Source organism: Fundulus heteroclitus, unplaced genomic scaffold (assembly GCF_011125445.2).
Source record: "Fundulus heteroclitus isolate FHET01 unplaced genomic scaffold, MU-UCD_Fhet_4.1 scaffold_163, whole genome shotgun sequence".
NCBI lineage: Eukaryota > Metazoa > Chordata > Actinopteri > Cyprinodontiformes > Fundulidae > Fundulus > Fundulus heteroclitus.
Window position 1 is genome coordinate 37,525 of NW_023396575.1, and position 72,089 is coordinate 109,613.

A 72,089-nucleotide genomic window follows, 5' to 3' on the forward strand; every position below is an offset into this window, starting at 1 on the left:
ATTTTTTGTGTTTTTGGGTAAATAAAACCCACTTTGTTTGCGGACTTCCTGTTTGCGGTAAGGCGTATTGTGTCACTTCCTGTTGTTGCTGTGTGAACGACGGAGCTTTGCTCCAGGCTCTCTCGCTTTTTATCTTTAAACCTCTTTGCTGTAACATCTGTTTCCAAACATAAGCACTTTTAAAACATTGTCTGTGGCTGCTCATCACGTTTGGGAACTCCTCGTGTTTCACACGGTTTGTTCTTTGGCGTGATAATAGGACGCTAGCCTAGCTTTAGCCTAGCGTTAGCCTAGCGCTAGCCAAGCCTTAGCCTCATAATGGCTTCTCCGTCTCTGACTAAGTCTCCTATCTGCTGCTCTCTGTGTCAGATGTTCCGTTATTCCTCTGCCTCCTTTAATGATAATGGTACATGTAATAAATGTAGTGTTTTTGTAGCTTTGGAGGCGAGGGTGTCAGAATTGGAGACCCGGCTCCGTGCTGTTGAAAAACCAGCTGATAGCCGCTCTTTTGCTAGCGCGGAGCCGCATAGAGTAACTTCAAGTAGCGAACCTAAAGCAGTAGCACCCGAGCAGCCTGGTAACCAGGCTGGCTGGGTGACAGTTCGTAGGAAGCATAGCTCTAGATTACAGACCCCAGATCACCACCAACCCATCTGCGTTTCTAATAAATTTTCCCCTCTGAGCGACAGTCTCGCCGAGGAGCCGACCTTAATTATTGGCAGCTCCATAATGAGAAATGTGGCACTAAAGAAACCAGGGACCATAGTTAAATGCCTACCAGGGGGCAGAACAGGCGACATAGAATCCTACCTAAAACTACTGGCTAAGGATAAGCGTAAATACCGCAAAATTGTTATTCACGCTGGCGGTAATGACACCCGGTCACGCCGATCAGAGGTCACCAAAGTTGGTGTTGCTTCGGTTTGTGAGTTTGCTAAAACTATGTCGGACTCTGTAATTTTCTCTGGTCCCCTGCCTGATCTGACCAGTGATGACATGTTTAGCCGCATGTCATCATTCAACCGCTGGTTGTCTAGGTGGTGTCCAGAAAACGACGTGGGCTACATTGATAACTTTCTGGGGAAAATCTGGTCTGATCCGGAGAGACGGCATCCATCCTACTTTGGAGGGTGCAGCTCTTCTTTCTAGGAATCTGGCCGGATTTATTAGTTCTCCTAAATGCTGACAACCCAGGGTCCAGACCAGGAAGCAGAGCCGTAGTTTAACACACCTCTCTGCAGCTTCTGTACTGTTACCCACCCATTATCCTATTGAGACGGTGTCTTTCTCACGGCCAAAACTTAACAGATCAAAAACTTATCTAAAAGGAACAAATCATAAAAATCTAATACAAATCCATACGGATCACTTTAAGCCAAAAAATAAAAGAATTAAATGTGGTCTATTAAATATAAGGTCTCTCCCTCCGAAGACTTTGTTAGTTAATGAATTGATTTCTGATAATCAGATTGATTTGTGTTGTCTCACAGAAACCTGGCTACAAGAGGACTACGTTAGTATAAATGAGTCAACCCCCTCCAGTTATTCAAATTTCCACATTCCCAGATCTGTGGGAAGAGGAGGAGGAGTGGCAACTATCTTTCAGTCTGATTTATTAATTAGTCCCAGGCCAACTAATAATTACAGTTCTTTTGAAAATTTAACCCTCAGTTTCCCTCATCCAAACTGCAAAGCAATAAAACATCTTCTGTTTGTTGTTTTGTATCGTCCACCAGGCCCTTACACTCAGTTTTTGGATGAGTTGTCAGATTTCTTATCTGATTTGGTGTTAAATACTGATAAGGTTATTATAGTGGGTGATTTTAACATCCATGTTGACACTGAATGTGATAACCTTAGTGTAGCCTATAAAACTATCCTAGATTCAATTGGTTTTGCACAAAATGTGCATGAACCGACACACTCTCGGCTCCATACTTTAGACCTTGTTCTGACATATGGCATTGATTGTGAAGAATTAACAGTATTCTCTCACAACCCTGTCCTGTCTGATCATTTTTTAATAACATTTGAGTTTAATCTAACTGAGTTCTCCACCTCCAAAAGAGGGTTCCATTATAGTAGATTTTTATCGGATAATGCTGTATCAAAACTTAAAGAGTCTGTCCCCTTTTTAATATCCTCAGTATTGCAGAAATGCCCTGTAGATGGCAGTATTGCTGTCTCTTCCCATTCACAAATCGATACCTTTGCTAACAATCTGACTTCCTCATTGCGTTCTGCATTAGACAATGTAGCTCCCTTGAAAAAGAAGGTGATTATTCACAGGAAGCTGGCTCCTTGGTTTAATTCAGAGCTGCGTTCCTTGAAGCACAATGTTAGGAAATTGGAGAGAAAATGGAGCTCTACACACCAAGAGGAATCCTACTTAATCTGGAGGGACAGACTATTGTTGTATAACAAGACCCTCCGCAGAGTTAGAGCAGCATATTTTTCATCATTAATTGAAGAGAATAAAAATAATCCTAGATTTCTCTTTAGTACAGTTGCCAAACTTACCCAGAGCCACAGCTCTGTTGATTCATCCATTCCCTTAGCTCTTAGTAGTAATGATTTTATGGGATTCTTCATAAATAAAATTGATGCCATTAAAAATAAAATAATTGGCATCCTCCCAAACATGATTACCTCGTCCTCAGTAAGTGAGGCAGCATTGGAGGAATCCTTAGAACCTGCGCAGTGTTTGAACTGTTTAGAAGTGGTAGAGCTTTCTGAGCTATCTAAAATTTTAGCTTCATCTAAACCTTCTACCTGTATGTTAGACCCAATCCCAACCAAGTTGTTTAAGGACATATTCCCTTTGATCAGTGGCACTATTTTAGACATGATTAATCTATCCTTAGTAAATGGATATGTACCACAGGTTTTGAAAGTAGCTGTTATTAAACCTTTACTTAAGAAACCTTCTCTTGATCAAGATGAGTTAGTAAATTACAGACCTATATCTAATCTTCTTTTCTTATCTAAAATTCTTGAGAAAGTAGTTGCTAATCAACTTTGTGAACATTTACAAAGTAATGACCTACTTGAGGAGTTTCAGTCAGGCTTAGAGCTCATCATAGCACTGAAACAGCTCTGGTGAAGGTCACTAATGATATTCTCATGGCCTCAGATAATGGACTTGTGTCTTATACTTGTCCTGTTAGATCTCAGTGCTGCGTTTGATACAGTTGATCACAATATTCTCCTACAAAGACTTGAACATACTGTAGGGATTAAGGGGAAAGCATTAGGCTGGTTTAAATCTTATCTGTCAGACAGATTCCAATTTGTTCATGTTAATAATAAATCTTCCTCAAACTCTAGGGTCACCTGTGGAGTACCACAGGGTTCAGTCCTTGGACCAATTCTCTTTACTATATATATGCTTCAGATAGGCAAAATTATCAGACAGCATGGGATTATTTCCACTGTTATGCTGATGATACTCAGCTATATTTATCCATAAATCCTGATGAATCCAATCAATTACTTCGACTGCAGTCATGTCTTGATGACATCAAAAGCTGGATGACTTTAAATTTCCTGCATCTAAATTCTGACAAGACCGAAGTTGTAATCTTTGGGCCAGAGTCCTCAAAAAATAAACTTCTTAACCAATCACTTAATCTAGGTGGCATTAACCTGGCCTCTGGTAATAAAGTAAAAAATCTTGGTGTTATTTTTGACCAAGACATGTCATTTAAATCCCATATTAAACAGGTTTCCAGAGTTTCCTTTTTTCACCTCCGGAATATCGCCAAAATTAGAAACATTCTGTCCAGGAGTGATGCTGAAAAATTGGTCCATGCATTTGTTACTTCAAGGCTGGACTATTGTAATTCTTTACTATCAGGAAGTCCACAAAATGCAGTTCAAAGCCTTCAGCTGATCCAAAATGCTGCAGCAAGAGTTCTGATGAAAATCAACAAGAGGGATCATATTTCTCCAATTTTAGCTTCCCTTCATTGGCTTCCTGTTAAATCAAGAATAGAATTTAAAATTCTTCTTCTAACGTATAAAGCCCTTAATAATCAAACTCCATCATATATCAGAGCTCTGATTACCCCGTATGTTCCTAACAGAGCACTTCGCTCTCAGACTGCAGGTCTGCTGGTGGTTCTTAGAGTCTCTAAAAGTAGAATGGGAGGCAGATCCTTTAGCTATCAGGCTCCTCTCCTGTGGAACCAACTCCCAGTTTTGGTCCATGAGGCAGACACCCTGTCTACTTTTAAGACTAGGCTTAAAACTTTTCTTTTTGACAAAAATTATAACTAGTGGCTCATGTTACTCTCAGCTACCTTTATAGTTTTACTGCTATAGGCTTAGGCTACTGGAGTATATCAGGATCTAATTTTCTCACTCTATTGAGTTCTACTGTTCTTCAATTATGCATTATGTGTTGTCATTTCTGCTTTAACTTTCTGTTCTCTCTCTTTTCTCTTCATAGTAGGTACACCTGGTCTGGCGTTCTGTTAACTGTGACATCATCCAGAGAAGACGGCTCACCCGCTACTACCATCTAATGTAGAACAGATTACTAGATCAATGTGTGCTTCTGTGCTTTTTTGTTTCTCTTGTTGTGTCTCTGTTCTGTCTTCTGTAACCCCAGTCGGTCGAGGCAGATGACCGTTCATACTGAGCCCGGTTCTGCCGGAGGTTTTTCCTTCCCGCTAATGGGTGGTTTTTCTTCCCACTGTCGCTTCATGCTTGCTCAGTATGAGGGATTGCAGCAAAGCCATGTACAATGCAGATGACTCTTCCTGTGGCTCTACGCTTCCCCAGGAGTGAATGCTGCTTGTCGGGACTTTGATGCAATGAACTGGTTTCCTTATATAGGACATTTTTGACCAATCTGTATAATCTGACCCAATCTGTATAATATGATTGAACTTGACTTTGTAAAGTGCCTTGAGATGACATGTTTCATGATTTGGCGCTATATAAATAAAATTGAATTGAATTGAATTGAATTATTGGCTGCATGCTGAGCCTCTCTCCCTCTCTCTCGTTCCTGCGCAGCCTGATCGGTTTCACCTGGCAGGCTGCAATTAACCCGCAACTGCTTCCACCTGTTTCCACCGCTTTATAAGACTCACCTCTTTCTGTTCCCGTCGCTGGTCCATAGCGTTCACTCCCGCTCAGTCTCTGCCAGAATTCTTGTCAGCTCCGTTTTTGTTACCGTCAGCCTGAAGACTCCTTTCAACCTGGTTTTTGTTACAGTCAGCCTATAGACTTTCCGTCAGTTTGTTTTCTCCAGTACACGGCTCAGACATTCAGCTCTCCGGTGCACGGCTCAGACGTTCAGCTCTCCGGTGCACGGAGAGCTGAACGTTCAGCTTTCCGGTGCACAGCTCAGACGTTCAGCTTTCCGGTGCACGGCTCAGACGTTCAGCTCTCCAGTGCACGGCTCAGACGTTCAGCTCTCCAGTGCACGGCTCAGACGTTCAGCTCTCCGGTGCACGGCTCAGACGTTCAGCTCTCCGGTGCACGGCTCAGACGTTCAGCTCTTCAGTGCACGGCTCAGATGTTCTGCTCTCCAGTGTTCGGCTCAGATGTTCTGCTCTTCAGTGCTCGGCTCAGATGTTCTGCTCTCCAGTGTTCGGCTCAGATGTTCTGCTCACCAGTGCTCGGCTCAGATGTTCTGCTCTCCAGTATTCGGCTCAGAAGGTCTGCTCTCAAGTCCACGGCTCAAGAGGTCTGCTCTCCAAGACCTCAGCTCGGATGCTCTGTCCTGGTCGCTGACCTTCGGCTCCAGAGTTCCTCCCGGTCAGTCTCTCCACACGCCTCCTGCCGGCCAGCCTCTGCACCCTACACCTCCGTCTGTTGAAAGACTCTGGTCCCATCATCATCCATCTTCCACACCATTCAATAAAACTCACTCCTAAGAACTAGCTCTGTGTGTGCGCGTGCTGTGTCCGGGTTCATCCTCGAAAAATATCATAACAGTGGCCAAGTTGTGAACTTGATCTACTTTCCAGAACATTCACTGTAACCTTCACATAGAAACACTGAATTGAACCAGACTTCATATAATTGATCCCTCTCAGGTGACCAGCAATCCTGTAGTCAAATGCTGACACCATTAAAGTCACACGGGTGTGGCTTTGATGGTGTCACCATTGACACCACTGTGTGTCAGTGTCAGCATTGACACTGACACACAGTTTCAACTTGAAACTGTGTCAAAAGACAGATACAATGTTGCTCTTAATTTCTTTAGAGCACAGACAGTTTTTCTTGGAGGGCATGGCCAAGTGCAGAATCATGCCATGACCATACGTTGGTCCCTAATTTCCATACAGATCATAGGACCTGCACCAGAATCAATATGATTGATCCAGGTACTACCCTTCACAGGATTCCAGACCAACATTTGGTGGGTGTGGCCTATTTCCTCCACAGCGCCCCCTAGCAGTGCTAAAAGAATCATTCCAACGCCATACTTTAACTGAGGATTATGAAATTCAGTACACATCTGTAACGTCTCAGGACCTACAAAAAAAGTCTCTTGGAGTAATGGTGCATTGTGTGGACCATTTTGTCCCTTTCACTCAAGTCGTATTTGAGCAAATTCCTCTACAGCTTTTGATGTAGAGACTTTGGAATCATTCAATATATTCTTAAGGCATTGGAGGTCAAAATTTATCAAACTTTTTTGCTACATGAAAGCATGTGGGCGTGGCCAGGGCTCAAAGTTTGACTTCTCCCCATAAAAGACAAAACTGTAATTACTTCAACACACTAGGCTGCAGCCAAACTTTCTGTCATCTGACATAAGACCTCCCTATATTATTGCTAATGTGATGACATCACTGTTGCCCTGCCCACTTAGAACAGGAAGGTACCAGTTTCACTGGTGGATGTCTTCATTTCACAAACACATAAGTTTGAAGCAAAGTGTGATCCAACAAAACATGTTGATGTTGTACCTTATAAACAGTTACAGTTAGCTGGATAGAGTGGGCGTAGCAGAGCAGCGAATTTCCATAGCATGCCGCTTGCATACGTTTGGCTCTAAATCCCCTATGCAGCACACAATTAGCTTCAAATTGGAAATTAATGATATTTATCAATCTACCAACAAGTTCTATTGGATTACATAGAAATTTGGATCAGTGGGGCCCCCTACAATACTTATAAGGGTGTATCTCCCTGACCCATCATCAAATCCTCACAAAATTTGCTGTGCTTTATGATGGATGATTTTCAGCTGGTGAGTGTGATAAGATGATGACATCGCTTTAGCCCCACCAACCGAGAAATAGGTGAAAGTATATTTTTCAAATTTACCCTCATTTAAGGTGTTTATATGTTTTAAAACTTTGCCTAATATTACATAATAATTACGGGTGTCAATCTGAAAACAGGACATGGAGTCTACGTTGATGCTTTGCCACCAAATAGGAAGTGACCACAGCTTCTAACAGGAACATCAGATTTCAGTCAAATTTTCAACACTTCTCACCGAAGCATATCTAAGCCTGGCAGAGGATGATGTTTGCACGTGGCTTGCACGTGGTAACCCCTAGTGGTGAATGGTAGGCGAGTTCTGTGGAGGCACGTAGGTCATGTGCCCCTGTGGTCATGACACAGGCCGATTGGTGTTGAGCTTCGAGGGCCGCCCGATGCTGTTTGCAGCTTAAATTATAATTTATTGTAAGTGCATATTTGGCTTTCTTGTGTCTTTGTACGTATGTAATGATGTGATGTAATTTTGATGCCTATCTTGGCCAGGTCTCCCTTGCAAAAGAGATTTTTAATCTCAATGGGTATAACCTCGTTAAATAAAGGATAAATAAAATTAAAAAATAAATTGAATTTGAACTACAATTTGATGAATAAAAAAATCAAAAGTTTGTGTTTCACACATCTTAGGAGGAATATTTTTTGAATAGAAGAAAGTAGGTATCAAAGGACATTTTTCCTTGGTATGCCTTACTCAAGATGTGTGGCGTCATTAGTTTTCAGTCAAATAACTCCTTTACTTTATCTGGAAATGTGTACTGGCGTGGAAAGCTTGGTGCTGACTGTACAGAAGAATCTTTAGATTGAATATAAAGTATTATCACTTAGAATCCATTTTAACCTGTTCAAAAACCAAATATCATGCCAAACAAAACAACAAAAAAACAGAAAACATAAGACTCAGAATTCAAATCAGCATGAAAGCAGCAGTTCTACTAAGCAGAAATAAATAGTTTACCCACACATAGTGACACACAAAAACCCACAATTACATCAAATAAATGTAACTAAATTAATGAAACAGCAGTTCTAAAGAAGAGTGAAACTAAACTTGTTGAAAATACCCCTCTTTACCACACAGTTTGGGTTAATTGCACTACAGTGGATAAGTGTCTTGCTTTTTCAAGAACAATTTAGCTAAACATCTATGTGCAGGTGAATGTTCATGTCCAGTTGCACTTGGCGTGTAGCATCTCATTGAGCAGGTTGTTGCAGGGCACCTCACCACTCAGATGTCTGCAGTAAAGGTATTCTTCAACCAGAGTACTGAGGGAGCGTAGTTCAGACAAACACAGTAGCAGGAGATTGAAACGGTTGCAGTACTGAGATGAGGTTGTCAGTGTGTACTCCAGCAGGGCTCCTCTAATCTGCTCCTCCACACTTTCTACAAATTGGTGTTCTTCAAGCTCCTTCACAGCTGATAGAAAAGTAAACGCCACATCTAATAAACCATTATCATGTCTGTGTTTAAATTGTTTAAACTTGAACAAACAACACTGTATGAAAGGAAACAACTTGGTCACTCACCTGGGTTAAACAGGATAAGAAACCTGGTGCAAGCAAATTCTTGACGATCTACCTTCAGCATTCGAAGCTTCTCTACAAGCTCTGCCCCTCTTTGGGCCAGGTAGGCAAAAGCTGGGCCAGCATGAAAGATTATATATGACAGCTCCACCTGAACCAAGAAAGTACCTGCTTACATCAAGATAGGGATCCAGCTTTCTCTGAGCTAGCATAATCATGTGTAGCACCATATTACTCCTTTAAGTGACTATTTGGGTTGGGGCTGCACAATACCAAGTAAACAGGAAATCTTACAACTGATGTTAAATAATAAAGTTACAAAAGCATTTTCCATTCTCTTTTTTGTCTTCTTCTTCACGATGCTCCCAACATACACTTCCATATAGCATCTACAGCCAGTATGATGTAAAATGTGGTGGTAACAGCCCAGCAACTGGCAAAAAATATTATGGTCTAGGAAAATATGAATGCAGGGTAGTTGGAATGTAACAGCAGACCAAATATTGTAGTCCAAGCACTCTTGTGAGATGTATATTTAGTCTGCTACAATAGTTTCAGCACCAAAAAAAGCAAAGTCAACTATCTAAAAGACTATCACCCAGTTGCTCTCACCCAAATCATGAACACTCATCATACATTACAACAGCTCTTCTAGTTGACCTTAACCAACATCTATTTGCATGAAGGAGTCAACAGAGGATGTAGTAACAACAGGTCACACCTGGAGAAGGATAGGATGCTGCTTGTGGACTTCCATTCTGCCTTTTACACTGTTATTCCCCACAAACTTGTTACTAAAATGAAAAACCCTGACCTGGGCAGTGCTGATGGATTCTGGATTTCCTCAGGAATAGACCAAAGACCATCTGGGAGGGTAGGTACACATCACCAACCCTCATCCGGATCACAAGGGCACCCCAGGGCTATGTTGTCTGCCCCATTCTCTATCCAATATTCACTCATTACTGCTCCCCCATTTACTCCACCAACACTATAGTCAAGTTTGCTGACGACACCACTGTTCTAGGTTGGATAATAATGAGTCGGCCTACGGAGACCTTGAAACCATGGTGTCAGAAAAATGTCCTGGATCTTAACATATTAAAGACAAAATAAGTAATTGTTGCACAGTGGCGTGGTGGGTAGCGCTGTTGCCTTGCAGCAAGAAGGTCCTGGGTTCGAGTACACCACTGGGTCTTTCTGCATGGAGTTTGCATGTTCTCCCTGTGAATGCGTGGGTTGTCTCCGGGTACTCCGGCTTCCTCCCACAGTCCAAAAACATGACTGTTAGGTTAATTGGCCTCTCCAAATTGTCCTTAGGTGTGAATGGTTGTTTGTCCTGTTTGTCTGTCTGTGTTGCCCTGCGACAGACTGGCGACCTATCCAGGGTGTACCCCGCCTCTCGCCCAGTGAACGCTGGAGATAGGCACCAGCACCCCCCGCGACCCCATGAGGGATTAAGCGGTTTGGAAAATGGATGGATGGATAAGTAATTATAGACTTTGGGAAATCTAAGCCCACCACGCACACTCCCCTCTCGATACGTGGCAAAGAGATTGAGAGGGTTGATAACTACAGGTTCCTGGGTGTCCAAATCTCTGACCTCACTTGGAATGCAGACATCCATCTTTCAGCAGGTGGGGGAAACCCAACAAAGACTGAATGTCCTCAGCAAGTTAAAGGGCATTCTCCTTCCTCACCAGACGCTCATAAGCTTCTACAGGTCAGTGATAGATAGCTTCCTGGTGTATTGCTGCATTGTGTGGTTTTTCAGCTGCTCTTAGGAGCAGGAAGAACATGCAGCGGGTGGTGAAGTCAGCGGAAGGCACAATTGGATCACAGCTTCCCTGGATGATGGAAATTTACATCTGAAGACTCCAGAAGGAAGCCAGTGCAGCTGCAAAGGAATCCATTTATTCTGGAGACATCTTTTTCTCCACACCTATCTAATAAAAGGTTCACCAGAGTCAAAAGCAGTTTTTATTCCAGAGAGGTCAAATCAATCAAACCTATGAACCGAAGACACTTTAAGCTGGTAAACAATTTTTTTGTGAATTACATATCTGTTAGATTTTGAATATATGTAAGTGTGATATTTGCACTGCTAAATGAAAGCTGCTAAACCATTTTTTATTGTGTGAAACAATGAGAATAAATTCTATTCTATTCTATTCTGTTCTATTCTAACCTATCAAGAAGGAGAACGCTATTACAATTAAACTTTGAGATTTAGTATATCGTACAGTTCGGCCCTACCTTGCCTGCACCAGTTGTCAAGAATTATATTTTATATGATAACACAATAAATTTAACTTTGCAAGATGTATTCTCGCAGTATTTATGCGTTGACAAATACAGGAGAATCCATCTTGTACAGGTCCGGCTTTAACCGTTTGTGTCCAAACCAAAAACGGTTCGGACTGATCACGTTGTAGTAGGGCTGGACGATAATTCAATAACGATATATATCGATCGATAGATGTGTGGCACAATAAGAAAAAACAGGGTCGATAAAACTTCCTTCATTCCTTTCAGCCTATCTTATTAGTTGATGCTACAGTCACTACTTCCTCTTGACCAATCGTAATCGCGGACCCAGGCACACCGTCACAAAGCGCCGCCCTCTCAAACCACAACACAGAGCATGTGAATATGTCGCAGCAAGTAGCGGCGGAGGAAACGGTTCCAAAACGGGGTTTTACTAATTCGCCAGCCTGACAGAAATAAACCAGTAATTTGTAAAACTTGTAAGGAACCGGTAAAAACAAAGTCTGGTAACACAACCAACTTCTTTCATCACGTAAGCCGCTCACACCTGCAGCAGCATGAGCTGTGCAGCCCTGCGCGACACCGCGTCTTCTTCGGAGAAATCTTACGGAGTTTTTTCCAAAACAAAGCAGGTATAGCACCTAAACTGGGCTTCCTTCTTTGTGATACAATGGTATTGGTATATTTATTTTGGTCATTTTACTGGTCACTTTAGTTTATTCTTTGTCAGTATTTAAAAACATAACTCAGGTCTCTTAAGTTATTTTTCTTTAAAAAAATTCTGTTATGGTTAAAAAAGTTGGTTACATAAAGATTTAATTGGAATTCTGTGTTTGTGTTCTTTATTAAGATTAAATAATTTAGCAATATCATAAAATGTTCAGGCAGACCTGCACATAAAATATGGTTTTAAATATTTTCAATAATTATCGATATAGATCAATATGCATTTTTTTTTAAATCGATAAACTTTTTTTCTATATCGTCCAGCCCTACGTTGTAGTATTGTGGTTTAAGGCAGGACATACTGGTGTGATGAAAGCAAGATCTGATGAGCCCACACCCAAACCAACATAAACATGGAAGCACAGGAGGAGCTATCACATCTGTTTTGTAAGAATCCACGATTTCATCTTTGAAAGAAGAACAGCAAGAAGTGCGTTGAACAGCTTACTTTCTTGTGGTTTCTCATAAAGGCTGCTGCTTACGTTTTAATTTGATACCATGTTTGGCTTAAACCAACATTTGGTAGGCAGGCACTAGGTGTTGCTTCGCCCAATCATCTCGGAGAGTTGAGCTGAATGTTCCACCTTTTCCCCAAATGGATTCAAATGGAAAAGTCCCAGACTGATTGCTACACATGAGCAGTCTGACTTGCCAGGTTACAATAAACTTCCTTCACAGGAAGTTCATTTAGATCACTCTTACTACTCAAAACAAGGATACCACGGTACCGGTAACACACTTGAGGCTGTCATGACTACTTATCTTAACCAAAGAGGCTTATTTGACTCACCTGCCGCCCAGTGATCAGTAGAAGACTACCCTCAATGCCATAAAGAACTTGTCTCGAGACTATCTCCAGAACCAACAGCTCACTCCAGCAATTGTGCAGCAACTTCATCTGGTCACAGACCTTGGGACAAAGTAAGAGAAATTGGAACCATATGAACTGTAGCTGCATCCTGTTCATTGCTAAGTTTTTTATAAGACAATGCTTATTTTGTATGAGATTGCCCAAGCCAATCACTTCCAACATATCTATTCCCCCAATTCGTTTGTCATTCTTCTATGAAACATCCCTGTCACCAGAATTTGTCATACAATATGAAATACAATCATTTATTTGATTTGTTATATTTAGCGCCAACTACACTGCAAAAACAGAACAAAAAATAAGTAAAATGTTCTTGAAATTAGTGTATTTGTCCTTGATTTGAGCAGGTAAATAAGATTATCTAGCCTCGTGAGACCATCCTGATCTCGCGAGCTTTCAAGGTTTCACTCGCAGATCAGTCTGGCTACTTTCCGGTAAAGAAAATTTGGAGCAGTTCACCAAACGAACGTCCAATCAGCATTGGCTTTGAGGCGGGTTGAGGTGTGACGCAACGAGAAGCGCGAGAGTTCGGTCTAAAGAACATGGCGGCTTCAGCCGATGAAACTAGCGTTAGCATGGCTATCGAGCAAGTTTTATAGGAATTACAGAGTATTTCTTCACTGAAAGAAGAGCAAATCACTGCTCTGGAGGCTTTTCTCAGAGGAAAAGATGTTTTTGCTCTTCTCCCGACTGGTTTCGGCAAGAGCTTGTGGTTGTGTTTTCGTCGTCGCTGTTAGTATGTCATATGCTTCGTTGATCTGATTGGTTTATTTGGCCCGTCTATCACCAACATAGGCCAATCAGCTAACCAGTATTTTCGCCCCTTCCCAAAATTACTTCAACGGAAGGTTTCCAGATGGATATGCGGAGCAAATCCATCTGGCGGAGTCAGGTTAAAGATTATCTGCCAATGGAAGGGGTAATTTTACCCCTAAAATAAGATAATTACAGGACTGTCTCAGAAAATTTGAATATTGTGATAAAGTTCTTTATTTTCTGTAATGCAATTAAAAAACATGAAATGTCATACATTCTGGATTCATTACAAATCAACTGAAATATCGCAAGCCTTTTATTGTTTTAATATCGCTGATTATGGCTCAAGATAGGATTTTTGAGTTTTCTTCAGCTGTGGAGGTGGAGGGAATTCTGAACTCGAAGCCATTAGGTTATGTTTCCTCCAGCATTGCTGATCCAGACCCAGTGACACCAAACCATCTGTTGATGGGGCGGCCGGATGGGTCGCTGCTTCAGGTTGTGTACCCTGCAACTGAACTCCCCAGCAAACGCCGCTGGCGGCACTCCCAGGCTTTGGCAGATCAGTTCTGGTCCAGATTCGTCAGGGAATACCTTCCCAATTTACTTGTCAGACAGAAATGGCAGACCACTCAACCTGACCTGAGCGAGGATGCCGTGGTGATGCTCATGGATCCTCAACTTCCCAGAGCCCTTTGGCCAGTCGGACAAGTGGCTAAGCTTCACCCCAGCGCTGACGGCCGCATCAGGTCAGCAGATGTTCAAGTTAAAGATCGAGTTTATACTCGACCAGTAGCGAGGATGATTGTTCTTCCGGCAACACCAGAAGAGGCCGGCGGCAAAGATTCATCTACAAAGACTTAGTTCATCGCCTTTGTTTGAAACAAATGTACTTCATACATTTGGGGGCGGCTGTTACAAAGGCTCGAGTGTTTCATACTTTGGCTTGGGAGGGGGGATGTGCGCCACTCGGTGGCGAGTTCGTATAGCACATGCTGCAGCTGCAGAAGCACTGTAGCTCTGAGGGAGGAGACGTGCAGCTGCTGCTAACGGCTCCGGTTGGAGTCGAGGTGCGTTCCTGACTTAATGTAAGTGCTTGTGTTAAATGTATTGAGGCAGTTTACGTTGTAGTTCAGTCTCTATTACATGTTGGTGTTGTATTATTAAAGTTGTCAGTTTATTGCAACTTTCAATTACTCCACGTGAGTAAGCCTGTTAGCTCTCGGTTGTAGCATTTGTTAGATGTATGAGTTGGCTTAATGTGGGCTTATTTCTGTTATGCTTTAGACCACACACCCATACCCAATTGTATCATTACCTTACCCGCCACATCTCCAAGCCTACCTCATACTGCATGTCTGTACTGCTGCTGAACTGCAATTAAAGAGAGACTCAAACCAGAAACCTCTCCTCCGTTTGTCCTGACCAACACTCAGTGGCGAGCGTAAATTCTTTACCAGCCTAAGTCTAAGACGTGGAACCTCCACTACATATATATATATATATATATATATATATATATATATATATATATATATATATATATATATATATTGAGAACACACGTGATCTCAATGCAATTTACAAAGTCACATTAAATCAAATCATCCAGACAGATTGGCCAAAAGGTTTTCTATCCAAGGAAACCCAGCAGATTGCATTGAGTCTTGACAAGCAGCATTCACTCCTCCTTAAACAGCGCACAGCCGTAGTGGAGATCGTCTGCATTGTCAATGGCAACCCCTTATATTGTGCATGCATGATGTGACAGTGGAGAGGAAAACCTCCACCAAAACCAGGCTCAATGTGAATGGTCCTCTACCTTGACCAACTGGGGGTTAGAGAAGACAGAGCAGAGACACAAAAAAAGCACAAATTATCTATTAGTACTTTTCTATCAGATCGTTGATATATGATGGAGCTTGATTATTATGGCTTTATATGTTAGAGGGAGAATTTTAAATTGCATTCTTGATTTAACAGGAAGCAAATGAAGGGAAGCTATAGGAGAAATATGATCTCTCTTGTTGATTTTCATCAAAACTCTTGCTGCAGCATTTTGGATAAGCTGCTTCCCATCATCCGGTGAAACTTCCTGTTTACGGTAAAGCATACTATGTCACTTTCTGTTGTCACGGTGTGAATCGCTGTCTGTTGCTCCAGACTCTCTCGCTTTTATCTTTAATCTCTTTGCTGTAACATCTGTTTCTAACACATAAGCACTTTTAAAACATTCTCTGTTGCTGCACATCGCGCTTGGGAACTCCTCACCCGCTGAGAAGCCGACCCTGGTGATTGGGAGCTCAATAGTCAGAAACATGACACTAGAGCATGTGTTAAAGTAAAAATAATCAGTTTGACTGAACATTTTTTGAGTCAGCCCATATATTCCCGGGACCGTGGAAATAATGCCACATTAGTTAAAATAATTAGGACGCCTGTAAAATCTGCCACTCCAGCAGACATCAATAAAGCACCACAAAGGTTATGGATTTAAATGGATAAAACTGCAAGATTAGAATAACGACTTATTCTACAAACTAATATGGGTAAATTAGGGATTAAAGCACCAGTGAAAATAGTTTGGAGTTGTACACAGTTACCTAAAAGGTTTGAGGAGACTTAACATCTCTCTGTTTGAACACAAAATAGCACAATAGTTGTCCTTTAACTAGATGTTAAAACATCCAGAACGGAAAAAACACATAAACAGAGTTTAGCCAACTATTAACCTTGAGGTCTTTTAGACCAGGATAATCTAACGATCGTCTCATTGCGTACATAGAGAAAAGAAATGAGGTCAATTAGATTAGTTGGACGTTTGGTATCTGGTCAGGACAGCAGAAGCGACTCCTGGACACAAGATGATGATAGGAGGATAACAGCTTGAACATGATATCAATGCATGAAGGTTGGCTCTGAGGAACATCAGAGCTGCAATAGCACGCGACAGTGAAACTCCTGCTGTGCTAAAAACATCTTAAACAGGACTATGCATGACTGCTTTGCTTAACAGGTGATGGAATTCAACTACAAGGTTTCACGAACCTGACATGGAGAGGTTGGCTTTCAGGAAACGCACCTTGAACACACTCTTGGACTCTTAACGACTGAACATTTGAAAATGGGGATTTAACAATATGCAACTTGGGGTTAATGGGCTCGAAAGCGGGACACTTTGCAAGATGTATTCTCGCAGTATTTATGCGTTGACAAATACAGCTGTGGACACCCAGGAATAGCTGCTGTGGTTTGTAAATGTCAGAGATTTGTCGCAGGTGGTGGAGTGTATTGATGACCCAGGCACTTGGAACCAGGTTGGACCAAGGAGACGACGTCGTGTTCCCACAGGGATTACCTGTAACCTAACACTGACTGTGAACATTTTTGGTGTTTGGGTTTGCTGGGGTTGCCAAAAGGAGCATCGGATATGACTTTCTCTATCCTGACCAGGTTCACACTTAAAACCCAAAGAATATAATTATACAGGCCTGAACAAATACGGACACAGAGACGTGTTCAAACAAAGAATTCCTATAATCCACAGATTAAAATGCAGCTACTAAGGCTAAACAAAGAATTAAAAGAGGGGCAAAACTTAATGCTGATCATTTACCAATGGGTGGTCAATATTTTAGAGGGTTTAAAGGAACTGCACAATTTCTTCAATAATCACAACAGACAGTGATTGATGAAACAAAAAAAAAGCAAATTCTAGAATGGGGATTTTTAATCTGCTGGGACAAGACACGGTGCAAACATAAAATAAAGATTTATAGATCACTGGGTGATATACGTTAACATAAACATAACATAACACAGATGCTGAATTTGGAAAAACTGTAGAAAAAGCAACAGTAGTAATAATGGATAAATGACAAGGAAAGAAAATCACTTAGAGTAATGTCTGCCTAAAGTTTTTCAAGGGTAAACTAAACACATGAGAACCGAGAACAAGATACTTGTTAAAGGGTTGATTTACTTTGGGTTAAAATTATGCTTGGGTGTATTATCAATTAATCTAATGTTAGATGACTGAAACAGGTTTAAAGTCTCATAAAAAATCTATCTAGAGCAGTGTGGAGCAGTTAAATGATCAGGGGGAGATGTTGTTAAAAGAAAAACAATGAGTTACTGCTCACAGCATACTACAGTTTAAAGGTTTCTTTCAATCAACATTCAAACAGGGGGACATAGGATACAACCAGGGTTGCTTACAAAGGCAATCTGTTAAAACAAGCAGAAAGGATTAAAAAATAAGAAAATAATGGGGTTAGAATTGCTCTTCGCTTTAGGTGAAAGGCATATTCAACTAGAAGTCTTTTGATTTGATGCACGTCAAGCTGAAACTGATTCACAGAACTACTTCCTGTCTCCGCCCTGGGCTACACCCACTTCCTGAATAGAACCAATCATGACTTTATGTGCGCTAGGGGCATGCACAACACTTTCTTTTTCTCAGCTGAGTTTTTCAAAATAAGACAAGAAGTACATAGGGTTGTCTCTGAGTACCATCACAACAATACTCTGGAAATATATATAGTGGAGCTTTCTTTTACAAACTTAAAGGGTTTTTCTGTTGGGCTTTTTAGAAAAATGTGAAGTATTTTAGAGCTGGTTCAGCAATAAGTTTCTGAAAGGTTTAAATACAATTCCTTGTTGAGACTTAGTGTGCTAAATAAGGTGAACCTTGACACAGTAGCCATGAAATATATGATGACAAATTTCTGTTGCAGAGATTTTTCAACTGGTGGACATTGTAAGGTGAGACACACTTGGGAACATTTTGTTAAAGAATTATAAAGAAATGCTGCTGGAGATAAAGTTGAACATTCGGATTTTTTCCGTTAATATAAGAGTAATGCAAGATCTAATGATTACAGTAAAGGAGGTTAAGCTAAGAGCACAATAGTTGGGAACGGAAATATCTGGATGTGAAAGTGTTTGAAGAAGGTAAATGACACAAGATTGGGAGTCTTGATCAGAACACTAATTACACCTTGTTTCTGTTCTTCAATAGTAAACAAGGCCTGGTGTCTGCCAACCATCTTCACAAAGCATTTTAATGGTATTGAAATGCTTATTGCCCGAGCCAGGAGTGAACACTAATTACCATCCAACTAAATCGTTTTTGTCCGCGAAGAGGAGCAAGAAAAGGACTTAAGAAGTTTGGGAGTAACTTGCCAGAGAAGTATGATTTTTTAATGTTTTCTTCTTTCTTTTTGCCACGAAGGAGCAATTGCCTGAGAACCCTGAGCTGACCACTTATGCACGAATAGATTCATGCCTGTCATGTGCTTAGACTGGCCTGACGTTTTTTACTTGCGTTATTGACGTACAGACTCTTTTTATATCACAAAACTGATTTTTTCTCTTTTTTTCTCCTTTCTCTTTTCCACTGACTTCCATGTTTGATTTTATGTGTTATGACGTTTATACTGTGATGTTGCATTAAGTTGATCGCTATGGTTTTATGATTAAGAATGGAAACTGTCTGTTACAGACACACACACCAAGACCTACAGTTCTTGCAATCTTTTTGCTTTGTTATATAGAGAACCAGGATCTGATGGCTATCACAGATCCATAAATTACTTGGTAAGGCTAATTTTTAGATTCAATACAGGGTGTCTTCTCGCTCAGATTGGCCCAGAGTGGGAGTGCCCTAGACTGGGCTCCATCAGTTTTTTGCCTTTTCTTAGAGAGATGTTTTTTTCTGCTGAAGACTCAGCCTGCCCTGTGATGCCCCCTACTGGTACTCTTGGATTTGTGAGGTTTGAAAGTGATGGATGTTTGTCCATGGGAATGTGGAGTGGAGGACCAAGTAGGAGGTTTCTTGGGGTGGAGGTAGAGTAGACGAATTTGGCCTTGATTACTGAACAGCCTTAGCTTACCTAGTCTAAAATAAACTTAAAATAATGTGCGCGTAGGAACCTAAAACAGGCCTAGTTCAAATAGCTGAACCCTAAATTGTAGATAAAATGCTGGGACTGTGGTCTTGACTAAAAAATGCTGAATTATGAAGTATTCATGCGGATTGATGCTATGATGTTTCCATTGAAGTTTGTCCTGCCCATTTCTTGGAGCTGTTTTCGTTGTGATGTGCCTTTGGGGCACACCAACAGGGGGGGCTAACGGACAGCTGGACTGCTTTTTACAAAGTGCCTTTCGGGCACACCAGCATAGATTGTGTGACCCCAGAGACTGAGCCGCACTATCGACAGCCATGGAGATCACGGATGGATGGACTCTGGAAGCCGGAAGCTGACGTGCTTGGATTGCTTGGACTGGACAGAATGACCGACTGTTCTGGGAGAGGGACAGCCTGAGAGATGTCGTTCCACTGGTTGATCATCTTTGGTGATGTGCCATTTAGGCACATCATCAGGGGTTCTGTTAGGATATCAACGAGGTCAAGTGGAACGAGCTGTTTATCCCGGAGCTGCATGGCACACTTAGATGGCACTGACCCAAAAGATTGGCACATATCTATCAGATACCACCCCGGAGGTGACACAGTTTCTCTACTGATTTCACAGTTTGTATGTATACAGCCCTTGCATGGGTGTGTATCTAGATCCCTATATAATGTATGTGTGATGAGCAATCAGGGCTTCTTACCGATCAAGAGCCCATCAGCGCTGGTGTGACTGTAACTGTTTCTCTGTCTTTACGTAGATAAAATATAACTAAAAGTATACTTGTCTGTTTTATGCGTCCTACATTCAAGGTAATAAGTAAGTGGGGGTCGCCTGACTGGGTAAAACGAGCTGGGTCCACCGAGGGTGTTTCGTCGTAGACGGGGCACGGTGAAAACAGTAACACCTCACTTGCTTATTGTGCAAAGTCAACTTTAACCAAATCTGGTAGTTTTACAATATGCAATGAACATTCCTGTCTCTGTCCCACCTTTCAGCTTCAGAGCCTTGGCGTCATCCTGGACAGCCTCGCCATCCTCTCCTTCACTTTTCACAGCATCACCTGGTTAACTTTCATCTCTGCAGCATCAAGTTCTTCCTTCACACTTTTAACAAACTGGTCCACAGTCCACTTTACAGTTTCAGCTCCTGTCCCCCCCTGTCCTCCAGAAAACCTCCAAAAGCTACAACTAGTACCAAAGACAGCAACTTTCATCATTACATTATCTACTTCACACCTGAACATTAACTCCACTGGCTCCCTGTCACATTCAGTATAAATTAATCCTATGATCATACAAGGCCAACCACAACCTGAAATATTCAGGACACATAACCAACACTATGATGTCATACATTTTAGTTTAACACAGATCGCACATTACAATAATCAGTTTTTGCTTTGCCCGTTATTGCTCAACAATTAATTATCACAGCTTATGAGTTTATAAAAAGGCATTATTTAGCTTTTTTGAAGTTTAATAAAACTGTTATATCCTAGCCCAGTGACAGGAGCCCCACCCCCACGACCCTGTGTGATGTCGAGCTGCGTTTCCCCATCAGATACGGCTTGACGTCACACCTGTAGGGAAAAGCCGGTAAAGAAAATCTATGAAGGGTGGGATGTTACATTTTTAAAGAGTTTAATAAAATTGCTCAGGATTTATCAGAAAAACATAACTTGCTTTTAAATATGAACATGTTTAATTAGCAAAATGTTATTAATGTATTTTGTAAAGTTAAACATTGTTGAAGGTAATCTTGGCTGCAGTACTGTCTGTCTGGCAGGTGTTTTGGGTTGGAGTAAAATGAGTCCATAGATCCACAGACAGGAGGCTTTTTCAGCGGTTTCTAGTACGACTTGCTTCTACAGTGTAGCTCCACATCCGCTCCACTCCGTGTAAAAATAAAAAAATAATTTCCTAAAAGTTCTCTGAGAAACTGAGAATCACCTCTGGCCTCACCCAGTTAGAACCTGTTCTCCAATCCATGCTGTAGCTGAAGTTTCTTTTTTTGATGTAGTTTCCTTAATAATCAAAATCAAAATCCATGTCATTTTATTAAGAGTGTACTGGTGCGCAGCGGCTCATTAGATTTGTCGCTGCTGTATATTGACTGACAGCAGCTCTGACTTCTTTGGTTCAGAAAAGCGCAGGTTAAATTATTTATTTTATCTCATTACTTTTCCTAACCGGACTCAGTCAAATGCAGGAAATTGTTTTATATTCCAACCCTTCTTAAAAAAAAGCGCGTCATGCTAAATAAGGTGGAAGTAATTCATTAATTAACTGCAGGAGCAGCGACAGTCCCCTTACCAATGGAAGTTGTTGTCAGATGGTCAATCCGCTCCACTTCCTGACCTGCTGGTTTGCATAAACCCAAAGAAAACCTTTGACCACCGCTACTTTCATTCATGCATCTGTGGCCAGTTTGAGATGTTCTTCCAAAAGTTATAATGAAGAATGATAAGCACCGATGAAGCTCAGTCTGGCAATGTTCGCTTTGCAAAGACCCGCCCTACTCTCTTTCTGATTGGCTAATGTCCCGGCTCTGCCATGTTTCATTGGTTGAGAGCAGATTCAGTTTAAAACCTTGAATAAAAAGTGTAGACGGAACAATTTGCGCTACATTTCCAAATTACGGAAATCCATCGCAGCGACGGAGAACTTTAACCCCTGCACTAGAGACACCAGGGACCATAGTCAAATGCCTGCCAGGGGCCAGAAAGGGCGACATCGAATCCTACCTGAAACTGCTAGCTAAGGATAAACGTAAACACAAGTAAGATTGTTATTCATGCTGGCGGTAATGACACCCGGTTACGCCCATCGGAGGTCACTAAAGTTGGTGTTGGTGATCTGACCAGTGATGACATGTTTAGCAGTATGTCATCATTTGGATTTATTAGCTCTCCTAAATGCTGACAACCCAGGGTCCAGGCCAGGAAGCAGAGCCGTAATTTAGCATACCTCTCTGCAGCTTCTGTACTGTTACCCACCCATTACCGTATTGAGACAGTGTCTTTCCCAAATTCTTCTTCTATATATTAGAAGATTTGAACTATCATCTGCCTGCCTGTTTCCCGACCTGTGTTCTGCCTTATGTTACCGAGTCTGCCTGATCCTCTTCTGACACTGCCTGCCTGGAATTCGGACCCCATCCTGACTCTGATTGCCCTTCTGGAAACCGGATCGGATCTGCCTCTGGACCCCTGTCTCTGCCAAGCCTGGACTGCCTGCCTGTGTGCCCGACCCTTTCTGCCCGTGAGTAACTGAGCCAGACTAACCCCTGTATACCTCTGCATCCAGCCTGTTATCGGACCCGGACCGGACCTTACCTTGCCCTCGGATTGCCCCTCTGTACCGCCGCTGGACCTCTGCCCTCTCAACTCCGACCTCGGACTGACCTTGGACCACAAACCCGGAAAATCCCCACCATCTCTCGGACCGCTGCCTCCATCCCCGCTCTTCAGCTAAAAGCCGGCGCTCAGCATTCCCTCTTAATAAGGTTAGTGATCTAGCTCTTGCACGGTGTAGTGCAGCTTCCACAGATCACTAACCTGTGTCTCTGTCTCCAGGGGTTTCCAGTCTTAGCACGGGCGGAAGCGCTCCGAGTTGCCGTGCTCACGCTTGTAAATAAAACATTACTTAAAACGTCACTGACTTGTCCTGGTTGAATCTTGGGTCCAGTTTCGGTTCTTCACAGTACAATCTGGCCAAGATATGGACTCTTCACTGGACGGTCAGTGGCGGGCAGGCGTTGAGAAATCAATTTCTATGTTGGAAGCTGGCGTGGCTGAGATTTTAGCCCATCTCCGCGAACAAGCTACCCCGCCCCCCGCCCCGACACTTCCGCAAGCGTCAGCTCCCGTCACCACAACGCGTGCGGTGACGTCAGCGCTTCCTGAGCCACGTCTCACCCCGCCCGAGTTATTCAGGGGCAATCCCGATCAATGCCGGGCTTTTCTTACCCAGTGTGAGATCCATTTTGAATTACAGCCGTCCTCTTACCCTACTGATCGGTCCAAGGTGGCCTACGTTATTTCCCTGCTGGCTGGCAAGGCTAAGTAATGGGGAACTTCCGAGTGGCAGAATGACTCTCCCATCTGCCACTTGTATTATGGCTTCTCCTGCGAGTTAACCAGGGTATTCAGTCCGGTGCTACCCTGCCGGGAGTCCACTAGGGGGCTCTTATCCATCAGGCAGGGTGATAAGTCTGTCTCTGAATACATTGTTGATTTTCACTTGTAGGCAGCAGAGAGTACTTGGAATGAACCTGCCCTAATGGATGTCTTTATTACTGGACTGAATGACAAAATAAAAGATGAACTTGCCACCCGGGATTTTCCTAAGACTCTCAAACAGTTAGAAGATCTCGCTACCAGAATTGACCTGCGCCTGATGGAATGACGGCGGGAGCGCCGGCTGACATCCCCATTCCACACCAGGTCGTTCTAATCTGCCCCAGCTGCTCCGTCACCCCCCCCCCCCCAGCATGGCTGATCCCGAACCTATGCAGTTAGGAAGATCTAGCCTAACAAAGGAGGAGCGTCAGCGCAGGCAGCAATTAAATCTGTGCCTCTACTGTGGGGGTGATGGACATCGTGTCAGATCCTGTCCAGCAAAAGGACAGGCTCAGTAGAGAGGGGGAGTTCTCTGCTGAGCCGCACAAGACTCTCCATCTCCTCAGACTTGTTGTTGCCCGCAACCATAACCTCGACTGGCAAGACTCTTAACCTGTCCGTTTTTATTGATTCTGGGGCTGACACAGAGTTCATGGACGAGAGATTCGCCAGGAGGCATAACATCAGACTGCGCCCGGGTCCGACTCCTCACTCCGTCCTCGCCTTGGATGGTCACAAGTTGAACCACTCTCACCTCATCACGGAACCTGTGGAGCTGCTAGTTGGAGTTAACCATACTGAGAGACTGTCTTTTATTATTATTGACTCACCAGAGGTTCCTGTTGTCCTGGGCGCTACTTGGCTCAGGAGACATAACCCCCTAATTGATTGGCAGAGGGTGGAAGTAATGGGGTGGTCACCCTCCTGTTCTAAATCCTGTCTGCTCTCTGCTCAGCCTCCCCAGACCTCTGAGAACAAGGTGGAAGAGAGGTACCCAGACCTGTCTAGGGTTCCTCCTGAATACCATGACCTTAAGGAGGTCTTTAATAAGTCTAGAGCCACAAGCCTTCCTCCTCATTGTCCGTATGACTGTGGCATTGACTTATTACCCCGGACGACTCCTCCTAGGGGGAGGCTCTACTCACTGTCTGCTCCTGAGTCTCAAGCTATGCACAACTATATAACTGAGTCACTAAAGGCAGGCATAATTCGCCCATCTTCCTCTCCTGCTGGGGCAGGCTTCTTCTTTGTGGGTAAGAAGGGTGGTTCTCTCCGACCTTGTATTGATTATAGGGGTCTCAATGAGATTTCTGTGAAGAACCGTTACCCTATACCTCTGTTGAACTCAGCGTTCGATCAGATCCGGGCGGCCAAAGTGTTCACCAAGCTGGACTTGCATAATGCCTACCACCTGGTCAGGATAAGGGAGGGGGATGAGTGGAAGACCGCTTTAAACATCCCTACTGGCCATTATGAATATTTGGTCATGCCGTTCGGGCTTACCAACGCTCCAGCAGTGTTCCAGAACCTCGTAAATGAGGTTCTCAGAGACATGATTGTGCAATTTGTGTAGTCTACCTGGATGACATTTTAATTTACTCTGAGAGCCTTTCAGCCCACACACAACATGTCCGTGCAGTCCTGCTTCGTCTCCTCCAGAACCAACTATTCGTGAAGGCGGAGAAGTGTGAGTTTCACGTCAGCTCTACTTCTTTCCTTGGATTCATGATTTCTCCAGGTCAAATGTCCATGGACCCAGCCAAGGTTCGAGCGGTCACCGAGTGGCCTGCCCCATCTGACAGGAAGCAGTTCCAGAGGTTTCTGGGGTTTGCAAATTTTTACAGGCGGTTCATCCGCAACTACAATCAAGTTGCAGCTCCCCTTCATGCCCTAATGTCTTGTAAGGTCAAGTTTTTCTGGAATGTTCAAGCAGACAAGGCGTTCAGGCGTCTCAAGGCCTTCTTTACCTCTGCTCCCATTCTAATCTCCCCTGACCCAGATAAGCAGTTTATTGTGGAGGTTGACGCCTCAAGCTCTGGTGACGGGGCAGTCCTCAGCCAGAAGGCCAGAGATGGCCGTGTTCACCCCTGTGCTTACTTTTCCAGGAAGCTATCCAGCGCTGAACAAAATTATGATGTGGGCAACCAAGAGCTGCTGGCTGTCAAGTTGGCATTGGAGGAATGGAGGCACTGGCTGGAGGGCTCCAGGCTCTCTTTCTTGGTATGGACGGATCACAAGAACCTGGAGTACCTCAGGACAGCGAAGAGGCTCAACCCCAGACAAGCGAGGTGGGCCTTATTCTTTGGACGGTTCAAGTTCTCTCTGTCTTACAGGCCTGGGTCCAAGAACACTAAGCCAGATGCCCTTTCCAGAATGTTTGCGGCAGAGGAGAGTCTCAGTGAGACTAAGGATTTCATTCTGCCCAACACCGTGAGATGCGCCATCACAAGGCTCGACCTGGAGAGGGAGGTCAGGAGGGCCCTGGATGAAGCACAAATCCCAGTGGCCTGCCCCAAGGACAGGCTATTCGTCCCAGACCCACTGATCCGTAAGGTCCTTAATCTCTGCCATTGATCCTGCCTGTATTGTCATCCAGGGATCTCTAAGTCCATTAGAATCATCCGATCCCAGTTTTGGTGGCACACTTTGGCAAGGGATGTCAAGGAGTTTGTTGCAGCCTGCCCCCAATGTAACCAGGCCAAAGTCTCCCGACGACCCCCGTCCGGTCTGCTTCACCCACTTCCTGTGCCCTCTCGGCCCTGGTCCAGTCTCTCCATGGATTTCGTAACAGGTCTGCCAGTCTCTGAGGGTCACTCGGTCATCCTCACCATAGTGGACCGATTTTCAAAGATGGTCCACTTGGTTCCTCTACCCAAGCTCCCCTCAGCCAAGGAGATGGGCACCATCTTGGCCAGGGAGGTTTTCCGTCTGCATGGTCTGCCTTCTGATATTGTGTCTGACCGAGGTCCCCAATTTGTGGCCCGTTACTGGCAGGAGTTCTGCTCTCTGTTGGGGATCTCAGTTAACCTGTCCTCTGGCTTCCACCCTCAGACTGACGGCCAAACTGAGAGGATTAACCAAGAGGTTGAGACCAAGCTTCGTCTCCTCTGTGAGTCTGATCCCACAAAATGGGCTAAGAACCTTCCGTGGGCAGAGCACGCTATAAACTGTACACCTTCCAGCTCCACCGGCCTCTCCCCCTTCTACGGGGTTTACGGGTTCCAGCCACCGGTATTCACCATTGAGGAGAGGAAGTCCAGGGTTCCATCTGCCCGTCTGTCCGCTTTCAGGTGTCAGCGTGCTTGGAGAAGGGCGAGGAGAGCCAATCTCCGCTCATTCCAGGTCCAGGCCCGGGCTGCAAATCGGCGGCGGGTTCCTGCCCCACCTTACCAACCTGGTGAAAGGGTCTGGCTCTCCACAAGGGACCTACCGTTAAAGGTTGACAGTAAGAAGCTGGCTCCTCGCTTTATTGGGCCCTTTCCCATCTCCAAGGTGGTGAATCCAGTGGCGGTCTGTCCAGTGGCGGTCCTGCCTCCATCTATGAAGATCCACCCCACCTTTCACGTGTCCCGGGTCAAGCCTGTCAAGACCCGGACCTTACCTTTCCCTTGGATTGCCCCTCTGTACCGCCGCTGGACCTCTGCCCTCTCGACTCCGACCTCGGACTGCCCTTGGACCACGAACCCGGAAAATTCCCTCCATCTCTCGGACTGCTGCCTCCAACCCAGCTCTTCAGCTAAAAGCCGGCGCTCAGCATTCCCTCTTAATAAGATTAGTGATCTAGCTCTTGCACGGAGTAGTGCAGCTTCCACAGATCACTAACCTGTGTCTCTGTCTCCAGGGGTTTCCAGTCTTAGCACGGGCGGAAGCGCTCCGAGTTGCCGTGCTCACGCTTGTAAATAAAACGTTACTTAAAACGTCACTGACTTGTCCTGGTTGAATCTTGGGTCCAGTTTTGGTTCTTCACATATAGTTAAGGGGCTCATGTTACCCTGAGCTACCTCTGTAGTTGTGCTGCTATAGGCTTAGGCTACTGGAGGACACCAGGGCCTATTTTTCTCAGTTTACTGATTTCTACTGTTCTCCAGTCTACTGTTCTCAAGTTTTTCATTGCAGCTTTTGACTTTTTGTTCTCTCTCTTTTTTCTTCATAGTAGGTACACCTTGTCTGATGTTCTGTTAACTGTGACATCATCCAAGGAAGATGGATCACCCGCTATTACCATCTAATGTAGAACAGATTACTGGATCAATGTGTGCTTCTGTGCTTTTTTGTCTGTCTTGTTGTGTCTCTGCTCTGTCTTCTGTAACCCCCAGTCGGTCGAGGCAGATGAACGCTCATACTGAACCCGGTTCTGCCGGAGGTTTTTCCTTCCTGTTCATTCAAGGAGGGGGGCGCCCCCTCCGCTTTTCTGTTCTTCATTTGATTCCAGATTTGTTGTTCCTGCGTATGGACGCGGATGGCATTGTAACAATCAGCGCAGACATGGGGAAAGGAGCAGAGGACCGAAAAGACGAGCTGGACATGTCAGAACTTTTCAAACATCCACAGACATCTGCTTACAACTGTGGTCACTCTGGGCATTGGGCAAGGGATTGTTTCACACCAACAAGTCAGCCTGGCATCGAGTCACCGAATCCTGGCATGAAGTCCCAATATGACCTCACATCCAGAAGGTCAGTACCCCAGCAAAGGGATAATGCTCCCATGAACAATGTTTACGCACCCTGGAAAAGTGGCCAATGCTCATGAACAGCGCAGATCCCAAGCTGTCAAGGGAAGTGACTGTATGAACTTTCTGCACATATTGGATCCACTTGATTCATCAGCATCTGAGTTGTGAAAAGGGGACTTTTGTTACTGAGGTGCTTCCCTGAGCTGCCACTGCAACACGTGGGGAAGAAATGTAGAGCTCCACACATGGAAGCCTTGAATATGAAGTCTTAACTCCGATCTCATGTTTACCTGATCTGTTGCATGTCAATCCAAGTTCATCTCAGGAGCCACACAGTCTGATATCAAACATCTTTAAGGTAAAACACAGACAGTTATTTCTAGCCGTACACTACTGAACAAATTTAATGGGATGTGATCTGAATGGCCTGTGTTCTCATATTTTTTCTTTCTCTCCATGTTTTAAGTTCCTGGGCAGATGGATCGGAGCTGATTAATAATTTCTTAAGGCAACCAATTGAGCATATCCCAGTGCACAAGTTTGGGGTTTTGACAATATATTCATGTTTATTCACTTTTTGTTAAGTAGACAAATAAACAGCGGACAGCGTACAACTATGAACAGGAGATTCACGGGGTGGAACTGTCTGTCTGGTTTACAACTACATGCCATAAATTTCCAGAATGGGAGTTGTTATCAGCTTCGGACTTCCTGGGGCCATTTTTTTACGACGAGGCCTCTCTCTGGTATGCACATGTGCCCTGAGATACACATTCTGTTTCTAAACCAAATATTATTCCTTACCAGACACACTTTTTAGGTTAAACAAGCTTTTAGGTTATTCCTTATCAGCTCACAAGTATTGAGATTTTTCTATTGTACATATAACAGTTGCTAGCTATGTTAAACCAGCTTTTCACCAGTATTTGCTATATTACCAGGTGTTTTATTCAGGTTAAAAACAATGTTTTATATGTCTTTTACCCAGATACACCACCCTGTCTCAGTATGTAAATAACTTGGAACATCCAGCTCGTAGTTATTATTTCATTTAGATACACTGATCTTATGCAACTTCTGCCTGCTTTACCACGGGTGAGCATTTGCAGTTAATTGACTCCCTATGATGACTAAATACTGTTCATTGTTAATGTTTTGTAACAAAATTAATTTTGTTCTCAAACAGCGGGATAGAGAGCAGAAACTTGGATGGGGGGTTCTTTTGCAGGACCAAACGGGAGGTATGTGACTGCATTGTAGATTAGATAACGGTTGTTTAAAAAAAAAAAAAAGAGCTCTCCCATGGCTCTCTGAATGTTTGTTCAGTCGACTCCTTAGAAACAGGCCGGGACCATAAATTAGATTTAATGGGCGAAGTGTCAGACAGAACGTATCTGCTGGACAAAGACTCCATAAGGCCGGTTAGCTCAGCCCCCTCGGGGTTCCTGGAAGGGTTAAACAGATGGGTTTTGGAAACAGACCCACAGTTTTAGCAGTACAAAAAGTGAATGTTAAATAAAATAGAACAACTACATAACATAGAAAAACTGGATAAAATAGAAAAACTGGATAAAATAGAAAAACAGAGCAACTGAGCGTAACTTAATGCATATCTAACCTAGTTCTATTACAGGCCCTGCTTGGTTTAGTTTAAAATCATTGGTGTGTCAGGATTTGTAACAACTTGATAGACAGATGTGGATGCAGGACTTTTTAATTTGAGGAGGGTATCTCTTGAAGGTAAACAAAGCAAGGAATTCATTGAAAGGAGACAACATTCTATAAAATGACCTGATGGGGGTTTGCTTTTTCGCTCAGATTAAAAATAAGAACTTTTTCGCAGCACACAGAGTAGGACATCTGGGATGAGAGCAGAGGTTACAGAGTTTAATGGAGTGGTGACATACAGCGTGCTGAGAAGTTTTGTGTGCAATATCTGGTAATTTTTGAATCCAAAAGAGTATGCTGACATTCTTACAGGATAAATGTAATTTGATTTCAAAACCGCATTAACTGCTTTTTGATTCCACAGACGCAGCAATCCTCACTAGAGGTCTAAAGTATTTGTATGTGCTGCGTGCATTCTCTTGCAGGACAATCAGAGGCCCATGGAAGGAGAGGACAGAGAAATTGTGATAAAGTGTCTCATTAACTATTACATTTCTAAAATAGGTTTCCCATAGGATGAAGATGGAACAATGTAAGCTGGTAAGGATTAATGGGGATTCTAAAAACAATTGGCTAAAATCTGTGCACAGACTAAAATTGAAAATGGGGTAAAAAGCTTCGATGTTTGTTTCTTGTGGGAGTATTCAGTTCATTTCATTACAGGATACAATTCCATATGACTGAAAGGATTTTTCCGGGGCCGAAGTCAACCTCCGGAATTACAGGTAGCACACGACATTTGATATCTAAAAGATTGTCGTGTAAGTTTCAGGTTGTATTGGAGACATAAAATTAGGTGAGTCCAGGAATGTGAAGGAGGGTCCACCTACCCCCGACTTCGAAGGAGTGCATGCTAAGGTCATTGGAAGATGGATGTGGGGGCCAAGGATCAGGGGCCCATCAAATGGTGGAGCCGTGTGTACCAGCCACCAGAGGAAAGATCACTGGAGCAACTTTAAGCGCCGAATTGCCACTCACAGATGAGGCAGCTGGATTTTTATTTTGTTTCTGGTTTTTTATTTTTAATAAAATGATTCACATACAGATGTGTGGGGATCGGCAGTTGGAACAATGACTCTATAAACCATTATCTTTAAGGGCAAGAAGAAGACATCTCTGTGACGCAAGACATCATGACAACAATTGAATGCATTGTGTAAAAAAAGAATTTTGTAATCACTGTATTTGTCATATAAGTTGCATGTCCCTAAGATGTTAAATGCAAGTATTGTTAGAATCTTAGTTTTGCATTGCATGATAATTTGGTTTTTATTCTGTGGTTTGATCTGAGTGCAGTGCTTTCACAGGTTGTATTAATTTCTAAAAAGACATTTTGCTAATCTAGGTTAGGACTACTGGAGTCATATTTAGCTCATATAACAGTTTCTTGGTAGTTGCAAAGTTATCTTAGCCTTGCACCTCCCCTATAAAGGTGCTTACTTTTCTTAATTCTAGTATGCTTGAGATTCAGATAGGTTTAGTAGCTTATTAGTTTATATTTGGGTTATTTTACATTTAAGGGGTAAATTTGAACTTCATTTGATTTCATAAGTCGTCAACAGGGGGGCAGTGGGTTACAATTTTGCATCTTACCATTTACACTTTTTTAAGGGTTTCAAGACATGGACTTAGTTTAGCCTAGTTTTTGGTTTGATCTATTAGGATTAAAACAGAGGGACTTTCAAGAAAAATAAAATATCTTAGTTGGGGTTACTGAGGAAAGCAGAGGGGTGTCTGTCTCACCCTGCTCCAGGGTAAGATAAACATGGGTTTTTATGGCCCCCGGGGAGGGGGGGGGGGGGTCAGAAAGAGAGTTCCTTTGTCCAAAACAGATTTCTCCCTCCTACTAAGAAAAACATGGGAGTGTCCTACCCTTTAAACAATATGTTCAGAGTTGTGACCGTCAGACAGACTTCTACATTGCGCTGTGAAATCATCTTGAATGGTAATGTAAACTCTGTCTCCATATTTAATTTCTATGAATTAAATATGTATATTAAAATGTTTTACCTCTGATCAATGCTTTTCTCATTTATTGTCAAATCTTAAACCGGGGTAAAATGGGCCTTTATTAGTGAAGCAGAATTAGGCCAATAATACTATTACACCCCCCTGTAATTTGTTTCTGCTTGTCACCGCTTCAATCGCGGCCCCATGAGCAGCGCTCTTTGTAGGCGCTGTGCGATCGATAGAGACGGCCACTCAATTAAATCTTCCTCTCCTCCATCACTAACTTTCCCCTTAGATGCCTCGCCTGCCTGACAGTTTCCCTGATTTCAGCCAATTGAGCATATTTGCGAGAATGATTGAAGCAGACCACCAGCCATGTGCGCTTATACAGCACAATGCGTATATTTCATCTTAAAATGAAGCGTAGAAGATTTATTTTAAATAAATACATTTTCGTGTGAAAATGACACCCAAGCACCAGACCGAGGTTTTGCTGCTAACACTTTATTTTAGGACAAACAGAACAGCTATCACTTCGCCAGTCCCCCGAACCACCACTCCTCCCCCCAGAAGCCACACATTTCTTGCGGTATGACCCCAAAACAACCTAACTTAAAGAAACAGTAAGTGTGCAACAGCACTTAGCAAAAACGTCTAATACGGATCATTACAATACATTTTGTTTATTGATTAAATTTACAGTTGTTGATTTTAATCTTTACAAAGGTTTATTTACACATCTTTAAGGTGTGGGGGAAAAACACCGTCAAACACTGCCATTACAGTTTTCAGCTCGCACACCCCCTAGTGGCAGCTCGCGCACCCCCATGGGTGCGTGCACCAACCTTTGGGAAACCCTGTATTAGACTAATTCACTAATCCAATCAGTAATTTATTTTTTATTGTTAATCAATTTCAATGATTACATTTATTGGATTCTGATGCTCCCAAACAGCCTTAGATAAATTGATAAGAAACCTTAACACTTTTCTTTGAATCTCAAAGAGTCGTCTCTCAATGAATTGACTGGGCCCCTGGTCCTGCTGTTTTGAACATCTCACTTCGCATCTTGGTGAACAGAGAAATCTCTACACAATGTTTGCTCGACTTGGTTATAGGGTTTCTCACCAGGGAAGCACCAGTTTTCATCTGGGAACAGGTGTTGGGTATTGGGTGGATATTGGAATTCAGATTCAAATCAATAATTTTTCTGGGTCAGGTTGTTTCTTTGAAAGGCACAAATACAGAAAGTAAAAGTTGCTGGAACCTTTAAAGAATATCAAAATGAACAAAAATTCTATGCAATTTTTCACCCAGTGAATTAGTTGGGCTGTATTTAATTGGACCCTCTTAGTTTGGGCTCTGTGTTTCATCTTAAAGGTGCACAGCCATTTTATTTGACTTTTTTAAAAAAAAGTAAATGTCAAAAGCTCACTCTGGTTGCATACAAAGTTTTTATGAAATATTATGACGTCCTGCTGGCGTATTAGTTGTTTATTTGGTGTTTTATGCTTTGTTTTTGCTCAATTTGTTAGTAAATAAAGCTTTTCATTTTTATTTATGATTTTAATGCAAAGTACATACTGCGCATGCGCCACAGGGTAAGTTAAGGCAAGGAAGTGGCTATCAGCTATGCGCATCTCCCAGCAAAACAATGAAGAAAGGTCCAACATCCAGTGGAAAAAAAGCGCAAAAAAAATTCCAAGAAGGAAAAAACTGGAACGTCGCTGGGAACACAGTATGACCATTGATGTTCACTGAAGTGGACGCTAAACCTGCTGATTGCTCAGATGTGATTGCAGAGTTGATTGACATGAGTAAACGCTCTGATACGAGGCTCTTAAACTGTAGATTGGTGTATTTAATTAATAATGGTTGGTCTTCGATCACGGCGAGCTGCCACTTTATTGCAAGGCATTGCAGAGGGCCAGGCTTGGTCTGGCATTATTTACAACAGATTTATAAATTAAGCAAACCGGCATTATGATAGTTCTGCGATATTACTGCTAGATGTTGCCTGTTTATATCTGTTCATTGCACCTGAGAGCAAAATATCTTTCGGCTCAGAAAGAACTGTCAAAACACTATCAAGATGGAGGATTAGTGTATATAACTTTATTTTATCATGATCAAACTGTTTTTGGTCTTTTGTATAAGCATGTTATGTGGCTATATACCTTTAATGTCAGCCCACTGTTTTCAGCTCTCTTTGTCTCTGACTCAGGACAGAGAGATACTACTATTTTAAACCTTTTGTTTAATTCTTTCAGACCGACAGTGTTATAAAATATAACACTGATAGGAGGCAGTGCACTCTAGGTTTCCACCTGCATATAGATGATTGAAACATATGTTAAACAGTCTACTCATTTTATACCTACTAAAAAAGAATATTCCGGTTAATCCATTTTCTATACTCACTTATCCATGTTAGGGTCACAAGAGGTCTGGTGCGTTGGTTAGCATTGGGTGTGAGGTGGGGTACACCCTAGACAGGTCACAAGTCTATCACAGGACAACAGAGAGACTCAATGCAGAAAACCCCTAAGTCAAACCCAGAACATTCTTGCTGCAAGGTAACAGTGCTAGCAACTATGCCACTGTGTTGCTCCCATTCACTTTCAAGATAGTTACATTTAAATGCATTATGTGACATACAGCTTAATAGACATAAACATTTCACACTATCAAGATTAGTCTGTGGAATGATTGAGTTGTGAGTCTTTTTGATTTCTCACTCACTCACTCACTCACTCACTCACTCACTCACTAGTCAACTGTGGGCAAGTTGTAATGACTTGCTGTGGCAGGTCCTGAATAATGGTACAGTCAAATGGATTCACAGCAGTGGGGAAAGACCCATCCCCCATCCCAATCAGATGGGGGGGGGGGGGGGTATATCCCCACTCCTGTGAGTGCTTTTGGCTGTGCCATTAAAAGGCCAAAAAGTTTGGCCGTTGACGGAACTTTTGATTATTAATCCTCTTCAGTAAAGTCTAAAATGTTCATTGCTCTATACTTAGAAAAGATCCAATAAGTAACATTGAGAGACTGGTGAAGGTTAATGGCTGTGCTGTTTCCTAATTTGCTCCAGATTCATGTTACTACCAGTTGCGACATCACACTGGAGGGTGATCTACAATAAATCAAATCAAAATTCTGTTTTAGAACCTCACCTGCTGAAAACCCAAGGCATTCGGCAAAACAGTCTTACTGAAAAAACATGTAACAGCCACGTTGGTCCACAAGGGGAAATGTAGTATCATCATATTTTGGCTCCTCAATACGTTTCAGTCCTATGTTGTTTTTTTATTGTCTTTTCATCTACATTGGCTTGCAACCTGGTCACGTGACTGTCAAAGAGGAAATTTCACAGGTGGCATCCTATCACAGATCCACGCAGGAGTTTTCTATACTGTAGGGATCAAGGAAAGCATTAGGCCGATTTAAATCTTGTCTGACAGATTTCAGTTTGTTCATGTAAATAGTCAGTCTCATGTGACATGAGACTGATTACAGAAGAACATGTGGGCGTGCCTGGATGCAGAAGACAGACGGGCACAAATCACAACAGAGGAGAAGACAATGACGTTTGTTGTTTGCTGATTCTCCGCTGTTTTTTCTATGTTCTAAATAGCAATTCTCTTGAGTTTTTGCATGGATTGATATGGAATTGAAGGCTTTACTTACAGGTCTACTGACGTCTCCTCCGGCATCGGCGGATTCTTGGTTGCCTACCACTGTCCTTCTCTGTGTTTGGCTGCCGGCTAGCTACAGACCAACACACCACGGCATGAAGCCCAAGTACTCTATCCCACAGCTGCTAACTCTCAAAAACCGCTCCATTCCAACGTACATCGCAGCTATCAATGAACTTGGACTTCAGCCCCGTTTCCGTTAAGGTGTGTTCACATTGAGCACAAATGTGGCAGGCCGTGCGACAGCTTTACATGATATGCCTATGCCCAGGTGGCACATAGGAGCAACGTGATGCAAAACGATGCTAAGCAAGTCCACAGAGGCAATTCTAGCAAAGCAAAACACACAATCTTGGTAATTAGGATTTTGGTGAAGGACTGTGGCGGAAATGAAGCAGTTTTCATTCAACATGAAAGACAAGCTGCGGTCGACCTGCGTTGCATGACTCAACCAATTATTACTACAGAGACATGTCAAGAAAGGACCAAGCCTGGAAAAAAGTGAGTGGAAGACTGGAGTGGCAGCTAAGTGAAGGGGTCTCTAGATAGCGCCATTGTTTCTGGCTTGTCACTTGCTGTGCACAGGACTGTGCTGTGTTGTTTTTTTCTTGTACAATCCAAACCAATTACGGTTCTTGAAAGACATCGTCATATATAACAACGGGGTCAACCACACCAAGATAAAAAATTCTGTTGTCGCTTTCAGCAGCCATCTGGTTCACTCTGAATCTAAGATGCTTGGTAGGAGGTTTTAGGCTAAGATAGGAGCTTTCTGACAATCTTTTTTTCTCTCTCTCTTTTTTCCCCCTTTTTCCCCTCTGCTCTCTGACAATCTTTCTGAATATGGGGACAGGTCTACTGGTGGTTCCTACAATCTCCAAAAGTAGAATGGGAGACAGATCTTTTAGTTATCAAGCTCCCTGGCGCGGATTCAGGCGGTGGCGCAGGGGGCGCGCGCACCCCCCTTTTGGAGACCAAAAGTATTTTTTAAAGAGCCCGAATTTTTAAACATCCTTCATAGAATTAAGATTAATAGCCAGTACCTGTCATTTAGAACGCACTGTGATGCCGGCGCGGCATAAATTGTCGTTGCAATCACCGATACTGGCGGCGGCATTTAGTGCCCAAATATGGGCAGTAATGGCGGCCTGACGTCACATCCTGTGTCGTTTCTTAGCAGAGGCACTGCGCTCACACAGCTGTGATAAACAACAATTATTTCGGATTCCCAGAGGACTTCACCATTGAAATTTTCTAGAGCTATTGTTGAAGAAATAATGCCTACGTGCATGGCAGTTTGATGTTGCAATACATCGGGTAAAAGTGGAAAAAACATCACAAAAATAAGGAGACCGCTGCCGCAGCAGACAGATTCAACTCACATCGTTCCTTTTTGGTCTCCTTGCCTCAAATTGGTATGGCTGGATTTCGTCAAAAATCAGGTTGCTGTCAAGAAAGTCTTCTATATATTCCAAATCGCTCTCAGATGATGAGAGCGATTTGGAGGCCCCTACTACTACTACTACTACTACTTCTTCTTCTTCTTCTTCTTCTTCTTCTTCTTCTTCTTCTGTTGTGTTTTCTGGCAGTTTACATCCTGTGTGCATTACCGCCATCAGCTGGACGGATATGTAATTTAGAAATATATTTTCCTATACATCTTTATATCTTAATGAAACTAAATGATATCTATACTTTCACACTCACACACACATACACACTAAATCCTCCCAGCTAATTCTGTATCTTTTAAATATTTAAGTGCTTTAAATATTTTATCTGATTGATGCTTCCCTAATAAATCAGCCATCTTTACTGAACTCCCCAATACCCTTTCCAGTTCTTTCCTCTCTTTTATATATTTTCTACAATAAATCAAAACATGTTCTACTCCTTCGATTTCTCCACAATAAGAACAATTACCTGTTGGATGTTTCCCTATTATTTTTAAACCAGTATTTAAACTAGTATGCCCTATCCTCAACCTGTTTATCCATATTTCCTCTCTTCTATTCATTATACTATTATATCTTATGATAATATCTTTCTATATTTTATATAAATGTCTTCCTTTTTCTTCTAAATTCCATCTCTCCTGCCATACATTATTTATTTTATCTTTAATAATTACTTTTATTTTTTTTCTACTTAGCGGGACATCATATTCAATTTCTCTTGCCTCAACTGCTTCTTTAGCTAATTTATCTACTTTTTCATTACCTAAAATTCCTTTATGTGCTGGAACCCATGTAAATTGAATACTTATTTTTTTGTTGCTTTATACCATATATTAAATAACTGACTTCATCTAGAAGATCTTGACGGCTTTCAGATTTTCCACTTTTAAAACTAGTCAGGCAAGACAATGAATCTGAACAGATAACTACATTTCTAGGCTTCACCTCCAGCACCCATTGTAATGCCAAAATAATTGCCAACATCTCTGCTGAAAAAAATTATAAATTATCTGCTGTTCTTCTTTTTATAGAATTTTTTTCTTTCGGAATATATACTGCTACTCCTGTTTTACCATTTTCCTGTTTTGATGCATCTGAATATATTTGTGTCATATTTTTATACCTTATAACTAAATACTGCTGAATAATTTGATACAAACCTCCACAGGACTGTTCTATTTTTTGGTTTCTAAATTTACTGTTGACATTTCAAATAACCATGGAGCAATTTTAGATGTAATTACAGTTTTACAGTATGCTATATTACTTATCCCAGAATACTCTGCATAAATATTTCCTTCCCATCCAAAACTCCTTATGTGATGGCCATATTCCCAACATTCTCTGAATATCTGTTTAGTAGGGTGATTTTCCTCATGCCCTTGTAAATTTAACCAGTAATTTATTGACAGTTTCATCCTCCTTAAGTCCAGTGGCATTTCTCCAGTAATCACCTGAAGAGGAGGAATTGGAGATGTTCTAAAAGCACCACAACATATTCTAAGCGCTTTGGCTTGGATTCTATCTAAATCTAATAACAAAGAATTTGCAGCTGACTTATAAACGATACATCCATAATCCAACACAGATCTAACTAAAACATCATATATTCTTTTCAAAGATGTACTAGTTGCCCCCCTGTCATTCCCTGACAAATATCTCAAAATATTAATACCTTTTTTTTACATTTATCAATGATCTTCTGTATATGTATCTTAAATGAAAGTTTTTCATCAAACCATACGCCGAGGTACCTTATGATATTTACCTGTTTCAATGTATGCCCATATAATGTAAGATCTACTGTTGGATTAACCCTTTTCCTTGAAAAACATATTACTTGTGTCTTCTCAACAGACAAATGAAACCCCCATTTATGTGACCATATTTCAACCGTGTTAATTGCTGATTGCATTCTATTTTTTAAATCACTAATATTTCCTCCTCTCACCCATAATGCCCCATCATCTGCATATAATGCTTTACTAATTCTAAAATCTATATTATCAAAAATATCATTAATCATTATATTAAAAAGCAATGGACTACATACACTACCTTGAGGAGTTCCATTTTGTATAGCATAAATATTTGAATAATTTACCCCAACTCTTACTTCGATTGTTCTATTCTTTAAAAAATCCTTAATTCAATTAAACATTTTTCCTTTAATTCCCATTTTATCCATCTTCATTAATAAACCCTCCTTCCAAAGCATATCATACGCTTTTTCAATATCAAAATGTAGCTAAGAGCATTTATTTATTTACCTGAGCCTTTCTTATTTCATTTTCTAAACAAACAATTGGATCTACCGTTGTCCGTCCACTTCTAAAACCACTCTGATAAGTAGATAAAAGACCTCTTTTTTTCTATTTCTTACATTAATCTCCTAGTTATCATTTTCTCCATCAATTTACATAAATTAGAAGTAAGAGATATGGGCCTATAACTAACTACTACTACTTCTTCTTCTTCTCTTTTTTAATAGTGGTTTGCAAACAACTTTTAGGTGCATTACCACCACCTTCCAGATTGGAGTATGGATCAACCTTAATCTTATATTCTCCCCACAGAAAACAAGTATGATGATCGTTAGAAAATGTTGATAATGAGAAAACATGGGGTTCTCACAAGTTGTGTAAAGTTGTAAAGTAATGCAATATCAGGAAAACTTTTTCAAGTAACGGCAAAGTTATGAAAATTTAATTTTTGTTGCAGTTTTTGAAAAGTAATGAAAAAGAGTGTAAAGTAAAAAAAATAGTGGACATTGACACCCATACAATAGTTATTGTGTAGTGTGTATTGTCTGATTTTAAACCTTTTAGTGCCACATGTGTTTTATTGTTAAAACTAAGAATGGTCTCCTTTATGAAAACATACTAGGCTTAAAACTATTGCCAAGCAACTTGCATATGATGAACGATGAGAGTGAGAAAGAGATCTTTACATCATATAAGGATGATCTATCATCAGGATCAACATTTAGACAGGAAGTGAAGTTGTGGCACACAAAGTGGTCATCATCAGTGATAAAAACCCAGCTCTCTCCCTGAAATTCTAAGGATAACAAATATGAAGTGCTACCCAAACATTTCTATGATTCGTCACCTTCTGTCAGTTATACCTATCACGAGTGCTTCTGTGGAACGTGCTAACTCAGGTCTTAAAGCAGTGAAAACTTTGCTAAGGTCGACTATGGGACAAGAAAGGTTTGTGGCTTTGCAACTTATGTATGTCCACAAGGACATTCATTTAGACATCAACAAAATCATAGGCATGTTTTGCACAGAAGCATCCTAGAGGGTTGACATTCATAAACCCATTATCATCATCATCATAAAGTTGAAGGTGTTGTAGAAGAGAACAATATTCTTTGTCAAGTCTTACAGTTCTATTATAGGCTTATGGCTTAACTTCACCGTACATGTTCATTGGTTTAACTTACTTTAAAAAAAATGTTCTCAACATGGTTTATCTTGTTAAAATGTGTTGAAAAATCCTTTGTCACTTGAACTATACCAAACTGTTCTTAAGTCCTTGGGTCTTTCTAAGTATTTTTTTTTCTTAATATAGTTTATATGGTTAAAATATATTGTTAAAATACATGTATATTTTTAAAACTCTTGTCAATTGAACCATACCAAACTGTTCTTTAGTCCTTGGGTCTTTTTATTTCATTTTCTGTATACATATCATTTCTGGCAATAAAGAAAATCTTTGTTTGATTAATTGTTGATAAGGATAATTTTTTCTTCAAACTACTTTTTAACCTTGTGCATGCTGTAAAAAGCACGAGATTTTGACTTAAAAACCCATTTTCAATTACAATAAGGTAATCATGCTAATTCCACTTATGTTCATCCATTAAAATTATTATCAATTAAAAAATCCTTAGATGAATAATTAGGGTAGTGTAAAAGAGTAAAGATGGCATTCTTTGGTCATTTAGCCTCACATTGTCTCGACCCCATGACCCTTGACCCTTAACCCCATGACCCTTAGGTGCGCACCCCCCTTTGAAAAATCCTGGATCCGCCCCTGGTCCTGTCCTGTGGAATCAACTCCCACTTTTGGTCTGTGAGGCAGACACCCTGTCTACTTTTAAGATTAGGGTTAAAACTTTCCGTTTTGACAAAGCTTATAGTTAGAGTGGCTTAGCTTATCCTGGGCTGTCTCTGTAGTGTAAGGATCGGAACTAGATGGAATCAGTGTTCAAACCAGACAAACAGTAAGTAACGATAAACAGTTTATTGAACTGAAACGGGGCAATCAACGTCAAAGTCAGCGGCAGGAAAACTGAGGACAGAGACAGTAGGTTAGTGACCACGTCTATCAGGAGATGATTGTTCAGAAACACGACGGTCACTAACCTCAGTTCAATGTCCAGACTTGCTCCAGAGTGCGATGTAAAATCCCAGCCGGCTGGCTGTTTACGCTGCGCGGGGGTGACCGCTCTGGGTGTCCCGGTGCGTCGGCAGTCGTCGGACAGGGGGATGATCGGAGCCGTGGAGGAAAATGGTAGCAGGATGATCACAAAAGGATAATCCAGAATCGGTGTCGGGTATGCGGTCCAAGGTCAGAGCCGGGTTGTCAGAAATCCGAAGAGGCGCCAAAGGATAATCCAAGACGTGGTCAGGTCACAGGTCCATGGTACGGTACACAATCAGGCAGACAGAATGTAAGAGGACAGGCAGGCTTAGTGGTCGATAGATGGAACTGGTCGGGATCAGAAAATCAGAAAAAGTAAGAACGCTGGAAAATATCGAAGCTAAGGCTTAAAATAATCTGGCACTGCTGTCTGGTTTGGAAAGTAAATATATACTGTTCTAAGCAGGTGGAACAGTTGAGCGGTAATGAAAAACAGGGCGGAGTTAAACAGGTGTGCGGCATAGGTGATCAAACCAGACCTCAGTACCAAGATCTTGACATTAAGATCTATTTCTCTCTCTCTGCTGAGTTATCTTTCTGTTCTCCAATTTGCATTTTTGTTTGTTGTTACTTCAACTTTAACTTTTTGTTGTGTCTGTTTTTTTCTCGTCATAGTAGATACATCTGGTCTGGTGTTCTGTTAGATGTGACATCATACAGGGAAGCAGATTGTCTGCCATTACTATATAACATAGAAAGGATTCCTAGATCAATGTGTGCTTCTGCGCTCTTTTTGTGTCTCTGCTCTGTCTTCTCTAACCCCCAGTCGATCGAGGCAGATGACCGTTCTCCACTGCCGCCTTCATGCTAATGCAGACGTCTGTCCACTGTGGCTCTACGCTCTTTTCAGGAGGAGTGAATGCTGCTTGTCAAGACTCAATGCAACTTGCTTGATTTCCTTAGTTAGGAAACTTTTTGATCAATCTGTCTGTATGATTTGATTGAATTGTACTTAAAAGTAAAATGCCTTGAGATTACAAGTGTTGTGAATTGGCACTATATAAATAAAATTGAATTGAATATATAAAAACAGTGGTATTAGCTCTCATTTGGCATCAGTGGGAAGGCTTACCAACAACCATTGGGTGTGTGGAGTAGAACCTGTGCAATCATCTTAGCCTTGTGAAGGTCAGTTACATCTATGCTCAATGTGCACCAGCAACCCCCGCGACCCCATGAGGGATTAAGCGGGTCAGAAGATGGATGGATGGATGGATGGATGGATTATTAATCTCAAAGGGAAATATAAATGGTGTTATAACTCATGTTATAACGAGACGTTCAAGAATCCCCAGAACAGAGCCAGCCTTCTTTATTAACTTTGTGAGGTTCTTTAAGTCAACTGATCTGATACTGCTACCCCAACAGATGATTGCAGAAGAGATCATGTTCTCCACAAAAGAGAAGATATGCAGCATCTTGTTGCAAACACTGAAGGACCTTAGCTTCCTCAAGAATTATAGTCTGTTCTGTCCCTTCTTGTAGAGACTAGACCTAATGTTGTAATGACCCAAAATCAGAGGACCCAGAATTCAACCAGACCCAAGCAGCTGATATTAAGAGAGTGCTTATTCTAACGGTGGTTGAAAAAAACAGGCACAGGGTAAACCTGTGATGGCAGAATCAGGCAGGAGGATAAGAGGGGATTACCAGAGAGCAAGGCCAGAGTAAGAGCCAGAAGATCAGAAATCCAAGAACAGTCCAAATCTGAATCCGAGGGCAGAGTAAGGGCACAGAATCAGGTCCAGTAACAGGCAGGCAAACAGGTCCGACAACAATAAGGCAGGCTCAGAGAATCCCGAGACAGAAAACTGATCAGGTAACAGACAGGGATCAGGCAGGCTCAGACAATCAGGAGACAAAACCGGGTCAGATCACACAGGCTGGTAGACAGAAAAACGCTGGATTAGACTCACCAGAGGCTCGAAATAATTTGGCAGAGAAGAGTAGGCTGAGTATGAAGGTTCTTTTGTTCCAAAACGATTTGTGCATTGTAAGTGTTATGCCATGATAATGCCATGATGAATAATTGATCTCAGATTGAATTTTGAGAGTGGAAGAGTTTAACAAAGAAATTCCACTCTGGCTGCAACATGAGACCCTCACAGCTTGGATGGCCCTTGTTCTCACCAGGGGGTCCCCCTCCTTGCTATAAAACCTTCCTCCCACAGAGACAGACTCTCTCTTCTCGCTTCTCTACTGCGACCCATAATCCTCCATCAACAGAGGACCAGCACTCAAGGAGGGGGGGGGGGGGGGGGGGGGGCATGTGAGTGGAAGCCTGCAGGAGCCATGCATGGGGCCTGGAACAGGCTCATTCTCACTTAGCATGGAGCTAAGTGAGAATGAGCCTTTCTGAAACTGCCAGCCGTTTTAAAAATAAGTCTCTCACTTCTGCTTAAAACAGAGGCCGAAGTGAAGGAATCCGTCTATGCCAGCTTTGTTTTGCTTTCTCAGCGGACCCCTGACGGAGCTGGTTCCAGGCAACGCATAGCTGAAACGCCGGCACAGCAGCAGAGCCCATGTTGAATCCTCACAAGGAAAATCAGCTTAAATCGGACTGCAACCGGGTCAGAAAACGTGGCAGGGACCAGGCCTCCGACCCAACCACGAGGCTGTAGAGCCAAGCGCTAGCCTGCCAAGAAGAAACCAACGATTCTCCCTGCCTTCAACGCTCCTTCCGTGAATGGCCAAAACTGGACAGAACTGACATGAGACAAAGGACAGGTTTGGGCAGCGAGCTGAGGGTGAAGTTAAAAGGTTAATTGGGAAATGTTTTGTAAACCATGGTGTTTAGAACAAAAGGGCTAACCGGTAGCTCGCGCTAGCCAAATGGAGATTAGCCTTGCTAACATCCGGTTTCGGACATTTCAAAAGGAGTTTGTTTTAAAGCATAAAGCGTAACTGTTCTGCTCCGCCATCCTTCGATGGTGCTATGAGCCTTATCCCTGCATTACTATCGAATATTAATGTTGGTAAAGGCAATTTTGATAACTTTATGTTGTAACCTCTTAGCCACTGATTCACTGCAGCGACCCCTAGCGCCCGGAGGTAGAATTGCATAAACAAAGGCAAGCGATTCTGAATTAAATGATTTTACAGGACAAACCGTTCCTCAGAATATTATTTCAACAAATAATGTTTTGTTTAACTTGGGCTTTGCATTGTGAATGGATTGAAATACATGCCAAATGTTTTTAACTCCATTCCATGCTTTTGGAATCAGATCTGCAGTGAACCAGGATTCACTGAAGTATTCTGATGATGATCAACCACTTTGTTTTGTTTTTTGTTTTTTTGCATGTAAATAGTTCCTTAGCTTAGCTTTTATCTTCATTTTGCTTAGTAGTTTAGTTAAATTTCACTAGCCTAGTAGAGAGGATTTATTAATCGAAGTATTGTGTTCATTGAGGTAAACAGCATTACATGGTAATGTTCTCTGGATGTTCATTTTATTTCTGTTATTAAATTCTTGAACTTGAAAAGAAATTGTCACTCCTTTATTCTATGTGTGTGCAGGTTTTGCTGTTAAAAGACCGCTAGTGCTCGAATTCATCCCTTTCAACCATTGTCTTGATATCAGCTTAAGAGCTGATCATCACCAGACAATACTTAACAGACAGAGAGTTATTTATGAAACATTAAATAACTTTAAACAGTGTATAATTGCACAACAGTAAGCATGACTTTGAAGTTGTAGAGGGAGTTAAATTCTAAGTTTTGTATTTGTAGAATAAAAAAAAATCACAAGTACAATTTTTTTTTACACCTGTAAATTTAAGTACAAGTACACAAATTGTGTTCTGTGAGTTGCACTTTAAAAACCTCTTACATTCTCAATTCTGCTCCAAATGGTCCAGAACTATTGTTGCAAAACTATTTGTGCATTGTAACTTTGGTGTTTTATCGATTTTTTTAATCTGTCACAAGTACAAAATAAAGTTACACCTCTTCAAATTCTTGAGTACAAGTACACAAACTGTGTTCTGTGAGTTGCACATCATAAATGTCTGTCATTCAGTTCTGCTACAGTTGATCTAAAACAAACGGTGCAAAACAAATTCAAACATGTGTATTAAAATCTTCAAAAAAACATTTTTAACATTTTTTTTCCTTAACACAAATACAAATCAACGAGTACCACTGCACAAATCTGCTGCTGTGAGTCACAAATTCAACTTTACAAGTTACAACTTCATTTTCACTTTTGACACAAACGTCTCAACGGTAAAAATTATCTGTGACTTGTTGGTTACCCTTGATCAGACAGCAGGGGGCGTTGCCTTCTCGGTCAGTCTGTACAACCAGAAATATGGTTGGTACTGCTATGTTGCCTTCCAAGGACCCAGCACACATATGCTTTAGAATAGTGGTCGCCAACCCGTCGATCGCGATCGACTGGTAGATCTTTGAAACATTCCCTGTAGATCCCGATGATAGAATAGACCAGGGATGCGCGAGCTGCCACTAGGGGGTGCGCGAGCTGAAATCTGTAACAGCGTCTGACGTCTGAAGATTGTGTGTTTTTTCCCCACACCATAAAGACGTGTAAATAAACATTTCCTTTGTGTAAATTAAAATCAAAAACTGCTAAATTAATAAATAAATAAAATGTATTGACATGAAAATCTATTTATTTTTAGTCTTGTTCTATGCTTCATTTTAAGATGAAGTGATATTCTCTCGCCCACACCCCGTTGCAGCCTCGGCTGCTGCTGGGGGGGGGGGGGGGTATTAGTGATAGACGTGATTTCTTGACCATGTTCACGCACATAGCTGCAATATGTTTTATTGTGATTCAGACAGGCGCAGTTCATTTTAAAGATGCCGTTTTAGCGCGTATTCAGACAGGGACAAACCCGCGGTGGAGCTAAAGTATGTTTCCATGGGCGTGTCTACCTGCTGAATGTAACCGCTGTAAAAGTTTTTATTTCTCTGATTAATAACATCTATGGACCGCTCTGATATTGACACTCAGGTCTGCTCTGCCAAATCTCTCTCTCTCTCTCTCTCTCTCTCTCTCTCTCTCTCTCTCTCTCTCTCTCTCTCTCTCTCTCTCTCTCTCTCTCTCTCTCTCTCTCTCTCTCTCTCTCTCTCTCTCTCTCTCTCTCTCTCTCTCTCTCTCTCTCTCTCTCGCACAAATCAAATTAAAGTTCTTCGTGGTTGTATCTTGCGACGTAAATTATGAGTCAGATCAAGAAGCTGATGCACGAAATAAACAAAGTGAGAACATAAACGGGTAGAACATCAGTTTAGTCTGTGAATGCACCAGGATGGCCGCTTCAGAGACGTTTCAGGTTGTGGAGGAGTGGCCGATCTAAGCTACTCTTTTTTTCTTTGAGCCACTGATGCACCTGAAAATCCTCACGATTCTGTTGTGGATTTTGCAACTTTATTGCAGTTTAATTCAAATTATGTTCTAATTTTCTTCCCACAACTTTTGTTATGATTGTTGTATTGATTTAACTGCAACAGATTTTATTTGTATTTTTTGTTTGGGGGGTAGCGCAAAACTGGTTGGGACCCTGAAGGGGGTGCGCGGCAAAAAAATTTAGGAACCCCTTGAAAGGAAATAGGCCACGCTTTTACTTTTTGTGTTGGACATAAAGCTGTACCTATAGTTGCATTGAGCAAGTAAGAGTTCTGTTTGGTAAAATGTTGATTTTAATGTGACTTTAATGACGCTTCAGGAGATAAGCATAACACTTGATAAGACATTACTTTACTTTTGTGTTGAGATGAATTGAAGTTTATGTGTTGATGTGAAGCTATGGCCAGTTTGATATGCTACTTACAATGTTTTCTTTGTTGTGTTAATTTGTCCAGTTGGACCAAAACATTTTATGTAATTCAAAAACAGATGATTTATGAGTTAATTCATGAATAAAAGACTTCAAGTTTGAAGTAGAATCTGGGCTATTTTTCTTGCAATGCCTCTACAGGTAGATCTTGATTCCCACCAAAGTGGAGGTTGGGAACTTGGGCTTAAAAAGGTTGGAGACCACTGCTTTAGAAGAACGCAGCTCTTACTGTCATACGGTGTATACATTTAAATTTGTTTAAACATTTGATTTTCTCTGTACTTAACTGTGCACTCCCACAGTTTTGATCACTCAATGGATTTGTTTGTAATCTTTCGTGACCTGCAGTTCTTCATTGAAAAGGGGATATTTACCAAAGATGTGGATTTTTATTCCAGAAAAAATAATAAAATTATAAAAAGGATGCGTCCACCTTTTCTATTCAGAGGTAAAAAAAAATTACAACACAAATTTAAGTTAAATGAACTTGCCAGAAATAATGTATTTATTATATATTTATTTATTCTATAAGTTTAACAATTTTTAAATTTAATATTTAAAAAAGAATAACAAAAAAAATGTCCCTTGGAAAGCAGTGTTTTCAATTTCAAGTCCAATCTAGAATATATTACACATTTAAGATGATTATGTTGTTATTTTATTAATTTTGTATTCTGACCGGTGCCTTATAGTCAAAGTAAAAATATTTATTTAAAATGTTAAAATAAAATATGCATTTCTATTATTATTATTATTATTATTATTATTATTATTATTATTATTATTATTATTATTATTATTAATACTAGCCTGTGACAGTTTATAACCATTATCATCAACTTTCACAGCGACAGGTTTCTCATCTCAGTTTCCATCCTGACCAGATAATTACGCAAGCCGAAGGCTGAGTTTGAAGTTGTTCTCTAAGCACGTTTTGTTTGTGGTCAGGGCGAACTGAAGGATTACGTTCTTCTTTGCTTTTAGCCCACTATTAGTCTTAAATGGGGAATCCTATAAAATATAGCACTTTTAATGCATTGCAACACCAGATTTGATGACTATAGGCACAGCTTTTCAAGCTCTGCGCCTGACTGGTTCCTAAGTGATTGTAGAAAAAAAACACTGTTTTTAGTAATGTCTGGTACCAGCATAATTTACACTTAATGATACCGGATAGAGGCGGTGCGGATTTTCCCCCCATTGGTGTTCTGCGCACGAGAAATAAACAGTGAGAAAAATGCATAAATAAAGACGGTAAATAGCCCTTTTAGAGGGAAGAGGAGGAATGACAGGTCTGAGCTGAAGCCCCCAATGTTACAAGTTCCTTAAAAAGACCCTTAAAAGTACATACCTAAATTACATGTAACTTAATTTTGGCCAACCTGATTTCAAGCGCAAGGGTTAGCCTACCAAAGCACCACTGGTTCTTTCTCGTAAAACAAAATAGCATGAAACACAACTAACTCTCCTATTGGTTTTAATTGGGACATTCTGCAGTGGGTGGAAGGACAATAAACGTAGTGGTTCACGTTTTGAAGGCTGGCCAATGATAAAAGCCCCTGGCCAGGAGGTAGAGAGCGTAGAGGAGCAGTAAGAGTGTTGAAGCACAGAAACACGGCGCATGTAGTTAAAAGAATGCAGAATTAATAAAAACGAAACTTATAAACAGACTAAGTGCCATTTTAGACTGTATCTGATTAGCAGATTTGTTTTCTGATCCAGCGTGCAGCCATGACTAGTTCTGAATGAAGGCTTTATCTGGCAGCCACGCTCCCCCCTTGCCTCCTTCGTACACAGTACCGGACCGTAGCGGCTTACTTTCATCACCGGTTAACACCAAAAATTATTTATAAAGCTGATCGCTCTTCCTGCTGCTCTGTTAACACGAACTGCAGCAGGAATTACTGAAGGCCACAAGCTGTGAAAGAAGCTGAAACAGCTCCGCAGAAGGCGAGGTTTAGACTGAGCTCTGGATGGCCACAGCTGTGAATCATCTGCGGCCCAAATGACCCGTTGTTATTTTTATGTGTGAGAAATGCCATGTGTGGCGTGTGTGCGTGTGAAGTCAGTGAAATGCGTGTGTCACACGGTCAATGCGTGAGAGTTGATAGCTCTGATTATTATTTTTTTCACTGGGAGAAACTTGATAGTCACATGACCAGATTGCAAGCCAGTGTAAATTAATAGACCAAATAAAACATAGGACTGAAATTTATTGAAGCCAGATCATGACAATACTGGATTTCCTCCTGTGGACTAATGTGGCTGTTACATGTTTTTCAGTGAGACTGGGTTGCATCTAGAGCTCAAACTTAAACATCACACAAGCAGAAGACTAAAATGATTTTGACAACATATTTCAAAACATATTTCAAAAGCCAAACGTCCCAACAATTTAATAAATTAAAAAGGTCCAAAAATGTATATTTATACATGCAGAAAAAAAATACCAACAAATCTCTTTATTTCAAATAGACAAAATACAGGCTGCACAGTAGCTAGCACTGTTGCTTTGCAACAAGAAGGTTCTGGGTTCAAATCCAACCCTGGGCCTTTCTGCATGGAGTTTGCATGTTCTCCCTGTGTGTGGGTTCTCTCTGGGTACTCCGGCTTCCTCCCACAGTCCAAAAACATGACTGTTAGGTTAATTGGTCCTCTAAATTCTCCTTAGGTGTGTGTGAATGGTTGTTTGTCATCTCTGTCTCTGTGTTGCCCTGTGACAGACTGGCAACCTGTCCAGGGTGTACCCCGCCTCTCACCCAGTGAATGCTGGAGATAGGCACCAGCAACCCCCGCAACCCCATGAGGGATTAAGCGGGTCAGAAAATGGATGGATGGATAAATAAAACACATTACTCATTTCGTATTTAAATTTGTTCTATATGCTTTATACAATTTTTGAGTTTGTGGTCATGTGAACATAATGAATTTATTATACCGCTCCACTTTACAACTCAAATCACTCAGACTGAGACTTAGACAACTTTATTGTCATTTTGTATGTGCATACAGAACGAAATTTTGTTGCATACAGCTTACGACAGTGTAATGAGATTGCAGTTGGAATAAGATAACATTACAATATAAAGTGCAGCAGTGATCATGTAACAATGCAAGAGAAAAACAGTGTGCAAAACAATGTGCAAAAGAATGTTCCACCATGCTTATGGTGCAAGAATAATGGTACAAAAGGCATTAATATGAAAAGGTTCAGTGCAGTGCAAAATAATGGTGCAAAAATACAGTAAACATTCAGTTGTGTACTATTTAAGCGGGTTATAAAAGTTTGGCAACATTGGTAACGTTGGTAGTGCAAAATAATGATACAAGTGTGATGCAGAGTCCAGTTAGAGTTCAACAGTTCAACAATGTGATGGCAGCGGGGGAAAAGCTGTTGCAGAACCTGGTGGACCTGCAGCAGATGCTGCGAAGCTTCTTCCCAAAGGGCTGCAGGGAGAACAGTCCATGGTGGGGGTGTGAGGGTTGATTGATGATGTTACGGGCTCAGGACACGCAGCGCTGAGATGAAATGTCCTTAGTAGAGGGAAGAGGACCCCCAATGATCCTCTCAGCTGTCCTCACCACTCTCCTCATGTTCTTCCAGTCAGAGGCGCTGCAGCCTTCACACCACACAGAGAAGCAGCTGGTCAGAATGCTCTCTATGGTGCTTCTGTAGAAGGTCTTGAGGATGGGCGGGTGCAGGTGGGCTCTCTTTATCCTCCGCATGAAGTACAAGAGCTTCTGTGCCCTCTTGACCAGTGACGTGGTGTTCACAGACCAGGTGAGGTCGTCTGTGATGTGCACCCCCAGGAATTTGGTGCTGCTGACCACCTCCACAGCTGAGCTGTTGATCAGCAGTGGAGCATGGCGAGACCGGTTCTTCCTGAAGTCGACGATGATCTCCTTCGTCTTCTCCATGTTCAGGATCAAGCTGTTGTCTCTTCAGCCCACCAGCTGCTCCACCTCCTCTCTGTAGTCCCAGTCGTCGTGATGAAGCCCACCACCGCTGTGTCGTCTGCAACCTTCACAATGTGATTGGTGGTGAACCTGGGGACGCAGTCGTGTGTCATCAGAGTGAACAGCAGGCCTGAGGGGAGCCTGTGCTGAGGGTGGTGACATCAGAGGTGTTCTGTCCGACCCGGACTGACTGAGGTCTGTTGGTGAGGAAGTCTAGCAGCCAATTGCGAAGGGGTGTGCTGAAGCCCAGATGTTCCAGTTTTCCTACCAGATGCTGTGGGATGATGGTGTTGAATGCTGAACTGAAGTCCAGGAACAGCATCCACACATGGGTGTTTTTCTCCTCGAGGTGTGCCAGGCTCAGGTGAAGAGCGGAGGAGATGGCGTCCTCAGTGGAGCGGTTCCGCCCGTAGGCAAACTGGAATGGGAATGTTGGAGGATTCTGGAGACAATGTGTTCTTTTACCAGCCTTTCAAAGCACTTCATCATGATGGGAGTCAGTGCAACAGGCCGGTAGTCATTTACTGAGGTGACTTGAGGTCTCTTTGGCACTGGAATGATGGATGCAGACTTAAAGCATGCTGGCACTGTGGCTTGGTCCAACGAAATGTCTGTGAGGACACCAGCCAGCTGACCTGCTCACTCCCTGAACACCCGCCCAGGTATTTTGTCGGGGCCTGGGGCCTTCCGCGGGTTGACTCTTCTCAGGGTCTTCAACACGTCAGCTGTGTCAAGGCAGAATGCCTCCTCTTCCTGATGGGGGACGGCTTGAGTGTTCTTTCCCCGAGTTGCAAAATCCACGTGTTGGTTGAACTGAAGAACTGTCTTCATATTGAAATCCCCAGCAATGATGAAAACACCCTCCGTGTGAGCAAATTGCAGCTCAGTGATAGTCTGATAGAGAACACTCATAGCCTCTTTACTATTAGCGCTAGGAGGGAGGGGCACTAACACTACTATAGAAAAAGTGAGTGGTCTGCAGTTCTTGTGCAGGTTAAACAATCAAATGTTAGGGTTTCTCTTTAGTGAGACATAGCAACAGTTTAGATTAGGTCAAGAGCAACTTTAGCACAGAAAGCAAGAAAATGAGAGTTTATGTATGATTTTAACAAATATTTGATTTAGATTTTAATGTCATTCCCCAATACAATTATTTCATTGAATAAAATTTGAGACCTTTAAAATATATTGAGAAGAATTTGTTGTTGTCCAGAAAATATGCATAAACTGCTCAGAAAACAGAAGAGATGGAGTTTGTCACAGGAGTGACAATGTTTTTTCTGATAATTTATCAGAAAAGTTTTGGAGAGAACCTAGACATACCTACAGAACAAACAGGTCTAGAATAGTAATTTTTATTATATTGCATTCAAACTTGAACCTGTCACACAAAAGACTAGTCTCTTTCGGCTCCCTTATTTTTCATCTAGAATCTCCTTTCATCAGCCTGCAGCTGCATGTCGAAGAAAGAAACAAGAAAACAAGAGCAAAAAAATTGACAATTTGTGTGTGTTCCAACTTCAGTAATGAAAAGCTGCTTACCAGAACACCCTACTGGACTTAGTTTAAAAATTTAAAAGGTTACCTTTACAGAGACACCAAGCTTTTGCCTTTACTTCATAGGGTTCAAGAGCAGCATCTCATTTACTTTGAGTGTATATATTTTTATAGGTGTTTTTAGAATCAGTTAAGGGGTAGTTATTGTTATTATTTTTTATTAATATTATTATTATTAGAAGTAACTATTGTTATTATTATCACCACATACAACTATGCATTTGATAACTTATTAATACTGGGAATTTGTGGCACTGTAACTTCTATAGAATAATATTGAGAATCTCTTCTAAGGAGGAAAACCAAATTAATCCAAATTGTGTAGCAGATAGAGTTGGAAAGATAGGAAGAGCATTGCGAGGGAGAAGATGTAAGAGTTGGAATGGAACATCAATCATGTCTGTAAATAGTAATTATTAGTACATTTTCTGCTAGTTAGAGAATGGTGTGGGTAAGGGGCCATCTAATATTATCTTGTTAGCTGGCCAGCTGGTTTGCCAAGATGACCTATCCTCTCACACAATCCATCATCCCCTCATCAAACTCATATCTTTATGGAGTGGGTCTTGCTAGTGAATAGATTTAATTAGATAATGTGAATTAATAGAATGTGGATTTTTCTAAAGAGAGAGAAAAATCTCTTACTGTTTTAACCCTCTTGCATGACCAACATTATATATAGGCCGTCTGATTTTATTGTAAATTGATGGCTGTAAATATCTGGCAGTATCTGGCAGTTATTCTGTATTACTGATCACCATTACAAAGATATTCTATAAGGATTGCTTTTCAGTCAAAATTGCAGAGCTGATGTTTTAGAAAATAGGTAACTGTAAAACACAGTTTATCAGAATAAAACAAATGTAAGATAGGTGACAAATGATAGACAGTGGTATAATCAGTGTACTAATTGGTGATTGACAACATGACCTACATTTATATTTTTAAACTTCATTTCAGACAAAATATGATAAATTAACTAGTTAATGTTGCAGTTGTGAGTTCAGGATATTTTTATAGTGAACCATGAACATAAAATAATTCCTTTTAGCCTGGCTGGACTGTATTTAAAACTTGTTCTTGTTAAGGGTGAACTGACACAACTCTCATCATGGTGTAGCCCTTTTTCCCCAATTGTTGGTCAGATATATCTAATCTGACTCATGCCAGAAGGATGAAGTCAGGTTAAGATATATCTGCAACAAGGTCAGATTTCACTATGCTTCAAATGCCACACATAACAGAAAAAGCAGATTAGCTGCAGAGGCTTTCAGTGAAGATGAACAAAGAAACAACAGCCCACCTCTTTCTGACAGGAAATATAGTTTAACACCAAATATGAAAACTTTGATCACTTATTTTGACAGCTGACAAACCTATAAAGCAATCATGGTCAAATTTAAGGGAGTGCCATGATCTATATTCATGGTCCAGCCTAAAAAAATGACATTTTAGTTCTGAAATGGACTAGGATGTCATGTTTTTAGGAACCAGACCAAAATGCAGACAAGAGCTCGGGATTCGCATACAGAATGATGTTAGTTTATTAGATACACCAACAAAGCTTACAAAGTGGCAGGGTAACGGGAACCAGGGACACAGCAACGGCGAGAGCAGAGCAGGGTAGAAACATGGATGAAAACAGACAACCTGACAATATGTCTGAGAGCGTGGACTGAATTTAAAGGGGAACAGACGGAGGGAAACAATAGGACGGTAATAAGGCACAGGTGAACTGAGAGATTGTATCCTTCAGGAGGGGCAATGAGCTGGCAGGTGCAGGGAATTAAGAGAACGTAGCAGGGAAATAGGCATGGCGAAGACTAAACGTATAAGGAACAGATCTAACAGATAAAAGACTACTAACAGACGCACGCTTAAACAGGAGCTGAATCAAATCATATGAATGTTTAAAACATAATACTGAACTAAGACAAGCATAAAATAAGGATCTAACAGAACTAATAAAATAATAAGAAACTAACAGAAACCAGATCTAACAGATAACAGCATCTAATAAGCCTAAACAGTAAACTAAAGAGGTAATACAAATGAGGATCTCTAACAAAACTAATACTAACAAAGGACAGATCTAACCAATACATGGATCGATAATTAACATAAATGCTGAACAGAAACTAACATGAGGATTTAGGGATGAACATCATAAAAGAGTAACAAAATGCGTACCACAGGATCCCCAGGGAGCTACCATAAGTAATCACACACTTTGGGATCCTGACATAGACAGTAACTCATGTTACAACATTCACTCTTTGTCAGATTCCAAATAATACAAAATAAAGATATATAAAACTATAATCAAGAGGTCTTACCTGAAGTTCCTTGAAAAAGATGGATGTACGAGCCCACTCCACAATGGAGCACAACAGCTGGTCAGCCATGGCATACAGTGAGCTGAAAGTGCTGGGCTCTCTGTACCTACAGGTTTGCTCCTGCTGCAGGCAAGAAAATATATTTTCCTGCAGCTGTGACTCATGTGGATCACAGCGCAGAAACTCTGCCACAAGCTGGGGGATCCTTGGAGCTAGGGTAGAACCAGATCTGGAGGATGTGTCATGTGGACCAAGGACTGCCTCAGCAAAGGCTGCCAAATCTGCAGAATTGTTGCAGTGCTCTAACTTCACAGCCCAGTTAGATGGAGAGGTGCTTTGGTGCTCCGTAACACCAGATGAGTTGCAGGGCAGGGACAAAGATACAGAAGGAAGTTGGTTTGTGTTTAGTATGGTGTTTTGAAGGATAGTAATTGAGTGGCTGTCGCTTGTAAAAGTAACTTCTTTTTGGTTGGTAGAAGAAACTAAAGGAGGGATGCCTTCTAGTCTCAATCTTCTGACTTGCATCAAGGCCTTTTTCTGCTGCTTGAGGGCACGATCATACTTGTACATGGGGCCAAACTTGTTTCTGCCTCCTCTTGTTCGATCTTCACGGACAGCTGGTGTGAAAAGTTGATCTGTTAGTAAAAGGTTTCAAACTTTTTCCATGTGACCATGAGTTAATATCTAACTTTAAAATTGTATCATATTTTTTTTCTGTTTTCTGCTCTGTAGTTCATTTTTTAATACAGATAGAATTAAGACCAGTGGTTATGTTATACAAAGAAGAGGAAAGCATTTTGCAATTCAGGTTTCTAGGAAGACATTTTAGCATGAACGTATTTTTCTAACGCACATACATAGACAGGTGTAAAATCTTAACAATCCTAAAGAGATGTTGCAGTAACTACGGCAGGTTTCATGGAATCATCAAGAAAGCTATCTGCTGAAACAAGGTACAGGATGTTGTAGAATAGATTTTTCAAAATGTTATTTAAATGTGGAAAGAAGAGGTTTCACTGAGGTGGGAACAAAGTTCTATCTCACTTCCAAAAAAAGATGCTGTAACTTGAAAGAAAAGAAACAACAAAAGGCTACACACTCTGCTCTGATAAATATGATGTGAACAAGGTGGAAACTTGTTATTAACAAGTCCATGTCTTGAAGAATTAAAAAAATTTTTTCATTCTTCTTTGACTTGATTTATTTTTACTTTTCTAATTCTGTTGTATGAGGAACTGGAGCCACAGTGCTTGTATAAATAAATAGAAAATATATTTGAATGTTTTCAATTATTATTACTATTAATAACTGTCCAAATAGATATTAGAAGCTTACATTTAGAATACCTGGAGACATTTTTTGGACTGATAATTGCAGGAAACAGAAAGTATTCCACATGTGCTAGATCTCCCCAGACCCATTTTGTCCTCCCGACAGAGATTACATGTAGCATAAAGAAAAGTTTTATTAATTTTATCCTAATTTAAATGCCTGCACACACAATCAGCTAACATAACACAATAACACTCAGAGTAAAAACACAAACACTCATCTTACCTTCAAGCCGCATTCCAACATTAAGGCTCTTCTGAAATCTGCAGAAAGGGCATCTTTTTCTTCTACTTTTATCAATTTTGCACTGTTGATTTTCCACACAAACATATGTCTTCTTGTTTTGCACAGTTCTTTTGAAGAAGCCCTGAAGAACAAGAAGAAACAATTTAAATGAGGCAGTTGTGTTGACTGTCTTGTCTCAATCTTGTATTGCAGGAAATGAGTAATCGCTGGGAGAAAGGTGTATTACAGTAGGCTTTGGATTACCTTACAGCTTTCACAGGTGAGAACACCATAGTGGTATCCAGAAACCTTATCTCCACACACTGGACACAGCTCCTCTAAATCCACTTCGCATTGGTTGTCCATCATCAAACTAGAGAAAAACGTGTGAAAAACTAGAAAAACTAGAGAAAGTAAAATAATGAGAGGAGTCTCCTCGTCTGTTGTCAAACGTGTTGTGGAAAATGCACAAACAGATCATGACTAAACATTATGTTATGAAAATGAAAACCCTGGAATAAATAAAAGTTAGAAAACAGTGTCTAAACTACTCTAAGTTCAACCTAAATGCAGATATTCTTCCAGTATCATTCACTGACGGTTTCACCTGTGGTATCAGCATGGAGTCACTTCTAAGCCTGTGCAGACGTCTGTTTTTCCCCAGCTTTACTGCTCACAATGTCGATCATGTGAACATCATCCTGTGGAGGAAGGAAGCTATCTACGATCCTTTTCCAATGCCAAGGCTCCAATCAGTGGGCATGTCTAATGAGTCACATGTCCGTGTTTATGTACTCGCTTGCTCACCTGATTTCCTCATTGAGGGAATATATTGTTTTCAGGCTAGGTGTTTCACTTCTCTTTTACTGCAAGTGGATTCTTGTTTGTTGGTGCAATCTCATCTTCCAGGGTTCAGATACTCCTAAAGTTAAATGGCAAGTAATTTAACATGAAATGTACAGGAAATTTATCTGAAAACACCATTCTTGCCTTGTGAAGAAAATGCACCAGAAATAATGTAGATTTGTCAAATTGAGTCATCAAAGTAGAACTATAATTTCCTCAAGCAGGGAAAACAATAAAGAACATTAAGTATTATATATTCAAGAACTTAATGTATTAAAAAGTTGCTCAAGCTAATTTTGTTTTAAGAAATGATAATGCTTCCAGTTCCTGTTGTCATATATTAAGCTGCTGAGGAACCCTACAGCAGGGGACAGACAGGAGGCAGGTCCAGGAGCTACCAAATACAAATAAAACTCAAACATTTTACATGAATGAAGGAACAATTGGTGGCGACAAGGAGTGACAAAGCCGCAGTAACAGTAATATCTCTGGGGAGAATCCTCACAAAAGATCGACGAGAACCACAACTCAAAACATTCTGGGTTGACCATTCCTCAATGGGAAAGTTAGCTGTCATACAAACTGAAAGTTGTTGGGTCAACTCCAGCTTCCTCCTGTCACATGCCAATCTGCCCTTGGGAAAGGCACTTAACCTCAAGTTGCCAACCAATGTGATGAGATGGGTAGAGTAGCCAAAAGATGTACTCAAGTAAGAGTATTACTACTTCAACATATTTTTACTTAAGTACAAGTAAAAACAGTATTCAGTAAGAAGGCTTCTTAAGTACTGAATAATTAACCATAACAATTGATGATTTAAAAAAAAAAATGTAACTAGACAGAAAAAATATGAGGCTATGTGTAAATGAAAACAAATACAAAGAGTAACATGATTAACAAATTCAGGCAGAAGACCAACTTTTCTAAATCTTTTATTCCAACATTAAACTTGAAAGCAATACTTACAGCAGTATTGTAATATAGATACAATATGTTAGAACAGTGCTTTCAATGACAATACCTACTGTTTTACTCTATGTTCATTTGACCTCCAAATGGCTCAATGAGCTCAGCAGATAAAAATAACATTAAAATAACAGATCTTGTGTACAAATAAGAAGTCTCACTTTAACATACACTCTAGGTTTTTGTCTCTCTGGTGCATTTATGGTTAAAACAGGTATGTTCTTTATCCATGAAGTTACTCGCAGTACGCAGAGTAGCCAGAAATTTACTCAAGTAACAGTAGCGATACTTGAGTAATAATATGACTTAAGTAAAAGTAAAAAGTACAGTGCAGTAAAACTACACCTAAAAGTAAGCATATGCTGATCGGAACCGGTTTTTGATGTCTGTATCTCAGATTGAAGGTGGTTTCTGAAATTGGCAAGCTTTCTGGAAATGCGCTCAAAACCAAAACATTTTCAGAAAAACTGAGCCAAAGTCTGGTTGCCTCAGATTTAATCCTGTTTGCTGTTGCGATGACCTGGATAACTGAGAATTTGCACAACTATCTAGTAAGCTATCTTATAGTATGCTGACGACATTTTTACACATCTACCTTTATTGTGCTGTTTAGTTTATGCTAAACAGTGATGAAAGAAGCTAACAGCTGTCATATTACATGAGATTTTTCACAAGCTTTTGTTTGTGTACAATAAATGCCTTTGGCTAATTCAGCAGAAAAAGATATAACCTAACAAGTAGCAGCTTGGCTGGCTTAGTTTTATGTTGTTTACACGCAGTTGAAGAGGAAGCAGTACTACTTCGAGTACAGTAATGTCCCATAAACTGACATTTTTATAACAGCAAATAAATGACATGATTTATTCCAAAAGTAAGGATTCATTGATTTTCCAAATCAAATTATATGTAGCTGTTTTTCTTCACTGCAACAAAACATTTGGGCAGTATTTGTCTATGCACTTACTTATTTTGGTCTTTTTCTTCCGTCCTGTGCTTTAGTCAAGGTGAGAATATAGTACAATATATTTATTTGTAATAATAATACAACATATTAATATGTTTATCATAATTTCTGTCAGGGTTCTCTGTGCTGCTCTGCTCTAATTCTACTCCTCAGGTGTGTCTAGTTGGCTGAGGAGGCGTGGCCCACACCTGCAGCTCGTTGCAGGCGGCTTCCTCTGGCTTCTTAAGCAGAGTGCTGACAGATGGAAGACGCCAGAGCCTTAACCAGTCGTGGTACGACGTGGCCTCTGTCCCACCCTCGGAAACCAGCTTGTGAGTTTTTACTCTTTGACTTTGACTAATTTTGGATCTCCCTGTTTTTGTCTCAGATTTTTGGTGCTCGGAAGCACTCACCTGTCTTGACGTCTAGTCCGAAGAAACAGACCAGCAGAACCGTCTGCTCAGATTTTGCTCTGGCGCTCCCCTCATACTCCCTGGATGTTACCCAGCGAGGCCTGAGATCCCCTCTCCCGGATTCTGCTGGTTCTGCGTTCACTCTGGTCAATCCATCTGTCAACCGTTGCCGACGAGGCTCGCTCAGGATCCCTCACCAGTTACATCTGCCGTCCTCAGCCACTAGCCGCCTATCTCCAGCAGAGTAGAATCATAGAGTACTCCCGACGCTACTTCTCCCCGGTTAGGTCCGCCCAGCCCAATGGTAAGCAGCGCAACCTCTAGCAGTTCTCCTGGTTCTCCTTTCAGAGTTACTTACTCCCTCTCTCTTGCAGACTCTCCAGCCGTGACGTTCTGACCCAGCCGAATCGCCTGTAGTTCCGTCCGTAGATCTGCCTGTTTCCAAAATAAACATCTTAAAACTGTGCATTGCCTCCCGATCGTATCTGCATGTGGACTCGTCACCTGAAAACCATGACAATTTCCTTTTGTCAGTATGCATCCTTTGGCCATTTCTGAAAGTCATGATGAGGAACTTGAAACTACAAATGATTTACGAAATAGCAAGTAAGTGCATTGCATTCTTTTTGGTGATTTTTCTTTCTTTCTTATATAACGGTTCTTATTCAATTCTGAAATGTTTTTGTAGGTGTAGTATTGACATTGAAAAGACGTATGCTGGCAAGAGAATGAATGATGAAGATTATGCACCTTTTCCTCTGTCTACAGTATGTACTGTATTTACAATTTGTCAGATTAAATACAGAGTGGAACAGACCTTTCTTGAAGACAAACCTAAGCAGAAGATAACGCTGAGCATCTTGGACTAGTTGGGACTCCAGACACACCCCCTTCCCCCCACAGCTGAACTTGTTGAGAGACATATTTCACAAGGAGTCATGTGTCAGGATTTAGGTTGTTGTTTGTTTGTTTTGGACTTTCCAGACTTTTCTTGACTCTGCCACTCAGTCATTGGTCAATTGCTCTAGATCACCTCCACCTGTTGCCACTAATTGGTCAACTCGGCCCACCTGTGCACATGTCTACTTATTCTCCAGACACAACAACAAGATATAACAACTCTATTCCTCTCTCCTAGTCAACCATGTAGCCAAAGTACAAACTGATAATATGAGGCATGTCTATTAGAGCGCTGCTCCTCTCCGGGTTCTTGTATGTCATCCGTGGTGAAGATGTAGTTCCAAGCAGCATGAGCCAGACGCACAACCCCCTCATTAAGATGTTCCATGTGTGGAACTTTACTCAGGCAGCAGTCTGCACATTGGCGATAACAGTCTTTATATATATATATATATATATATATATATATATATATATATATATATATATATATATATATATATATATATATATATATATATATATGTGTGTGTGTATATGTAACAGGTGGCACCAGTAGGTGTCACTCTCCATAGGCTGAGCCTCTATAAAAGGGGAAGCTAGAAGGGTGGTAGCCAGGAGTTCAATTCCTGTGTCTAGGACCAGGGGTGTGGTCGATCCATGCTGTTGGCTGGCTGGGGTGGGTTGGGAGGAAAATCGTTTTTTAAGTTTATCTTAATATGTTTTTTGCTGATTTGGTGTTTTTATACAGGGCCGCATTATCAGTATTCCAGTGGTAGCGTTACCTGGGCGTGTGGTTGTTCGACGCCGCAGGTAGGCTTTTACATTTACTGTTTGTGTGTCACCTGGGCGTAGTGATGGTGAGATGAAGCCTCATGAGGCATTGAACCACTTGAGCCAACTGGTTCGAGAAAGGGTTCATTTCTTGACGCTTCATGTGCACACGACACCACCTACTGGCGAGGTGTATAATCACAGCCAGCTGTATCTTAACATGTGTGAATGTATTCTCTGTGTGTAATTATTCCCAAAATAGTAGTGTCATGTGATATGGCATGTTGTGTAATAATGTTTTTCTGTGACTCTAGAAAAATGGCATGGGCTTAATCAGGCAGAGGACAGTGAAAGTGCTTGTGGAACTAGGGAGGGGGTAGTGAATAGGCTAATGCTTGTGTAACTTGGATGATTTCATGCATTATTATTGAGAAACATCAATTTCTCCACAGTTTTTGGTTTCAAACGATTTCTCTTTTTTGACACTACTTCTCCAGCCTTTGAAAAGACACGCTCACATGGCACAGATGATGCTGGGGTGCATAAATAAATAAGTGCAAGTTTGTACAGATTGGGGTACAGTGACCAATGATTAGCCCAGTACTCCAGGGGGTTCTCCAGCCTGCGTATGTTATCCTTCATTATCATGGAGACAAGAGCTTCATCCAGCTGTTTTCTGGTGGCTGGTTAAAAGGGAATAAATACAGTGTTGGTTACCTGTCTGTATTTGCACAACAAGCAAACATCAGCATGCAAAAATTGTGATAGTGTGTTTGTAAAATAGTAACGCGGCAGTCATCGGCGCGGTTACTGGTGGAGGGTGGGTGGGGGTAGGCGTCGGTGAAGTCACTTCTCGCTTCAAAGTATCCATGTATTTTTGCCTGTTTTTTTTCCCTGTCATTCCCTATATGTACGCGAGAAAGCAACAATAAAAAACCGCGTGTTAACGTCAAATAAACATGCGTAGCATATCAAGTTATTTATGTATTTATTTATTTTTTTTGGAATGTTGCCGAGGCGGTAGCATGAGTTTGGCGAGGCGGCTGCCGAAAAAACTGCTGTGGGGTTTCTAAAGCTGTCAAACCCACTGAGCTATATCTCAGTGGTCAAACCCCACACCGAAATCTGAACCACTTCCCGAAGCAGTCACGTGGTACAGCCGGGCAGCGAGGCTTCGGACGTTATCGTTTTCGGCTCCTCCCCTAAATGAAGCAAGCTTCGATACGCGCTTTACGGAAACGCCCCCTCCATTACTCGACACACGCCTCGAAGCCTCGGCACATAACGTAACATCACTACCTGGGCGTGTTGTTTGATTCCGCAGGTAGGCTTTTATATATGCTGTTTTAATGTGGTTAGAATTATTTGATTAAATGAGTATTTAGTAATTTTGTATTTTTGTTTTGACAGGGTTGTCACTGCTTCCTGCTGTCCTTAAGAGTTTGATTTTCTTTTCTGTTAGTCTGCCCGATATGGATTGTTTTTCTTTTGAGTACTTGTGAAGGTGGACTAACAACTTTGCATTTATTTTGTTTTCTTTTCACTTCCTGTATGCTTATATTCCTGGTCAATTTTAGATAGTGGCACCTGTATTTTATTTATATACAATAAAGCTTGGTAAAATTAACTTTCTTTTGGTTATGTTTCCCTTTCGGTCACAGCAACCATAAGTCAGTGTCATGAAGCATTAAACTCCCATTTGCCCAAAGAAACCCCATTCTCTGACCTGTAACATTTGGCGTTGTTTGACAAACAAGTACGGGAAGTTTTTTGTTTTTTGAGTTGTGGTGTGTGTGATTTAACTTATAGAGGACAGCAGGGGCAGTTGGGTGAGAATTCCAGCTGGTGATGAGGCATCAATATGGATGCATCCAGTGGCGCTGGAGCTGGGGATAAGCTCGACAAGCAGGTCATGTCGCAACGAATACAGGACCTGGAGCGCCAACTGGCGGCCTTAACAGTAGTGGGCTCGGACTCGGAAAGACCAACAACATCTTCAGGAGCTACAGAAACTGTAAGGCACAATCCTGTTATTTATGTGCAGCTGGACAAAAACCTGCCACTATTTTCCGGGAAACTGGATAGTGTAGAGTCTCTGACTTTGGACGAATGGATCGAATTGATGAGAGACTATGCGCAAACAAGAGGGAACACAGAAAAAGAACGGGCGCAGATTATCTACGGACATCTAGAGGGTGCTGCCCGGACTGAAATAAAATTCTTAACAGCGGCCCAAAAGGAAAATGTGGAATGTATTTTTGGTGTTCTTAAAGATGTTTATGGTTCTATGTGTTCAAGAATTTCACTACAGCGTAGATTCCTTAACCGTAGGCAACTTGAAGGGGAGTCATTGATTGATTATTCTCATGCTCTTATAGACTTGATGGATCAAATAATAAAAAACGATGTACAAGCAGCATCAAACTCCTAAGGACCTGCGTGACCAGTTCTGTGATGGTGTGAGAGAACAGGCTCTTAGAATGAGACTGAGAGATTTGATTGATGTTAATCCACAATGGACCATTCGTGATGTTAGAGGGGAGGCCACTAGGTGGATGGCACAACATGAACATCAGTCATCCAAACACAAATCTAACAGTCCAGTTCTCAACGTAATGTTTGCCTCTTGTGAGAGTTCTGTCTCCCGTTCTTCCGAGTATGGGGAACTGGTCTCTTTGTTGAAAGCTCAGCAGGCCCAATTGGAACTTGTCACGAAGGCTCTGACCCCTCAAACTTTACCTCCCCCTAGAACTCGCAATTTTCGTCTTAGACGAACTGCTGATGGAAAACCTATTTGTTTCAGATGCGAACAGAGTGGGCATATTGCCAGAAATTGTACAGCTGCTGTTAGTACTGATCTTAAACGAGCTAGTCCTTCCGAGCAAACGGAAAACTAGAACCCGCCAGTGTGTAGAGCCAAACATTGGTGGGCAGTTTTCGTGGCTCCGTTGTCAATAAATCAAGTGTATGTAATCTAGTTGGTGAGTGTCTGCAGGGGGAGGTGGATTTTGCTGGAGTGAGGATAAACTGTTTGTTGGACAGTGGCTCTATGGTAACCACTGTAACAGAGACTTTTTTTCAAGAATAATTTTGCCCATTTGTCTGAAAAACAGTTAAAGGACTGTGGTTGGTTGGGTTTAAAGGCAGCAAATGGGTTAAAAATTCCTTACCTTGGCTATGTGGAGCTTGATATTGTTGTGCTGGGGGTGTTACTTCCTTGTCGAGGTGTATTGATAGTCAAGGATCCAATGGACAGTTACATGAGACAAAAGAAATTGGATGTACCGGGTGTTTTGGGGATGAATGTGTTTGACCCTCTTTACCGTGAGCTGTATAGGCAATGCGGCTCTGACCTTTGGGAAGCACCGGTACTCAAGGAGGCACCACAGGGATGGAGAAGAATGTTGAGATACTGTCAAATGATGGAAGCGATGGTCAACTTTCCCAGCCCTCATCAGGTCAGGGTGCAGGGTAAGAAACCTTTCTGTGTTCCGGCTGGTAGTCTCTGCTATGTACCAGTGACATGCCCACAGATGCCTTTACACCAACCAATTGAGTTGGTTGTTGAACCTCTCAGTCCTGAGGGGGGCAGTCTCCCAGAGGGATTATTGGTTTCACCTGCTTTAGTTAAAGCAGAGAGGGGAGGTACTTTCATTCCTATTACTAATGTAGGAAAATCTGATGTGTAGTTAACACCCCGTAGAGTTGTGGCCATTGTTCACACTGCTACTCTGGTGACAGATGATTCAAAAACTCAAGTTTCAGTTGACTCCCATAGTTGTATGGCATTTATTGCTAGTCATGAAACTATTGTACCTCACATAGACTTGAACTTGCCAGAGTTTGAAAATCTGCAGGGCGAAGAGAAACAACAGGCGAAGGAATTGTTGTTAAAATACAACAAAGTCTTTGCCAGAAGTGAGCTGGATGTGGGTAGTACAAATTTAGTAACCCATGAGATCCCCCTGCTGGATGAGACACCAGTGTGACAACCTTATCGGCGCATTCTCCCTTCTCAGTATGATTTAGTTCGCAATCATATTCAACAGTTACTACAAAGTCATGTTATTAGGGAAAGCAGTAGTTCATATGCTTCACCAATAGTTTTAGTGCATAAGAAGGATGGAACATTGCGTATGTGTGTGGATTATAGGCAATTAAACTCTAAAACCAGGAAGGATGCATTTCCTTTACCCAGAATTGATGAGTCTTTGAATGCTTTGGCGGGGCACAATGGTTTACAACATTAGATTTGGCAAGTGGGTACAGTCAGGTTGAGATGGCTGAGAAGGACAAGGAAAAAACAGCTTTTTGCACTCCATTTGGGCTTTTTGAGTTTAATCGCATGCCTTTCGGATTGTGTAACGCACCCAGTACTTTTCAGCACCTTATGGAGCGTCTGTTTGGGGATTGCCGTTACCAGTCACTGCTGTTGTATTTAGATTATGTAATCATTTTTTTCATCATCTGTTGAACAACACGTGGAAAGATTAGATCAGGTATTTTCCAGGTTAGAAGCCCAGGGGCTAAAGGTCAAGTTGTCAAAATGTCATTTTTCCAGAAGAAAGTTAAATACTTGGGTCACGTAGTATCAGAAGAGGGGTCTCTACTGACCCAGACAAGGTAGCAGCAGTACGAGATTGGAGGCAACCAACTACTTTGGCAGAACTTTGTTCATTTTTGGGGTTTGCCAGATACTATCGGAGGTTTATTTGTGGTTTTTCAAACATGGCTTCCCCTTTAAACCGTCTTGTTGCAAGGTTGCTTCCTCCTGGGAAAAAGGGTAAAACCCCTAAGAAGCCCTTGGGTGGCTTCTGGGATGAGGAGTGTGAGCAGAGTTTTTGCAAGCTCAAGGCTGCATTAGTAACAGCTCCTGTTCTTGCTTACGCAGACTTCCAGAAGCCGTTTGTTTTGGAGGTAGATGCCAGTCATGCAGGGTTGTGAGCAGTACTCTCTCAAGATCATGGGGCCAATAGCGCCCTATAGCGTTCGCAAGTCGCAGTCTGAAGCCCACCGAGCGGAATATGAATAATTATAGCTCTATGAAGTTAGAGTTGGTTGGTCTTAAGTGGGCTGTTACGGAAACATTTAGAGAGAGTATCTGTTGGGTAATAAATGCACGGTCTTCACAGATAACAACCCACTAAGTCATCTGGCTACAGCAAAGCTTGGAGCAACAGAGCAGAGGTGGGTTTCTGAGCTGACAGCTTTTGATTTGACTCTGAAATACCGTCCGGGACTTCAAAATGCTAATGCAGATGCATTGTCCCGTCAATATGTCTCACACAGAGAAGGAGAGGCTGGCTCCCGTTTAGATGACGAGTTTTCCGGGGTACAGGGGGAGATCAGTGTGTTACCCAGTCTGTCCAACATTGACCTCTGTACATTGCAGCGCAAGGATCCCACCATCGGCACTTTTATGCAATTTTGGACAAGGGGTAGGAGGCCTGATGCTAGGGAGAGGAGTGGACTTAATAAGGCCACTCGGAAATTGGCTCAGCAGTGGAATCTTCTTAGGGAGCAAGAATCGATCCTTTGTCGCTGCACTTACGCCCCGATGGGCGGACTGAGGTTGAACAGTTTGTGTTACCTCAGTGTTTGCAGGAAGGTGTCATCCGGTCACTTTATGATGATCACGGCCATCAGGGGGTGGAGCGGACTTTGCAGCTAATCCGTTCACGGTATTATTGGCCCAATATGTATTCAGATGTAGAAAAATGGTGCAAAAACTGTGAAAGGTGTGTGGTGTCAAAAGCACTGTTGCCAAAAGTTAAAACCTATATGGGCACCATCAAGGCATCTAGACCTAATGAGATTCTGGCAATAGACTTTACAGTTTTAGAGCCTGCTACAGATGGTAGAGAAAATGTCCTTGTGATGACTGATGTCTTTTCAAAGTTTACACAGACTGTTCCCACGAAAGATCAGCGTGCTAGCACTGTTGCGGAGGCACTGGTGAAGCACTGGTTTCAACTTTTTGGGCCCCCAAGCCGGATTCATTCTGATCAAGGACGAAATTTTGAAAGTAAATTGGTTCAACAGCTCTGTAAATTGTACGGAATCGAGAAAAGTCGCACTACCCCTTATCATCCTGAGGGGAATGGGCAGTGTGAGCATTTTAATCGCACCTTGCATGACTTGCTTCTAACTTTTCCACCTGGACAGAAACGATGTTTGGTCGGAAACCGCAGTTGCCTGTGGATTTGTTTGTGGGATTGAGTGCAAATGATGGGGGTCTTGACCTGCCCTTGGAAGAGTGGGTCGAGGAGCACCAAAAATCCCTAGATTCTGCCTATGAGATGGTAAACCAAAAAGTAGAGAGCAGAACAGCTCAGAGAAATCAGGATGTGGATGTTGCCTCAGATTTTCAGGAAGGAGACCTGGTGTATACCAGAAATCATTCAGTAAGGGGTCGCAGCAAAATTGAGGATTTTTATGACCCAATTCCATATAGAGTAGTTCACCCATCTTTGGATCGAGGGGTAGTCTACTCTATAGCGCCTGTGGGTCAAGAAGGACCCCTTCGTCAGGTCCACAGGGTTGAGCTTAGACGTGTCCCTGAAGATAGCGGAGTGGAGAGGGGGCAAGATAACGGGTTGGAAGATGCACAGACAAACATTAAGGGGGAAGATGAAATGGTGGATTTGTCTGAATCTGATGTTCGACCAGATAGTGAGGTTGGTGGGGCTGGTATTTTAGAGGGTGCAACTTTGGGTGTTCAGCCTCTTTCAGGCCAGGAAATGACACAGCCATCGCTCCTGAGCCCAGGAGGTCAGCTCGGAAAACAGCAGGACAGCATTCCAACCCTTATAGACTGCCCTGTTCCGTACTGAAGAAATTAATTCTGTTTTTGGGTAACATTTTTTTGTGTACATCGTCGGGTCGCCGATGCATTATGAGGGGGAGGAATGTAACAGGTGGCACCAGTAGGTGTCACTCTCCATAGGCTGAGCCTCTATAAAAGGGGAAGCTAGAAGGGTGTTAGCCAGGAGTTCGATATGCTGGTGAAGATTCTCAGTCATCCAGGTCATGGTCATTCCAAAAAAATAAAAACAAAACAACTGGACTTGTTTTCCGTAGTGAAGACGTTTCGCTTCCTCTCCAGGAAGCTTTCTCAATTCAAAAAGTCTGGAGTAATGTGGAGTAGTAGTTTCGGTCCAATCTGCTGGCTTAATGGCTTCAAAGACCGCCCATTACTAAGGGGTGGACCTGTTTCGGTTGAATTTGCATGTTATCTAAGCCATTACAAGGCCTTTGTTTTGGTAATGGTATAAAGCTTGTTACTCCACATTACTCCAGACTTTCTGAATAACAAACAATTATGGCCGTTTCTCAATATGCGTTCTTGAGCGTTCTCGTGTGCTCGTGACACGTCATCAGCCTCAGCCCGAGCACTGTTCCAATACCCGAAAAAGCCAAATTGAGAACGCGCCGAATTCCCCGGATGTTGCATCCGAGCAGACTTGTGCGTTCTTCAGACTGACCGCTTGCCCAGAATGCACCGCGGCCGCAGCTTGATTCGAGACAGCGCAAACAGAGCTCACAGCGGTAAGTAAAAAATTCCCTTTTCTGCTGCTGTTGTTCTTCAAAAGTACCTTTTCCAATCGTTTGAGGCGAGAACATTATACTTTTAAGTTTCCCTATGTGGCCTGTTTACAGAGTTGGTGCGTAATTAAAAAAAGTAGTGTGCATAATACCGCTGGTTATGATTTATTTGTTTTGTGTTTATCTGACTGACATGTGTTGCTTTATTAACTCAATACTTGCTGGAATAAATTGTAAATGTCTCCCTAGGACGACAACAGCATATAAAATAAATAAATAAATAAAATCTACAAAGGTTTTTCCTATCTAAGTGAGTTGCTTCTGAGTCAGGACACGAAGAATTGAGAGGAGAAAGAGGAAAAGAAAACAATGGTAATAATAGTATATGAAAAAACAGACATTTATACAAATGTTTAATCTTTGGAAAAGAAGGTGTAATATATTCAACAAATTATTAACAGTTACTAACATGGTTTAAAACAAAGAAATAACTCCTATTAAGATCTTATACAAATAGACAATGCCTATAAACTTACAATTAAAAATAGTTGGAATGGAAATTATTTACTCATTTTATGTATTTTTACAGGTGGCGAAAAAAATGAAATGAAGCAGCTTGTGGACATTACTCCAGCTGATCTACATTAGGTCAGGTGTAGTCATGTTCACTTAAACATGCAGCCAGCTGGAGCAGCTCCCTGTCTTCAGCCGCTGGATGGTCATCCTCCTCTGGGTCCACCTCCTCATCCTCCTCATCTAGCTGGTCCCCTGCCTCTATACTAATATTGTGGAGGATGCAGCAGGCGGTGATTACTTTTGGGGCAAACGTCAGGCAGACCTCCAACGCCCTTAAGAAGATGGAACGCCACCGTGTCTTCAGACCACCAAAGACACGCTCAATGATGTTTCTCGCCTTGGCGTGGTGCCTGTTGTAGCGTGCCTCCACTAGACCTGAACCAAATATAAAATTAACTTGTAATTTAGGTAATATGCTGATATGTCTTAATCTTCTATCCAATTAATATAATCTATGTATCAGTTGTGTGTCATTGTTGGCTCTATTTAAGGACAAGAAGGTAAGAGATCTTACTGGCAAGCTGTTTCCCTATAGGATGCACCACAGGCCAGCCAGCAGAGGGTCACCAGCACCTCTATCTCCTGTGGCCATCCATGGGCCTTCTGGATGGGCAGCAGCTGAAGGAGGAGGACGATGGTGGCCCTTCTTAGCCTGAAGGCTGGTTTCAGGTCCCCTTCATTAAAAAATATTTGGAGGATTGGCACAGAGGTGTTTATCCTCACATATTTTGTTTCTGTTTCTTCCTGTAAATAAAAAATGCCAAATGTTACCAGAATTGTTTTTTTTTTTCAATTCTTACCTTTTCACAATATAAAACTATAACTGCTTAACATGCAGATTATTATAGTTCTCAAGAAAGAATAGGTAAAATGTATAGTAAATGTAACAAATGGCTTCCCTTCTCTGGTATTTTTACCTTTTCACTGAAAAAATGGGCTGAACTAACTGCACATAATTTATAGATTAATCACTGTAAAGGTGGACAGACATAAAAATGTGTTTTTTTCCCTTTCTTAATGATCAATGCTGTGAAGGTCAGTAGGTGGGTGCAATAAAGTAACTTAACCCTACTGTTACTAATGTTAAAATTGGGTCTTCATTTTAATTATTTATAGAAAAATAGTCACATTTTCAACCTGATCACGTTTTTAATACCATCCTCAATGTTTTTTTAAAGATAAAAGTAGGAAATAGGCTGTCAATCTTAAAATGCCTACCAGTTGGCAATAGATGGGCGAGCAAAGCCTGCCTTCTGAGCCTCCTCTGCCGCATCAATCTTCTCCTTGCTCGGATTTGCCTCCTTAATTGTGCCACCTCCTCTTCATGCCTGCTGATAAAGCTGACCAATGACCGAAGCAACAGCAATATTGCTCGTATTGCACAGCACTTCCTTTTTCTTGGCTGAAATTTTCAAAATAAGACAACAGATACATAGGGTTGCTTCTGATTGACATCACAATACTCTGTAAATATATATAGTAAAGCTTTCTTTTACAAACTTAAGGGTTTTTCTGTTGGGTTTTTTTTAGAAAAATGTGAGGTATTTTAAGGCTGGTTCAGCAAGAAGTTTCTGAAAGGTTTTAATACAATTCTTTGTTGAGACTTAGTGTGTTAAATGAGGTGAGATGAACCTTGACACAGTAACCATGAAACTAATAACATAATGAATTTAAGTTGCAGAGAATTTTCAACTGTCAGACATTGTAAGATGAGACAAAGAATTACAGAGAAAATCTGCTGCTGGTAAAGTTAAGCTTTAAGATTTCTCCTTTAATATACAAGTAATGCAAGATCTAATGATTACAGTGGAGGAGTGCTTTGGGATCAAACAGAGGTTTGGGTCAGCGTATCATCCAGCCTCTCAAGGGCTTGTTGAGAGAACTAACCGCACAATCAAAGAACATTTGGCTAAGGTTTGTGCTGATACTGGGATGAAATGGCTGGCTGCACTGCACCTGGTGATGTTCTCAATTAGATCATCACCCATTGATCGCATGGGATTGTCTCCCCATAAACTTTTGACAGGAAGGACAATGCCCTGTCCAAGCGGGGCTGGACCTACATGAGACATTCAGTCTGCTGCACACATCTGTTTCTTAATCTTTGACTTTTGAATATAATCTATCTCCTAGCTTGGTTCCTGGGAGTTTGACTGCAACAACATACACCCTCATGCAAACATTTTAACAGCGTTATCACTTACAAGACTGTCATATGGCCTTGGTGCCTCCTGCTCCTGGTATCTATCTGAAGTTTGCATGCACCCTTTGTTTTCACACACATCCATTTCTTTAGGTTACTGGGTTAAAGTTAACATCTGTATTACTTTAAGCTACACTATTATATATATATATATATATATATATATATATATATATATATATATATATATCACAAAAAGACGAGCTAACGCAGTATGTCCAACAGTCGCAGTCTGCTGTGAAGTTTTTGTCTCACAACACACAGGAAGCCCTGACCGGAGAACCAAAAGGAGAGGCTCCGGAGCAGATTGCCCCTGGGGAGTGGATACACAGAAAGGTGTTCCACAGAACTTAGAAAGACCCCAGGTGGATTGGACCCTTTAAAGTGCCGAGCTCAACCACT

The 72,089-nt window shown here is 41.6% G+C and overlaps 1 protein-coding gene across 1 annotated transcript; it reads right to left on the bottom strand.

The window, feature by feature from the left end:
• Nucleotides 1-8,411: 8,411 nt before the first annotated feature.
• LOC105917115 (nuclear receptor subfamily 5 group A member 2-like) lies at nt 8,412-57,220 on the bottom strand. The gene is made up of 7 exons (XM_021310196.2): nt 57,129-57,220; nt 56,786-56,925; nt 56,522-56,663; nt 54,965-55,581; nt 12,557-12,676; nt 8,776-8,923; nt 8,412-8,665 (listed from the first exon to the last, which is right to left on the bottom strand). The coding sequence occupies exons 2-7, from the start codon at nt 56,888-56,890 to the stop codon at nt 8,412-8,414; spliced, it is 1,386 nt and encodes a 461-aa protein (XP_021165871.1). The 5' UTR covers nt 56,891-56,925; nt 57,129-57,220.
• Between the last annotated feature and the right edge of the window lie 14,869 nt (nt 57,221-72,089).

What these genes read in the sequence shown, in the direction of transcription:
- LOC105917115 (XM_021310196.2), bottom strand. Translation starts at nt 56,890, where the DNA reads ATGATGGACAACCAATGCGAAGTGGATTTAGAGGAGCTGTGTCCAGTG. An exon ending in TCACCTGTGAAAGCTGTAAG is followed by an intron (nt 56,664 to 56,785) that starts GTAATCCAAAGC and finishes CTTGTTCTTCAG; the next exon opens with GGCTTCTTCAAAAGAACTGT. An exon ending in TACTGATCACTGGGCGGCAG is followed by an intron (nt 8,924 to 12,556) that starts GTGAGTCAAATA and finishes TTCTTGGTTCAG; the next exon opens with GTGGAGCTGTCATATATAAT.